Source organism: Salmo salar, chromosome 27 (genome assembly GCF_965601325.2).
Source record: "Salmo salar chromosome 27, fSalSal1, whole genome shotgun sequence".
Taxonomy (NCBI): Eukaryota; Metazoa; Chordata; class Actinopteri; order Salmoniformes; family Salmonidae; genus Salmo; species Salmo salar.
In genome coordinates this window covers 12621189-12675092 of record NC_138317.1, presented here as the reverse complement: position 1 = coordinate 12675092, position 53904 = coordinate 12621189, and the positions used below count along the sequence as shown (strand labels likewise).

The window sequence follows — 53904 nt, the reverse complement described above, 5'->3', positions numbered from 1 at the left end:
ACACCGAACCACACTAAACAAACACCCCCTGCCAGGCCCTGACCAAACTACAATAACAAACAGCCCCTTTACCGGTCAGGACGTGACAGTACCCCCCCCAAAGGTGCATACCCCGGATGCACCTTAAACAACAACAAAAAAATAAACAAAATAAACCCCAACACAAAAATAATCCCCTAACTAAAGGGAGGGAAGGGAGGGTGGCCACCGTCACCGACGGTTCTTGTGCTACACCACCCCCTCCCCAACCTCCTACTACGGAGGTGGATCAGGCTCCGGCCTTACTCCCCAACCTAACCTGTCCACCCCCGCTAACTGCTTATTATTATTTACCCCTCCGGAAGTCTCTGGACTAAGGTGCATCGCTGAAGACCTCGGGCTGATGCGCGTCGCTGGAGACCTCGGGTTGATGCGCGTCACTGGAGGGCCGTCTCTGCTGGCTCCGGACTGGAGGGCCGTCTCTGCTGGCTCCGGACTGGAGGGCCGTCTCTGCTGGCTCCGGACTGGAGGGCCGTCTCTGCTGGCTCCGGACTGGAGGGCCGTCTCTGCTGGCTCCGGACTGGAGGGCCGTCTCTGCTGGCTCCGGACTGGAGGCCGCCGCTGGCTCCGGCTGGGGGCCGTCGCTCGCTCCGGACTGGAGGGCCGTCTCTGCTCGCTCCGGACTGGAGGGCCGCCTCTGCTCGCTCCGGACTGGAGGGCCGCCTCTGCTGGCTCCGGACTGTGGGCCGTCTCTGCAGGTTCCGGACTGTGGGCCGTCTCTGCAGGCTCCGGACTGTGGGCCGTCTCTGCAGGCTCCGGACTGTGGGCCGTCTCTGCAGGCTCTGGACTGTGGGCCGTCTCTAGACGGGGTACTGTCGCTGGAAGCTCTGGACGGGGCACTGTCGCCGGAAGCTCTGAACGGGGAACTGTCGTCGGAAGCTCTGAACGGGGAACTGTCGTCGGAAGCTCTGGACGGGGAACTGTCGTCGGAAGCTCTGGACGGGGAACTGTCGTCTGAAGCTCTGGACGGGGAACTGTCGTCTGAAGCTCTGGACGGGGAACTGTCGTCGGAAGCTCTGGACGGGGAACTGTCGTCGGAAGCTCTGGACGGGGAACTGTCGTCGGAAGCTCTGGACGGGAAACTGTCGTCGGAAGCTCTGGACGGGAAACTGTCGTCGGAAGCTATGGACGGGAAACTGTCGTCGGAAGCTATGGACGGGGACTGCGCACTGAAGGCCTGATGCGTGGGGCTGGCTTTGGAGGCTCCAGACTAGGGACACGCAACACAGAGCTAGTGCCAGGAGCAGGACGAACTGGACTGGGCTGACGCACTGGAGGCCTGGTGCGTGGGGCTGGTACTGGAGGTACCAGACTGGAGACACGCACCCCAAGGCTAGTGCGAGGAGCGGGAACTGGATACACTGGGTCATGAGTAGGCACCGGCGGTCTGGAGCGCACCATCTACACAACCCGTCCTGGCTGGATGGTAACAGTAGCTCTGCACGAGCGGAGTGCTGGCACAGGGCAAACTGGGCTGTGCAGAGGCCTGATGGCTGCCGTGCGTAGAGCAGGCGTAGGGTAGCCTGGGCCTAGGAGGCGCACTGGTGACCAGATGTGCTGTGCAGGCATACTCCTACCCGGCTAGATGCCCACTCTAGCACGGTACTTGCGAGGGGCTGGGATCGCTCGCACCGGACTGTGCGTGCGCATGGGCGAGATCGTGCGCACTTCCGCATCCACCGATGCTCTCATGATCTGTTGCTCCTCATAATAAGCACGGGGACTTGGCTTAGGTCTATTACCTGACCTAGCCACTCTCCCCGTGTGCCCCCCCCCCCAATTTTTTTTTATTGGGGCTGCCTCTCGCCACTTGCCAATCGGCGCGTATAACGCCTCGTAATTGCGCCTTTCTGCCTTGGCTGCCTCCAGCTCCTCCTTAGGGTGCTGGTACTCCCCAGCCTGGTGCCATGGTCCTGCCCCGTCCAGGATTTCCTCCCATGTCCATGAATCCTTATATTCCTCCTGCTGCTCCTTCCTCCGCTGCTTGGTCCATTTGTGGTGGGTAGTTCTGTCACGATTGTCGTAAGGAGTGGACCAAAACGCAGCGGGAAAATGTATACTCATCTTCTTTTTTATTTGAAGAAGGAAAAACAAAAGAAACACGTATACAAAAAACAACCGACTCCAAACAGTCCCGTCAGGTGCAACAAACACTAAACCAGGAAATAACTACCCACAAACCCCCATCGAACAAACACCCCTATAAAAAGGACCTTCAATCAGAGGCAACGAGAAGCAGCTGCCTCCAATTGAAGTGAACCTAATAAACACCACATAGAAATAGACCAACTAGAAATAACATAGAAATACACTAACATAGAATATAACCCAAACAACCTCGAACCACACTAAACAAACACCCCCTGCCCACACTACAATAACAAACAGCCCATTTACTGGACAGGACGTGTCATGCCCCTGTTTCAGTGAAAAGCTGTGGGATGGGGCTGGAGAAATGTACTGTAACCACCCTCAAATTCATATACAGAGCTATGGATGCAAAAATGACAGTGTTATTTTATTTTTTTAACTGTATGTTGCTCTGGAGGAACTGCCCCTCCCTACCTTCAGGCTATGCTCATACCCAACACCCCAACCCGAGCACCGTTCTGGTACATCAGGTCTCTTGGCCCTCCCTCACCTACAGGAGTGCAGCTCCCGCTCAGCCCAGTCCAAGTTCTTCTCTGTCCCGGCACCCCAGTGGTGGAACCAGCTTCCCCCTGAAGCTAGGACAGCAGAGTCCCTGCCCATCTTCCGAATGCACCTGAAACCCTACCTGTTTAAAGAGTATCTTAAATAATCCCCCTCCTCACCTAGACCCCCCCCCCCAAAACAAAATCCTGAACCAACACTTGCACTTGACTCCCCCCCCCTCCCTTTCCTAGCTCTGACTTTGCTGATAACTACTCTATTGAGGAAAAGTGTACTTACTATGACTGTGATATGTGCTTGTCCCACCTAGCTATTTTAACATGAATGCACTAACTGTATGTCGCTCTGGATAAGAATGTCTGCTAAATTACAAAAAAACAAATAAAAATGTAAAAGTCAATAAATCGTTCATAACCACTGACTTTGGAACTTTAAGAAAACGTTTGAGTCTCTGTATGTAAGATCAGTGTAAAGACTGAATCAAATTTTTTTCCCTTCAAAGCATAATCTAAACAGTAGCCTAATCCAGCTATGATTCCACTGAAGGAGGGAATTAAGATTTGTAAATGATCTGGAAAAACACTTTGCAGAGCCACTGTCATCTAAATCTGAAATAACAACCACCCAGATTTTAGTCCGTAGCTTCCACAATTATTCCTCATGGATAAACAGACAAGTATAGCATAAGAAAACACACTTTTTAAACTTAGCGTTTTGGTCTTACTCCAAATACTACAGCCAAGGTTAAATGATTGACAAGATGAATGGTTACTGTGGCAAAAAATGACTCAAATGGTCACCTGCAATATTATAAGAATTTATTCTGATCAGAACCTTGCCACATGTTAATAATACACAATTTAGAAGGGATAAACATATCCAGATACCATCAACATACATATCAACCATTTGAGGCCGTCAATGGAGCTTGTATTAAGTGACATGAAAATGATTGTTAATTGTGATGAATCTCTATGACTTTGACTGAGTTAAGTGTGCTGCAAGCAGGGCCGTCATCAGTAATAGATTTAGTACAGTACGCTCAATGCCAAACAGCCAATCCTTGCACTTGACTCCACTGTCATAAGGCCTACTTAACACTGTCATAAACATCATATACCGGTTGTTAAAGTTATGTTATAACACAGTCATAAGATCTTATAACAACTGACTTAGCACTTATAACACCCATAACACCAATGCACTAGCCTGTTAGCTAACCTGAACAACGCTTTGTGTCACCAATAAAGTATTACAGAAAGTTGTCGTTGATGCCTCGACTGTTTATAACATTTGCTCTGTCATCCTTATGTAAACCTTATGTAGGTGTAGGAGGTGGCAATAATGTCTTCACACGAATTACACAGATACTTCAGGCTATAGTACATCATCACTGAGCGGCATTAAGAGATATGAAATCATCTTCCTGCAACCAAAAGGGCCCATTACCTAATCCAACCCATTACTCCACTTCCCCAAAACAAACACTCCATTCACGACACAACACTTTCTCTCAAACCACACACAACAAAAGTCTAATTCCACTTCTACACAAGAGCTCTCTGAATTAGTGTGACTAAGTGGTAGCATTATGATCTTCTACCTAATAAATATGACAAATTGTATACAAATATACACCTAAAGATCAGAGATGTACTGGGGAGAGAGAGAGACCCCACTGGGCACACGCTGGTTGAATCAACGTTGTTTCCACATAATTTCAATGAAATGACATTGCACCAATGTGGAGTAGAAGTTGAATTGGCATCTGTGCCCAGTAGGACAGAGAGGGGAGAGACAGAGAGGGGAAGTGAAACACAGTAACAAGATTGAGAAGAGAGGGAAAACAATACAGAGATACAGTAAGAGTGAGTCTGTGTGTGTCTGTTTTAGGTGTCACTCTCAAAGGTGTGCAGGAAGGTCTTGAGGGAGAGGGTCTGGGTGTAGTTCAGGGTTGTGGAGCGGTACATGTCCAGCCCTGTGAGGATCTCCACATCTCTGACCCGCGCTGTGTGCAACTTCAGCAGCTCCTCCACCCACTGCGACTCGTCGTCTGAGCTCTGCAGGACCACCACAAGTCAAGATGAGATTTTGATGTACGTACAGTACCAGTCAAAAGTTTGGACACACCTACAGTACTCATTCAAGGGTTTCTATTTATTTTTTACTATTTTCTACATTGTAGAATAATAGTGAAGACATCAAAACTGTGAAATAAGATATATGGAATCGTGTAGTAACCAAAAAAAGTGTTAAACAAATCAAAATATATTTTATATTTGAGATTCTTCAAAGTAGCCACCCTTTACCTTGACAGCTTTGCACACTCTTGGCATTCTCTCAACCAGCTTCATCTGGAATGCTTTTCCAAAAGTCTTGAATGAGTTCCCACATATGCTGAGCACTTGTTAGCTGCTTTTCCTTCACTCTGCGGTCCAACTCATCCCAAACTATCTCAATTGGGTTGTGGTCGGGTGATTGTGGAAGCCAGGTCCTCTGATGCAGCACTCCATCACTCTCCTTCTTGGTCAAATAGCCCTTACACAGCCTGAAGGTGTGTTGGGTCCTTGTCCTGTTGAAAAACAAATGATAGTCCCACTAAGTGCAAACCAGATGGAATGGTGTATCGCTGCAGAATGCGGTGGTAGCCATGCTGGTTAAGTGTGCCTTGAATTCTAAATACATCACTGACAGTGTCACCAGCAAAGCACTCCCACACCATCACACCTCCTCCTCCATGCTTCACGGCGGGAACCACACATGCGGAGATCATCCGTTCACCTATTCTGCATCTCACAAAGACATGGCAGTTGGAACCAAAAATCTCACATTTGGACTCATCAGACCAAAGGACAGATTTCCACCGGTCTAATGTTCATTGCTCATGTTTCATGGCCCAAGCAAGCATCTTCTTCTTATTGGTGTCCTTTAGTAGTGGTTTCTTTGCAGCAATTAGACCATGAAGGCCTGATTCACATAGTCTCCTCTGAACAGTTGATGTTGAGATGTGTCTGTTACTTGAACTCTGTGAAGCATTTATTTGGGCTGCAATTTCTGAGGCTGGTAACTCTTATGAACTTATCCTCTGCAGCGGAGGTAACTCTGGGTCTTCCTTTCCTATGGCGGTCCTCATGAAAGCCAGTTTCCTCATAGCGCTTGATGGTTTTTGCAACTGCACTTGAACAAACTTCCAAAGTTCTTGACATTTTCCAGATTGACTGACCTTCATGTCTTAAAGTAATGATGGACTGTCGTTTCTCTTTGTTTATTTGAGCTGTTCTTGCCATAGTATGCCATAGTTTTACCAAATAGGGCTATCTTCTGTATACCACCCCTGCCTTGTCCCAACACAAATGATTGGCTCAAACGCATTAAGAAGGAAAGAAATTCCACAAATTAACTTTTAACAAGGCACACCTTTTAATTTAAATGCATTCCAGCTGACTACCTCATGAAGCTGGTTGAGAGAATGCCAAGAGTGTGCAAAGCTGTCAAGGTAAAGGGTGGCTACTTTGAAAAATCTCAAATATAAAAAATAGTTTGATTTGTTTAACACTTTTTTGGTTACTACACAATTCCATTTGTCTTATTTCATAGTTTTGATGTCTTCACTATTATTCTACAAAGTAGAAAATAGTAAAAATAAAGAAAACCCCTGGAATGAGTAGGAGTAAGTTTTGACTGACTGGTACTGTATGTTACATATAAATCATATGTAATTCTGACATTATTATGATCATCACCTGGCTCATTCAATCTCTTTGTATCATTTATAAAAAGCATTTCAAAAGACTACACTACATGGTCATCAATTTCGAAAGAGCGGAAATTACAATGATGTTACCAAAACAAGCATATCTACATTCAAAGGAAACTCACCATAAGACTGTCACAAGACAAGGTCATGGTTCAACACAGATAGACAAGAAGTCATAAACTGATACCGTGGGATAAGTGGTGATGGTCATGTAGCCTCAGATGACCAATTACAGTACGTTTAGTAAAGGTCGCAAACAGATAAGTGATCATGCTCATAAACACTAATGAAAGACCAAGGCACATAACCCAAATTGTTCTTGTAAGTTTCTCTGGATAAGAGTGTCTGCTAAATAACTATACTATGCAACCAAAAAACTGTCACTGGCAGGGAATTCATAACATACAGTGCTTTTGGAAACTATTCAGACCCCTTGACTTTTTCCACATTTTGTTGCGTTACAGCCTTATTCTAAAATTGATTCAATTGTTTTTTTCCCTCGTCAATCTACACACAATACCCCATAATGACAAAGCGAAAACAGGTTTTTAGAAATGCTTGAAAATGTATTAAAAATAAACAACTGAAATATCACATTTACATAAGTATTCAGACCCTTTACTCAGTACTTTGTTGAAGCACCTTTAGCAGAGATTACAGCCTTGAGTCTTCTTGGGTATGACGCTACAAGCTTGGCACACCTGTATTTGGGGAGTTTCTCCCATTCTTCTCTGCAGACTCTCAAGCTCTGTCAGGTTGGATGGGGAACGTTGCTGCACAGCTATTTTCAGGTCTCTCCAGAGTTCAAGTCTGAGCACTGGTTGGGCCACTAAACGACATTCAGAGACTTTTCCCATAGCCACTCCTGCGTTGTCTTGGCTGTTTGCTTAGGGTCGTTGACCTGTTGGAAGGTGAACCTTCACCCCAGTCTGGGTTCCTGAGCACTCTGGAGCATGTTTTCATCAAGGATCTCTGTACTTTGCTCCGTTCATCTTTTACTTGATCCTGATTAGTCTCTCAATCCCTGCCGCTGAAAAACATCCCAACAACATGATGCTACCACCACCATGCTTCACCGTAGGGATGGTGCCAGGTTTCCGCCAGACGTGACGCTTGGCATTCAGGCCAAAGAGTTCAATCTTGCTTTCATCAGACCAGAGAATCTTGTTTCTCATGGTCTGAGAGTCTTTAGGTGCCTTTTGGCAAACTCCAGGCGGGCTGTCATGGGCCTTTTACTGAGGAGTGGCATCCATCTGGCCACTCTACCATGAAGGCCTAATTGGTGGAGTGCTGCAGAGATGATTGTCCTTCTGGAAGGTTCTCCCAGAGCTCAGACGAAATCTAGAGCTCAGTCAGAGTGACAATCGGGTTCTTGGTCACCTCCCTGACCAAGGCCCTTCTCCCCCGATTGCTCAGCCAGCTCAACTTCTTCCATTTAAGAATGATTGAGGCCACTATGTTCTTGGGGACCTTCAATGCTGCAGAAATGTTTTGGTACCCTTCCCCAGATATGTGCCTCGACACAATCCTGTCTCGGAGCTCTACGGACAATTCCTTCAACCTCATGGCTTGGTTTTTTCTCTGACATGCACTGTCAACGGTGGGACCTTATATAGACAGGTGGGTGCCTTTCCAAATCATGACCAATCAATTGAATTTACCACAGGTGGACTCCAATCAATTTGTAGAAACATCTCAAGGATGATCAATGGAAACAGAATGCACCTGAGCTCAATTTCGAGTCTCATAGCAAAGGGTCTGAATACTTATGTAAATAAGGTATTTCTGTTTATTAAATTTCTAAAAACCTGTTTTCGTTTTGTCATTATGGGGTATCGTGTGTACATTGCTGAGGACATTTTAAAAAAAAAATCCATTTTAGAATAAGGCTGTAATATAACAAAATGAGGAAAAATTCAAGCGGTCTTAATACTTTTCGAAGGCACTGTAATGTGACATTTGAACTGACACAGACGGCTGCAATAAATGCCATCCTCTGCTGACAATGCAAAGCTTAATATATCCTAATCAAACTTCAAAGAAATTCAGTTTCAAACTTAATGTATCATCTGCACATTAAGTCATTAACGTGAAGGTCAGAGTTGTGTGTGCTTATCTCGGCCCTGAATCAGGCCCTTTATGAGTTTGTGTGGCAAACGTTTAGTGAGAAGAGTGACAAGTAGCCTACAGAGATAGTCATCTGTATTCATTCTAAATGTCACACCAATAATTCAGTAGGGCAAGGGATGTCCCATGAATGGAAGTCTGAACATAAGAAACTGTAGTAAAGGTTGTTAGATGCAGAGTTGACTCAAGGACTGTGCACTGGAAACAACAAAGTACTTCCCCCTACACCATTTAACTGTTCCCTTGAAATGATTTCTAAGATTCTTAAGAATTCATCAGCATGAAAGTATCATGTGGTGCCAAGAGTATGACAAAGGAATATCGTCAGTTGAATTAGTTCACATAAATACCAATCTTTGCCATGTAATTTCTAAGTAAATAGCTTTTTAGTTATGTGGTATCGTTCTGTGAAATAAATACGCACTCTTGAGGTTGAATTCTATTTTTATAGGTTGCCATGTGGTTAAAGCAACTGTAATTGAATATAGAGAGTCCCAGCCATGGGGAAGAGTGATGGAGCCAGCACCAAGTTACACATAACCACTCATACAGGGTCAGATACTATTTCATCCAATTTCATAACCTGATCCTTGATCTGCGGTGAATGACAATTTCTTATGTAGGCTTCTTCAAGCAGAAAGCTAGTCATAGACAATTGTGCCCCCATGTGGTGAGCGAATTACCTTGCAGCTCTCGTCATTATCTGAGCGGTGGGGTAAGAGGAAGGAGAAGACATTGAGGGGGCCGTCACACACCTCGGCCGTCTGGTTGACATCCTGACAGTTGGTGATCACTACGTAGTAGTGGGTGGGGACCAGAGCCGAGACTCCGGCGTACCTGGGGGTGACAGTCATTAGTGGTCACTTTAATGAATATGCACGCACACACACACACACACACACACACACACACACACACACACACACACACACACACACACACACACACACACACACACACACACACACGATGGTGCTGAAGGGAATAGCAGATGTTTTACAGGCTCCTGACCATTTGTGCTATTTTGTGAATTTTTTGGCACTGATCTTAACTTTGTTTGTACATAATGTTTCTGCCATTGTTTCCTATGACCAAAAATAACTTCTGGACATCAGAACAGCTATCACTAACCTCTATTTGGACGAGGTCTTCTATTTCAATGAGTCGGAGGCGAAAGACATATTGATTATCCCGGACCAGGCCCAAATCCCCGACACTCGAAGAAGGAGGAGACGGCGCTATACAATTACCAAAATGCTCACCCAGAGGTGGCGCTCCTAGTCGCCGGTGACTTTAATGCAGGAAAACAGAAATCAGTTTTACCTAATTTCTACCAGCATGTCACCTGTGCAACTAGAAGCAAAAAAAATTCTAGATCACCTTTACTCCACACACAGAGATGCATACAAGCGCTCTCTCGCCCTCATTTGGCAAATCTGACCATAACTCTATCCTCCTGATTCCTTCTTACAAGCAAAATCTCAAATAGGAAGTACCAGTGACGTGCTCAATATGGAAGTGGTCCGATGACGCTAAGCTACTGGACTGTTTCGCTAGCACAGACTGGAACATGTTCGATGGCATTGAGGAGTTTACCACATCAGTCACCAGCTATATTAATAAGTGCATCGACGACGTGGTAACCACAGTGACTGTACGTACATATCCCAACCAGAATCCATGGAATACAGGCAACATCCACACTGAGCTAAAGGCTAGAGCTGGAGCTGTCAAGGAGCGGCACACTAATTTGGACACTTATAAGAAATCCCACTACACCCTCCAATGAACCATCAAACAGGCAAAGCCTCAATACAGGACCAAGATCGAATCCTATTACACCGGCTCTGACGGTCGTCGAATGTAGTTGGGCTCGCAAACTATCACGGACTACAAAGGGAAACCCAGCAGTGACGCAAGCCTACCAGACAAGCTAAATACCTTCTATGTTCACTTCGAGGCTAGCAACACTGAACCATGCATGAAAGCACCAGCTCTTCCAGGCGACTGTGTGATCACGCTCTCCATAGCCAATGTGAGTAAGACCTTTAAACAGGTTAACAGACCACCATAGTCCCTGTGCCCAAGAACTCCAAGGTAATCTGTCTAAATGACTATCGCTCCATAGCACTCACATCTGTAGCCATTTAATGCTTTGAAAGGCTGGTCATGGCTCACATCAATACCATCATACCACTCCAACAGATCCACAGATGATGCAATCTCTATTGCACAGCACACTGCCCTTTCCCACCTGGACAAAAGGAACAGCTACGTGAGAACGCTGTTGATTGACTACGGCTCAGCATTCAACAGCATAGTTGAATGGGTGGCAGGTAGCCTAGTGGTTAGAGCGTTGGACTTGTAACTGAAGGCTGCAAGATCAAATCCCTGAGCTGACAAGGTAAAAATCTGTCGTTCTGCCCCTGAACAAGGCAGCTAACCCACTGTTCTGAGGCTGTCATTGAAAATAAGAATTTGTTCTTAACTGACTTGCCTAGTAAAATAAAAATTGAAAAAAAATAGTGCCCTCCAAGCTCATCACTAAACTAAGGACCCTGGGATTAAACACATCCCTTTGCAACTGGGTCCTGGACTTCCTGAAGGGCTGCACCCAGGTGGTGAGGGTAGGCAACAACAAATCTGTCACACTGACCTCAACATGTGGGCCCCTCAGCAGTGAATGTTTAGTCCCCTCCACATCACAAAGGAATTACCATGGTCCACACAGCCATGAAGAGGGCATAACAATACCTCTTACCCCTCAGGAGGCTGAAAAGATTTGGTATGGACCCTCAGGTCCTCAAAAAGTTCTACAGCTGCACCAGTGAGAGCATTTTGACTGGCTGCAACACCACTTGGTATGGTAACTGCTTGGCATCTGACCACAATGCGCTACAGAGGGTAGTGCGTACAGCCGATTACATCCCTGGAGCCAAGCTCCCTGCCATCCAGGACCTCTATACCAGGCAGTGTCAGAGGAAGACCCTAAAAATTGTCAAAGACCAGCCACCAAAGTCATAGACTGTTCACTCTGCTACCGCACGACAAGCAGTACCGATGCACCAGGTCTGGAACCAATAGGACCCTGAACAGCTTCTACCCCCAAGCCATAAGACTTCTAAATAGTTAGTTAAATAGTTAAACAATTGCTACCCAGACTATCTGCAATGACCCTTTTTGTACTAACTACAGTGAGGGAAAAAAGTATTTGATCCCCTGCTGATTTTGTACGTTTGCCCACTGACAAAGAAATTATCAGTCTATAATTTTAATGGTAGGTTTATTTGAACAGTGAGAGACAGAATAACAACCAAAAAAATCCAGAAAAATGCATGTCAGAAATGTTATAAAATGATTTGCATTTTAATGAGGGAAATAAGTATTTGACCCCTCTGCAAATCATGACTTAGTACTTGGTGTCAAAACCCTTGTTGGCAATCACAGAGGTCAGACGTTTCTTGTAGTTGGCCACCAGGTTTGCACACATCTCAGGAGGGATTTTGACCCACTCCTCTTTGCAGATCTTCTCCAAGTCATTAAGGTTTCGAGGCTGATGTTTGGCAACTCGAACCTTCAGCTCCCTCCACAGATTTTCTATGGGATTAAGGTCTGGACTGGCTAGGCCACTCCAGGACCTTAATATGCTTCTTCTTGAGCCACTCCTTTGTTGCCTTGGCCATGTGTTTTGGGTCATTGTCATGCTGGAATACCCATCCACGACCCATTTTCAATGCCCTGGCTGAGTGAAGGAGGTTCTCACCCAAGATTTGACGGTACATGGCCCCGTCCATTGTCCCTTTGATGTGGTGACGTTGTCCTGTCCCCTTAGCAGAAAAACACCCCCAAAGCATAATGTTTCCACCTCCATGTTTGACGGTGGGGATGGTGTTCTTGGGGTCATAGGCAGCATTCCTCCTCCTCCAAACACGGCGAGTTGAGTTGATGCCAAAGAGCTCCATTTTGGTCTCATCTGACCACAACACCTTCACCCAGTTGTCCTCTGAATCATTCAGATGTTCATTGGCAAACTTCAGACGGGCATGTATATGTGCTTTCTTGAGCAGGGGGACCTTGCGGGCGCTGCAGGATTTCAGTCCTTCACAGCGTAGTGTGTTACCAATTGTTTTCTTGGTGACTATGGTCCCAGCTGCCTTGAGATCATTGACAAGATCCTCCCGTGTAGTTCTGGGCTGATTCCTCACCGTTCTCATGATCATTGCAACTCCACGAGGTGAGATCTTGCATGGAGCCCCAGGCCGAGGGAGATTGACAGTTCTTTGTGTATCTTCCATTTGCGAATAATCGCACCAACTGTTGTCACCTTCTCACCAAGCTGCTTGGCGATGGTCTTGTAGCCCATTCCAGCTTTGTGTAGGTCTACAATCTTGTCCCTGACATCCTTGGAGAGCTCTTTGGTCTTGGACATGGTGGAGAGTTTGGAATCTGATTTATTGCTTCTGTGGACAGGTGTCTTTTATACAGGTAACAAGCTGAGATTAGGGGCACTCCCTTTAAGAGTGTGCTCCTAATCTCAGCTTGTTACCTGTATAAAAGACACCTGGGAGCCAGAAATCTTTCTGATTGAGAGGGGGTCAAATACTTATTTCCCTCATTAAAATGCAAAACAATTTATACCATTTTTGACATGCGTTTTTCTGGATTTTTTTGTTGTTATTCTGTCTCTCACTGTTCAAATAAACAATTACCATTAAAATTATAGACTGATCATTTCTTTGTCAGTGGGCAAACGTACAAAATCAGCAGGGGATCAAATACTTTTTTCCCTCACTGTATTTTGACTCATCACATAAGCTGCTGTTACTGTTTATCATCTATCCTGTTTGCCTAGTCACTTTACCCCTACATATATGTACATATCTACCTCAATTACCTCTTACCCCTGCACATCGACTCGGTTGTGGTAGCCCATGTATATAGCCAAGTTATCATTACTCCTTCTGTACTTATACCTCGTGTTAATATTTTTATATTATTTCAATTTTCTTCTCTCTGCCTTGTTGTTCACACCTGTTGTTTGTGAAGCATGTGACAAATACAATTTGATTTGGCGCACACACACACACACACACACACACACACACACACACACACACACACACACACACACACACACACACACACACACACACACACACACACACACACACACACACACACACACACACACACAGCCGCAGACACAAAACCAAAAAATCATGACCAGAGGAACCGGACCTGATCGGTCTTATTAAACAAACAAAGTGGATATAATCAGAAAAATTGCCTCTGAACAATTCTAGAATTCAGATGCTATAATTTATGAAACATCACCCCCAAATGTATGTATGCATATTTATATTACAGTACTTCCCCATTTATCTGAACTTCAATCGCTAATAAAATGGATGGGCGTCAGTACCATATTCAGCAACCTATTCCCCCACTAGTTGGGAGGACAAGCCCATACATTTATCCTGGTGGTTTTGCTTGTGACACACATTACTTAGGTAAAAGCAGTGACGTGTATTCATGGATGTCAAGGGAAGCCAAGCTTCCCCTTAAAAAAATATATTAAGAAAAATATATATACAGTATACATATAATGACTTTTAAGTCTCTCTGTGTTTTATAATTTTCATTAAATTCGCAAGTGGCAAGGCTATATCTCAATGGAGAAATCATCAAAGCGAGGAAGCAGCGCCCCTCTGTCTCAGTAGCCTATGTGTAGCCCATGTATTTGATGCTGTCTGGTCAAAAAGAGTATAACATGATGTTGCCGCCCATAACATTGAATTCAATAGCAAGGGAAGCCAGCTAGCGTTTGGCTAAAATAATAAGCGAGCTCAACTCTGAATGGTCTTGGAGCAGCAAATCAAAATGTCAAGGGATGCCAGTTTGGATTCGCCTTCATTCCAATCAAATCACACCAAAGCAAAACGTCACTGTCAGCTTCTGGAATGTGTCCTGCAGTAGCTAGCTATGGATGGAGATAGGGATCTAGAGTTTCTAGTTCAAAACGATTTTGTAAAATTGTCATTTGAGCAGCAACTGAAAATCAAGGTGAATGGGAGGCTGACTCCGAAATTGGATATTGCGCAGGGGAGAGGAGCAAGGGGTGGGATCCGATCTTTCAACACTGAGAATTACAATACGACTGGCTAACTGGGAGTGCTAAGTAAAAAAACAAGTTTTGCTGGACATGCCTTCTATTTGACAAGAGCACGTTTGCTCAACAACCCTTGGGCCACCACAGGTTTTTCTGATCTTGCAAATCTGGGCAGGTCCCTTGACCGATATGGAAAATCTAAAAAACACATTATGGCGAGCCTGAAACTAAAGCTCTTTGGTCGAGTCCGGATCAAAAAGGCTCTCGACCAGGCCGCAGTGATCAGTGTCCAGAGGCACAACGAACAGGTGAATAAAACAGAGACATTCTGAAGAAACTGTTAATCGCCATAATATACCTGGGACAGCAGGAGCAAGCCTTCAGGAGGCATGACGAGTCAGCAACAAGCCTTAACAAAGGTCATTTTGAGGAACTTGTCAATGCATTTGCAGAGCTCGATACTGCCATGACTGAACACCTTGGGACAAGCACCATATTTACAGGTACAGTACCAGTCAAAAGTTTGGACAACTGCTCATTCAAGGGTTTTTCTTTATTTTTACTATTTTCTACATTGTAGAATAATAGTGAAGACATCAGAACTATGAAAGAACACATATGGAATCAAGTTGTAGCAAAAAATTATTAAACAAATCAAAATATATATTATATTTGAGATTCTTCAAAGTAGCCTTGATGACAGCTTTGCACACTCTTGGCATTCTCACAACCAGCTTTATGAGAGTCACCTGGAATGCATTTGAATTAACAGTTGTCCCTTGTTGTTACAAGGTAGGGTTGGTATACAGAAGATAGCACTATTTGGTAAAAGACCAAGTCCATATTATGGCAAGAACAGCTCAAATAAGCAAAGAGAAACGACAGCCCATTATTATTTTAAGACATGAAGGTCAGTCAATCAGGAACATGTCAATAACTTTTAAAGTTTCTTCAAGTGAAGTCGCAAAATCCATCAAGCGCTATGATGAAACTGGCTCTCATGTGGACCGCTACAGGAAAGGAAGACTCAGAGTTACCTCTGCTGCAGAGGATAAGTTTATTAGAATTATCTGCACCTCAGATTGTAGCCCAAATAAATGCTTCACAGAGTTCAAGTAACAGACATCTCAACATCAACTGTTCAGAGGAGACTATGTGAATCAGGCCTTCATGGTCAAAATGCTGCAAAGAAACCACTACTAAAAGACACAAATAAGAATAAGAGACTTGATTGGGCCAAGACACACGAGCAATAGACATTAGGCCGGTGGAAATCTGTCCTTTGGTCTGATGAGTCCAAATGTGAGATTTTTGGTTCCAACCGCTGTGTCTTTGTGAGACGCAGAGTAGGTGAAGGATGATCTCTGCATGTGTGGTTCCCACCGTGAAGCATGGAGGAGGAGGTGTGATGGTGTGGGGGTTCTTTGCTGATGACACTGTCAGTGTATTGTATTTAGTATTGTATTTAGAATTCAAGGCACACTTAACCAGCATGGATACCACAGCATTCTGCAGCGATACGCCATTCCATCTGGTTTGCGCTTAGTGGGACTATCATTTGTTTTTCAACGGGGCAATGACCCAACACACCTCCAGGCTGTGTAAGGGCTATTTGTCCAAGAAGGAGAGTGATGGAGTGCTGCATCAGATGACCTGGCCTCCACAATCACCCGACCTCAACCCAAATGAGAATGTTTGGGATGAGTTGGACCGCAGAGAGAAGGAAAAGCAGCCAACAAGTGCTCAGCATATGTGGGAACTCCTTCAAGACTGTTGGAAAAGCATTCCAGGTGAAGCTGGTTGAGAGAATGCCAAGAGTGTGCAAAGCTGTCATCATTTTTGGACTCACAGAACCGCTGTTTCAGGCCCTGTAGAGCAAGTCTCTTGATGTAAGACATTCTTGTGTACGGGTTGATAGTACACTGAATGCATTGAAAGCCATTAGAAGTGATGCAAAGTTTCAAAGGATATATGACAACACTGATCAGACTGTTGAATGGAAGATGAAAGACGCAAAAGAAGCAGCCGTGGCTGGGATGACTATGAACAGGGACTCAACCACCGGGACAGCGCTGACAATGACGCAGGCTTCCTGGACAGATACCAAATGACTGTACTTTCAAATACTCTATGGAATCATACTACACATGACCCAGAGGTTTGCTAACATGATGAGCCTCGACTTCTTCTGTGTTCTTGATCAAGGGTATTTTCCTGAGTACTCCAAGCAAGAGGGGTTTCCTGACAGAGTATTCACACAGCTGTTCCAGACGTACCCTTTCTTTGACAACCAGAGGTTGAAACATTTGCTGCAGGTAGTCTTTGTGGAAGGAGGCATCAGCATACCACCAGGTGAGCTGCTGCAATCACTCGTGAAAAATTACGTGACCAACACTTTACCCACATTTTACATTTTAGTCATTTAGCAGACACTCTTATCCAGAGCGACTTACAGTAGTGAATGCATACATTTTTTTTTGTACTGGCCCCCCATGGGAATCAAACCCACAACCCTGGTGTTGCAAACACCATGCTCTACCAACTGAGCCACAAGGAATACCCGAGGTATGCAAGCTCCTGAAACTGATGATCACCATCCCTTGTTACAAGTACATCAGCTGAAAGGCCATTTTCCTGTCTGAAAATGATTAAAACCTGCCTAAACAATAGCTGTGGACAAGAGAGAGAATCCGTGTGTGTTGCATGAACTTAAGTCCAGCGGAGTACTGTATGACAAAGTCATTAACCATTTTGCCAGCATGAAAGAGAGGAAGGTGAGTCAACAAGTAGGGTGAGTCAACATGTTTTTCTCTTTGCACACACACACACACACACACACACACACACACACACACACACACACACACACACACACACACACACACACACACACACACACACACACACACACACACACACACACACGGATTGATTGGACTAAATCGTTTTTGGTGTTTTTAATTGCCATTGTATTAGACTAGGCATATACTTGATGTTGTTGAAATGATGTTTTTTAAATGGTTTGTGTTTTCATCTTTGCCGTAAGATGATCAATGTCTATATGCTTACAATTTCTGTACCATGTTAATCATTATTTTAGCTCGGTTTATTTCATGTTTGCTTCCATCTTTGCCACGAGATGGAAATCCTTAACTATTTATCTAGTCTGGACTGTGGGCATATATTCTGCACAGGTTTATTCTAACTTGCATATAGTATTGTGATGAGTCAATGTGAATATGCTCGTTGAGATGCTGCGTCCGCCAGAAAGGCACTGTCCAACTTGAGGTGCTGATAGTGGAGGCCGCACTCTCCGGTAACTCTCCGTGGTCCTGAATCAATAGTTAGACTGCTCAGAGGCTGTTTTAATGCACATCTTGGGGTTACCACAAGTTAACATCAGTATTCCGGGGGGCTTCTCCCTAAAGTTAGCCTACAACATGTCAAAGTTGAAGTGCATTGCAGTTGTATTTCCCATTAGGCTATTTTAATCTTGCTGCTTCAGAAACATTTTAGTAAGGATGTTATTATAACTTGAGCAAAGCGATGGTCAAATGAACTTTTCCAACTAACTTTAACTTTCATTTGACCATGCTGTGTAAGTCATGTAACTGTTTGTTACATGCAATATTATCTTTGTGGACTTAAACAGGACAGAAGTTGCTCTCCGGTTTTAACTGTGATGAAACACAAATGTATGTGGTTGAATTTATTACGCCACTGTTTGACACTTGTCTTTTGGAACTGTCTGTGACACAATGTAGGCTATGATTTATTAGCCTTATATCGGCTATCACGGTGCTGTACAAATGCATTTCTAACAGGTTATAGTGAAAACAACGCAATTATTACAACACAGGTTGTAAAAAATAATATTTGCCTGGCTTGGCTTCCCTGTTGATTTTACACACACATCGCTACTGTGTAAAAGGAGATATCATAGCTAATTGTACCAGCCAGTAAAAAAACTAAATACATCCAAATTAATCCAGATCACTCCAATTGAACAGCCATAACTATTTGAACATAGAAATAGAATAACACAAAACATGATCCCCTTTGTAACATCTTACAAACACAGGTTAAAGGGCATAATCTTGACCTGTCACTAGGGCTGGGAATTGCTAAGGACCTCACGATACTATATTATCACGATACTTAGGTGCCGATAAAATATGTTTTGCGATTCTCAAGATTCTCACGATACATTATGTATCGGGATTTGATACTGCGATATTATTGCAATTTGATGTTATGAACATATTTATCACCATTTGTCTGCATCGGAGAGAAAAGAGAGAGCATGAGAAAACAAGTTTTGATCAGTCAGGGAATTAAAAGGGCTGAAAACATGTGGGCTCACTATTTAAAAAGAAGACAGAGAACAAACTATAGGATGAAAAATACTGGAGTTTTGGTGCAGGTACAGCTGACTAGTGCCAGCTAACGCTACCTACCGCTACCTACAGTAGCAAAATCGATACTTGGAATCAAATATCGATATAATATCGGCCCAAAATAATATTGCGATATGTGACTTGCTTTAGGAAACTAGGCGTATGTCGCACTTCACTACTTCACAGGAGAGGCATTTGAATGTAAACATGTATTTTTTTTATCGAAATGTGTTTTTGGTCAGAAATGCCTTCTGGAACATGTCAACTTTCATGTGCTATAATAACAAACTTGTATTCCATATGTAAATACGAATAAAAGTGTTAAATTACGAGCCTAGTTGGTCTAGCCACGGAAAAAGACCGGAACCTTCCCGCTAGCCATGATTGGCAGAGATAATGGATGGGCTGCACATGCCGGGAGATGAGTTTGGATTGGTCTGCATGTAGCATGCTTCTGTCTATAACGTGAGCTGCTCAGTATTTGTTGATAGTCCTTTCTACTGTGTCGTTTTTGAAAGATATAACATTAGCCATCGAGAACTACAAACGTTTGCTACTTTTCTCAACAACATTGAAGCACTGAATTTAGCAGGTGCTATTGACAGATCAGTTGGAAAAGGGAAGGGCTACTTTCTGCACACGCCACGGTCAGTGTGAGCCGGAGTGACTTGACACAACGCTGGCCAAACAAGATGTAGCTACAAACAAAAACATAGTTAAATGGTTCCAGTCTGCTGTGAAGCGTTCATCCATCTATACGGGTAAGAGTCCAGCTGCATTTTCAGATATTATAAGTTTCAAAATTTGTCAGAAAGTAATTTTCCTTGCAAGTTAAAGTGTACTGTTCGTTAGCTAGCGAACGTTAGCTTGCTGGCTCGCTAGCCAACGTTACGTGTATCATCTGTGTAGTAATATTATTCTAATCAGAAATCCATTTGCATTGCTAGTTATAGCCTAATGTTAGCTAGCTAACATTGAACTAGTTGTTAGCTTTAGCTACCTCCAGATTTATACTACAGCTATGATAATGTTTGTATTGGTAGTAGTACGAATTGGGATTATGCCGATTCATTGTTTGGCTAGCTAGCTAGCTCCATGTCTAAACAAAAGGCTCCACTTCGCCAGATGATTACATGATCCATCAAGTTAGCCAGGTGTGTCTGGGGGTGATTAGGTGTGTCTGGGGGTGATTAAGGCCATTTAATCAACATGTGTACATGTCTAGACAGTAGTGACCCATCCACTAAGCTAGATGTGGCTGGGGGTGGTTATAGCATTTCCTTCACATGACCCATCAATTTAGACAAGTGTGTCGGGTGAGCATCGTCTAATAATTATACAATATTTATTTAAAAAAATTATCTGGACACTTTCTGCTTTTGATATTGCAACTATGCAAGTAACCATTTCACTGTACCATTTACACCTTCTGTATCCTGTGCATGTGACACATAACCATTTGATTTTATTTGATATAGTGTGTGTTTACCATTGAAGAACAACATGACCTGCACCAAAGTCATATTAGGATATAGATAAATATAGACTAGATAAAGTGTGATTTTACCTGGAGTTTTTCCTTATTGTAGGCTACTACTTTTACCACTTTAATCTTGAAATCTTTGGTTGTTCACTAAATTACTCACTTAGTTTAGCGCATGGCCACACATGTGAAACCTTAAAGAGATGGGCGGGGCTAAGGCTTAAGAGGGTGTGAACGATGCTGAATGGGTGTAGACAAAGAGCTCTCCAGTAGGTGTACCAAAACCTTCGAGTGCCATTTTCTCAAAAGTGGGGTTACAAGTTTATCAAGTTTCAAAGCAGAAATACTTTCTCATTGTTCCTCACCCGCGGCAGGTAGCCTAACCGAAAGGTTGCTGGATCAAATCCCCGGGCTGACAAGGTAAAAATATGTTGTTCTGCCCCTGAACAAGGCAGTTAACCCACTGTTCCCTGGTAGGCCGTCATTGTAAATAAGAATTTGTTCTTAACTGACTTGCCTAGTTAAATAAATGTTAAATAAAAAACTGCAGTGTACGATATACCATTTTCTAGCTCTGAGTCTCTACTTTTATCCAATGTAACACCATTACAAATTTTGATCTTCCCCCATCACTACCTGTCACCCTTATAGCTCGCACACATCGCACCAAATGTGGATATAGCAGTCATCTGCCGATCGTTCAGCATGCTGTGTTTTATGGACTACCCGCTGTAGACTTTCAGAGTTGCTAAGTACTCTCGGCCAGGAAACGCTATTGCTGTGTCTGAGTCCTTACTCTTTGATTTTCACGGTGGTGTCCCGGTGGCCATCGTAGTTGTTGTCAAAGATGGGACCGGTGACCACGTTTATGCCGTTATTCTCCGCTGCGTAGCGCTTGAGAAGAGTCCCCTGGAGGTAGCTCCATACTTCTGCAGAGTTGAAGGGAAAAGAGAACAAGGGAATAAGACAATCAACAATTGGAGAACCAAATCAAATGTTTTGCAATATTATGTGTAAATTACTTGTTGCATGAATGCATTTAGGTCATGAACTGAAATTAATGCTTATAGCCAACCTTGAAAAATGCTCTCTATACTGCATTTGTGTATAGCATTTTGTGAATACATGTTATTAATGTGTTATTGCGCCATTTGAATCATGACAAGGGCACCTTATAAGCATTTCAAAATCCAAAGGCTGCATGTCTGATCTTGATGATAATACCTTCAAGAGGAAGTAAAAGTCATGCCCCACACTAAAAGTCCCCAGACAAGGGAACTGACCTTCACATGCTTTTGGAGTCTTTCACCACACCAGGCTTCACTGGCCTAGACTGAGGCTTTCTTTGTGTGTGTGTGTGTGTGTGTGTGTGTGTGTGTGTGTGTGTGTGTGTGTGTGTGTGTGTGTGGGGGGGGGGGGGGGGGGGGGGGGGGGGCACAATGGGTGTCAGCCTGTCCATTCTCTCCCAGACCCGAGGTCATCCGACTAGCCTCCCGCCTCAAGCAAAAACGCAGCACAAGAGTCCAGAGGCCCACATGTACTATATATGATGTGACTGGTAACTGTAAAAGCTTTGGAAGGAAGCATCTACCAGAGGAAAACAGAATGTGAGCAACAATGATCTCCTTTGAGAACCTACATTATAACAACAACCTTCTTAACAAAACGCAGTGACAGATTTATTACAATTGTTATAAGTAGATATAAATAAATGAATACTCACTTTTGAATGCAGGGTACATGGGAACAGTGTTCGTGATCAGTGATGCATCATACTTTGATTCAGAAGACATGGCCAGCTCTAGCATAGAAAATACAAATATATACTTTCATTTACCTCCCATTTAGGCCTGGAACAAAAGCCTGCACACCATGTAGCTCCACAAGACCAGGGTCGTCTTCATTAAGCACAAAACTGATTGAAAAAGGAGGTACTATCTAAACTCCAATAAGAAATGCTTGTTTTCGTTTTGCATTGCGAAATGTTTTGCTTTGGTGTGCCTTAATGAACATGACCAAGAGTGGGCAAGTGTGCAACCCACCTGGTGGATAGAGGAAGCCATAGGAGCCATCGGTGTCCTGGCTGTAGGTGCTGCAGGCCTGGCTGTGTTCTAGAGCGACTCGCATGTCTGCTCTCACACACTCAGTCACTGGCTCAGGCTCAGGGAGGGGCATGACTTCTTCCTGGAAGGGAATATGTTGTCATTAGTAACACATAGTGAAATCCCATCGCCAAATGAGAGAGAACCGGTACACAAACAGCCAGTGTTAACAAACAGCCAATACAGTGTTGCTGTATGTGATTGGGGCCATGTCATTAGTTGGTATTTGTGTGCTGCATCGTGTCCGAGTCTGTATAGGGTTCAGTTAGGTTAGTGTTACGCAAGTACCTATCCAGATTCTCTCCCCCCAATAAAACTAAACCAGGCTCATTTTAGTACAAAATGCAATTAACCAGTTGAGTCAAAGACCAAAATAACATTTACGATCTCCCAACAGGAGTACTAATTGTTTTCACACATACTACTCCTTGCACCCACTCAAGTAAACAGAGACATTTCAAAAGAGCTTTGGAAAGATATGACCTAATGCTTCCCAAATGGTGGCTCTGGACCGACTGGTAGGTCATAGCCAGTCCCTGGCCAAAGCCTGGGCTGTGACTATGATCTTTATTGTGGGTATATTCTGTGGGTAACAAGAAAAGCCTTATGTGGGTCACAATTCAAAAACCGTTCGGCAACCACTGATCAATGACTCAACAGGACCCAGGTCTGAGGGACAAGCTCTCAAATCATATGGATCGACTCATTAAATCACTACTACTAGCTCCATTTGTTGTGTTCCATGTGATGAAGAGCCTACTTGTTTGGGCACTGTGAATGACGTCCATAGTGGCATGGAGAGCTCCTGGCTGTATCCACTGATGAAGTCACTGTGGAGGAGGAGGCTGTACGTCGTTTGGAAAAGAACCGCTGGTCGACCGAAGGGGAGGTGTGTGGTGTCTGTGAAAATACCAGTTAATCAAGCAAGTAGGGCAGTAGTTAACCTGGGCTCAAAATCAGTCATTTTGTTAGCTGGTTCAATAGAAGGTCCAGAATCCCCTGGCTAGTGTTTTTAGGGGATGTAGCAATGCTAGTGGAAACTAATTGTATCAGTTAGGGCATTAGCATTAGGATTAGCATAAGTTAGTGTATTTAAAAGCATGGGGATAAGGCGTTGGAGCTGGCTGGAGTAACTCAGGAGTGTGTACAATGTGTAACACTCTGCACTACGGGTTCTCGACCAATCACATTCACATTGTCATGGTGCAACCGAGTTGAGTTGGTAAAGCTCACTCTTCAGCGTGAAGTACCACCACCTGCGCCATTGAATTGCTTTTCGGTGTCTCAGCTGGCTAAGGTGTTTCAAGAGGGCGGTCACGTGTATTTGCAAGACAAAGTACGCAAGATCAATCCTTTCAGTAGGGGACTTGTTAGCTAGGAAGCAAAGCTGTTAAGCAAGTAGCATGTCGCCGGTTACAGTGGTGCCGTGCCCTGGATCTGCAGTGCGTTCATTTCAAAGGCTGGGGTAGCTGTGGACTGAGAGGGGCGAGTGTAACCGAGTTGAGTTGGTAAAGTTCACTCAGCTTGAAACACCACCAGCAGCAGCATGGAATTGCTTGCATTATGGTGGTGCAGCTGGCTATGGTGATTCGAGAGTGTTTGGGATACAGAGGACACAAGATCAATCCCAGTAGCAGACGTGTGAGTGAGGAAGCAAAGCTGCTAAGCCACACAGTGCCACAGGTTACACGTCAGATGGTTGCTAAGCTCCTAGTCACTCAGTAAGTGGGAAAGTTAGCGTATGAGTTTAAAAAATAGTTAAAAAGAGTTCACCCAAATTACAAAATTACAGTTTCCCTGTGAGCAGTATATGGACAAGGTAAGACAGCAATCAATGCTTTTGTTTTGTTTACCTGGTCATTAGTGTTTAAAAACACTGATCAATATCACTGATATTAGCATTTTTGGCGTTTCATGTCATACCTTGTCACGAGAGACTAGGCCAGTTGTAATTCTTTTGAATGCACCGCTAACTGATACAATCTTTCACATTTTCAAAAACTGTTAGCCAGGAGATTATTTGGATTACTCCATAACACCCTAGGTAAGTGGAAAATAAGCACAAAAAAAGAAAAAAGGGAACTATCACTTTAAATAAACTGTAACTGAACACACTCTAAAAGATTGATACTTACCATCTACGGCTGGGCTGAATCTCTGATTGTTCTCCTCTACTTTGTTCTGTAACAGAGGAACAGAGACCTTAAAGTCCCAGTGCAGTCAAAAGCGTGATTTTCCTGTGTGTTATATACACAGAACAAAAAAAAACGCAACCTGCAACAATTTCAAAGATTTTACTGAGTTACAGTCAATTGAAATAAATTCATGAAATCTGTGGATTTCACATGACTGGGAATACAGATATGCATCTATTGGTCACAGATACCTTAAAAAAAAGGTAGGGGCGTGGATTAGAAAACTACCATTTGCCTCATGCAGCGCAACACATCTCTTTCGTATAGAGTGGATCAGGCAGTTGAATGTTGTCCCACTCCTCTTCAATGGCTGTGTGAAGTTGCTGGATATTGGTGGGAACTGGAAAATGTTGTCGTACACGTTGATCCAGAGCATCCCAAACATGCTCAATGGATGACATGTCTGGTGAGTATGGAAGAACTGGGACATGTTCAGCTTCCAGGAATTGTGTACAGATCCTTGCAACACGAGGCTGTGCATTATCATGCTGAAACATGAGGTGATGGAGGTGGATGAATGGCACGACAATGGGCCTCAGGATCTCATCATGGTATCTCTGTGCATTCAAATTCCCAACGATAAAATGCAATTGTGTTGGTTGTCCGTAGCTTATTCCTGCCCATACCTTAACCCCAGTGCCACCATGGGGCACTCTGTTCACAACGTTGACATCAGCAAACCACTCGCCCACACGACGCCATCTGCCCGGTACAGTTGAAACCGGGATTCATCCGTGTAAAGCACACTTATCCAGCGTGCCAGTGGCCAACGAAGGAGAGCATTTGACGCAGATGAGCTTGCCTGAGATGGCTTCTGACAGTTTGTGCAGACATCTTTCAGTTGTGCAAACCCACAGTTTCATCAGCTGTCCAGGTGGCTGGTCTCAGATGATCCCTTAGGTGAAGAAACTGGATGTGGAGGCCCTGGGCTGGCGTGGTTACAAGTGGTCTGTGGTTGTAAGGCCGGTTGGACGTACTGTCAAATTCTCTAAAACAACTTTGGTGTCACGTATAGTACCCCTCTGGCCTCTAGGTCACCAGACTGCTGATTATTAGGCACACCTGTCACCATCACCACACGCACCAGTGCTTATTGACACTCACCTGGACTTCATCACCTCCTTGATTACCTGCCCTAGTTATGTCACTCCCTTTGGTTCCTTCCCCAGGCGTTATTGTTTCTGTATCTGTTTCATGTCGGTGCACTGTTCGTGTTTCTTGTTTTGTTCATGTTCGTTTATTTATTAAATGTCTTCACTCCCTGAACTTGCTTCCCGACTCTCAGCGTACATCGTTACAGCTGGTAGAGAAATGAACATTAAATTCTCTGGCAACAGCTCTGGTGGACATTCCTGCAGTCAGAATGCTATTTGCATGCTCCCTCAAAACTTGAGACATCTGTGGCATTGTGTTGTGACAAAACTGCACATTTTAGTGGCCTTTTATTGTCCCCAGCACAAGGTGCACCTGTGTAATGATCAGGTTGTTTAATCAGCTTTCTTCATATGCCATACCTGTGAGGTGGATGGATTATCTTGGCAAACGTGAAATGCTCACTAAGAGGGATGTAAACAAATGTGTGATTTTTTGTTGTTGAAAGAAATACTTTTTTTGTGCGTATGAAACATGTCTGGGATATTTTATTTCAGCTCATGAATCATGGGACCAATACAAACACATTGAATAACAGATTCCCTACATGGAACAGCAGATAGTCCCCCCTAAAAAAATCTAAAGGAAGCTTGTTCTGAAGTGTCTGTCCTATATTTACATTTAGCAGACGCTCTTATCCAGAGCAACTTACAGCAGAAATTAGGGTTAAGTACCTTGCTTAAGGGCACATTGACAGATTTTTCCCCTACTCAGCTCAGGGGTTCAAACCAGTAACCTTGTGGTTACTGTCCCAATGCTCTTAACCGCTAGGCTACCTGCCACCCAAGAGAAAGATCAGGAAACATTTGCTTTAGTTTTTTTTTTTACATATATTTAACCCCTTATTTTTTACACTAAACAGTCTCCATTTATACTTGCATTTATCGGACATCAACCTTAGGGGTTTAAAATGAAATGGACCCCGACCCTGTTACTCAATAAAACTCTTTGAGTTGGTTCCCACTCATGACCTCCCCACTGACCTCATTGTCACAGCTACATCCCAGGTCGTAGGTTGTGGCAGAGGATGTGTCAGAGCTGGTGGGAGCGGTCACTTCCTCTGGCATGGTGGGTGTGAAAGGAGGGGCTTTCAGCATGTCATTCAGACTGCCATGGGTTCCATTGTTAGGGGCAGGGGTCAAGCCCAGGAGGTCTGAGAAAGAAGAGCATATGAGATTGATTTAGAATGGAACAAAGTTTCCACTGAAACTTTCAATTTCCTAGTTATGAAATATTTATTGTAAATATCTGTTTCAGAGTAAGGGGGTGGCGCCAACAAATAAGCTCTTAATAGCACTTAAGAACAGAAAGAAATCGTACCGCACATGACATTGTACAACTCAATACTTTCAAATTCTGCCACTTTTGTCTGGAACATAAAGCTTGGTCCGTAGCCCAAAAAGATTGTCTATACAGGGAACAAACATTGGAAACAATGTAAACACAAGCAGCTAAGAATATGATATCTGGAAAATGTTACAATAATAGAATTGTTATTTAAGTAGTTTACCCGCATACTGGTAATCTTATTGTCAAATCCGTGGTCACCAAAGAAACCACATCTCCCAGGATGCCTCCTGTTTTCAGGCACTTTCCTTTATCACATAGAATATACAAAATAAAAAGCATTAGATAAATGCCAATTTGTCCCCAAATTCCATACAATGCTTTTTAACTTAATCTAAACTCAGCAAAAAAAGAAACCGCCCTTTTCAGGACCCTGTCTTTCAAAGATAATTTGTGACGTAAATGTAAAATGTAAATGTAGAAATCCAAATAACTTCACAGATCTTCATTTTAAAGGGTTTAAACACTGTTTCCCATGCTTGTTCAAAGAACCATAAATCAATGAACATGCACTTGTGGAACGGTCGTTAAGACACTAACAGGCAATTAAGGTCACAGTTATGAAAACTTAGGACACTAACGAGGCCTTTCTACTGACTCTGAAAAACACCAAAAGAAAGATGCCCAGGGTCCCTGCTCATCTGCGTTAACGTGCCTTAGGAGGCATGAGGCCTGCAGATGTGGCCAGGGCAATAAATTGCAATGTCCGTACTGTGAGACGCCTAAGACAGCGCTACAGGGAGACAGGACGGACAGCTGATCGTCCTCGCAGTGGCAGACCACGTGTAACAACACTTGCACAGGATTGGTACATCCGAACATCACACTTGCAGGACAGGTACAGCATGGCAACAACAACTGCCCGAGTTACACCAGGAATGCACAATCCCTCCATCAGTGCTCAGACTGTCCGCAATAGGCTGAGAGAGGCTGGACTGAGGGCTTGTAGGCCTGTTGTAAGGCAGGTCCTCACCAGACATCACCGGCAACAACGTTGCCTATGGGCACAAACCCACCATCGCTGGACCAGACAGGACTGGCAAAAGGTGCTCTTCACTGACGAGTCGCGGTTGTGTCTCACCAGGGGTGATGGTCGGATTCGCGTTTATCGTCAAAGAAATGAGCGTTACACCGAGGCCTGTACTCTGGAGCGGGATCGATTTGGAGGTGGAGGGTCCATCATGGTCTGGGACGATGTGTCACAGCATCATCGGACTGAGGTTGTTGTCATTGCAGGCAATCTCAATGCTGTGCGTTACAGGGAAGACATCCTCCTCCCTCATGTGGTACCCTTCCTGCAGACTCATCCTGACATGACCCTCCAGCATGACAATGCCACCAGCCATACTGCTCATTCTGTGCGTGATTTCCTGCATTTCAGGAATGTCAGTGTTCTGCCATGGCCAGCGAATAGCCCAGATCTCAATCCCATTGAGCATGTTTTGGACCCGTTGGATCGGAGGGTCAGGGCTAGGGCCATTCACTCCAGAAATGTCCGGGAACTTGCAGGTGCCTTGGTGGAAGAGTGGGGTAACATCTCACAGCAAGAACCGGCAAATCTGGTAGAGTCCATGAGGAGGAGATGCACTGCAGTACTTAATGCAGCTGGTGGCCACACCAGATACTGACTGTTACTTTTGATTTTGACCCCCCTTTGTTCAGGGACATATTATTCAATTTCACATGTCTGTGGAACTTATTCATTTTATGTCTCAGTTGTTGAATCTTATGTTCATACAAATATTTACACATGTTAAGTTTGCTGAAAATAAATGCAGTTGACAGTGAGAGGACGTTTCTTTTTTTGCTGAGTTTAGTTGATAGTACTAGTAGTATAGAAAAATACAATACTTGGCAATGTGCCACTTTCTCTCCATGAGTAAGTGGACATCCTCAATTCTGCGGTTGTTGGCGTAGTGAAGCCGTTTTGGGAGGTGTTGTTTCAAGTAAGGCTTAAAGTGCTGGGTTGGCATTTTACACTGTAAAACAAGGTCATTACATGGACTCCGTGATCGCACAAGTAGATGACTTGCAGTAAGTTCTACACAGCCGCAAAATAACTAACAAAAACATAATAATTGTTTTGTTTCGCAAATTTTTCATGTGTACTTACTGTAAGATTTGCCACAACTACTTTTGGGTCATCTGAAAAAAGTTAACATAAAAAAGTAAAACAGCTATATAGGAAAATATATACTAGAAAGAAAGAAAGATGTGTGAACACATTCTAGTTCACACATCTATCCAGCTATGTCCATTTTCTTACAGTACTGTAACTCACAGGTGGTTGACTTGGGATCCCGGGCCCGGATTCTCCCAAGAGATCCAGGGATCAGATTGATCTCGTCCACGTTCACAGGATAGGTACTGAGGAACTCAGTCCTTTCACAGTGGGCCTCCTCCATTCCTAGGGGCAGAAAGAGAAAAGTTATTTTTATTTCATTTTTTGATTTAACCTTTATTTAACTAGGTAAGTCAGTTAAGAACAAATTCTTATTTACAATGACGGCCTTACGCATAAGCCAAGGTCAGTTAACATTTCCCATGGAACAAAAGTCGACTAAAATGTTTTTCTGGTTGCAGACATCAAATAACAAGATTACAACAAGGTAAATATGTATTTTTTTCACAATGTTATTAGGTCAGTTAACCAGAGAAGACATAGGCTCGTTATGGTCCTTGTGGTCCGTTCTTCCATACCATGGTCTCCAACGACGATGATGTTGACACAGCGGTGTAGGTTCATCTGCTTCAGGCCGTTCATCAGCTGACCAATGACATTATCAATCTCCCTCAGGGGGTTGTCCAACTATAACACACAAAACACACAAAGGTTACTATACAGTAAGTCATACCTCAACAACAATCTCTGGAATTCGTCATTTGTGGTTCATGACAACATTTTACCTGTATTTACAATATTAATGTGTAAAAATGCGTAAATATCACCAAAGTCAGAGACCGCAACATGATTTAGCTCTTTATCCCCTTAAGATGAGTTGCTCTTACGTGAACCCCTCCCTCCACAACACCCACCCCGCCCCATAGCAACCATCAACTATCTCTGGCCTAATCTTGTCCACCAGCCGGCTCTCTCTCTCTGTCGAACCAATTCGGGACTGGGGACGAGGTTATGTCTGGCCCAATCAAAGGAGCTCACCTCGTTGCTGAAGGGTCCCAGTCTGTGTCCGAACGTGTCGGGCTGCTCTGAGTGGACGGCGTATACATAGGGCCTAGAAATATCACACAGACACACAGCTCAACCTCTGACCTATTCAGTACAGTACAGCAGCTTGGTTCTCTATCTATTAACGCTCTTATAAGGCTGAGTAGCTTAGTCCATCTCTGAGTCTTCAGGGGAAATTGGTGGAAGTGAGGTTGGCGCAGGTTGATGTTCATATTTAATGAGCATTGGGGTTGAATATCTAACCTCTCATCGTCAGGAAGACTAAGCCAACGCAGGATGGTCAGGATTCTCCTCTCCAGTGGAATCACCCTGCAACGACGCAGACATGTCAGTCAAGTATACTTGCAAGTATCTCATGACTTAGTTCTAGAATAACTACATGTTATGAGGGTACATTCTTTTGCAAAAAGAAATATCAACCAAAGTGTTTGCCTGGCAGTCTAACGTGTTTATGCTAATCAGTGAAACTCGCTAGCAAAACAAACTGGGCTCTGGGCTACCATGTTTTGGAAGCTCAATGGCCAATGTGTCTGATTGTGTGTGGGGGGGGGGGGGGGGGGAATTGTTTGTATGGATGTGCCGCAGGAAGGACCAGCCCCCTCGTCATTATTAGTTAATAGATATGCAAATGAATGCATTATTCCAGTAAAATCACAACTTATTTATATTGACCCTTATTATCATCTTTATATTAAGTTTCACAACTCAGTATTAATGTTTAATAAATAATTAATGCTCTAGGTTTCTTAATCAACTGATCAATTATTTGTTGTGTCATTTTGCTCTAACAGGCCACCGTAGTTGAAGGTCAAAATAGTAATTGACAAAGAGACCAAGTTAACTCACCAAGGCCAGAAGAATGTTCCTGCCTTCACCCCTTGCTTCTCTGCAGTGATCCAGATCTACAGATACACGGAAACAGGTAATGTTCCAAGCACAGATATAAAACATGAGGCATACAGTATGCAAAAAAACCATTCACTTATTATCTTTCCATTCCTAAGAACTTGATCCTGCTCCAAGTTACTATCTTACATTAGAAATGTCATTGTAATTCTGCAAACCTTTAGTGTATTTCCCTAAGTTTAAAAACTGTGTAAGCGTGAAGAATTGGACAGTATCTATACACTCACAGGTTGGCCACCCCACCAGCGGTGGTTCAGTTTCTCCCTCCCCCTCAGGCTGAAGTTGGCGTCAAACACGGGGTCATGCATGGAGTTGCCCACTATTCCGTGAGACTCGGGATATAGCCCCTTGAAAACATCACAACTCATTGATTTACCAGAGAAACATAATTGACGAAGATCTGTATAAAAGTTGTTACAATATTATTATAATGTTGTTACATGTTGTTACAATGTATATGACTTGGAAATTGGAAACCATCTAATTGAAAACATATTTCATTTCAAGTTTCAATAAAACAGTGGTATATTCATATGGACATGCATCGGAATAAGTAACCATACCGTGGCAAGAGTATACAAATTGGGGAAAGTTTTGGAGGGGTACACTGGTCGCATGTAGGGTGCATGAGTGCCACATGTTCCTATATGGAAAGAAATTAGCAAATGATCAATATATTATCAGTAGCCTAGAATCTTTCATCACACTGCATGAAATCTAAAGTGAAAGCACCTCACTTCAACTCATCCATTCCTGTCTAAAATCTAAGAGTAGAGTAGAGTAGAGTACAGTACAGTAGAGTAGGATGTTGTTTTATTCCTAGAGACCCTTATGCCTTCTAGGGGGTTTTTCCGAGCCACTGTGCTTCTGCCTCTGCATTGCTTGCTCTTTGGGGGTTTTAGGCTGGGTATCTGTAAGGCACTCTATGACAACTGCTGATGTAAAAAAGGAATTTATAAAATACATTTGATTGATATGTAACTAAGTCGCTTGGGTTCCTGACTTTGTCTGCCTTCAACAACAGTATAGCTACACTATGGTTTATCTAGTGTCAGGGTGAGAGATGGAGTGACTTACTCAGTTTCTCCATGTTGGGGATCACCGCCTTGCCCTTCTTCATGTAGGAGTCCCGAAACCCATCCACCGACAGCATGATCAGAGGAGGGCGGATAAAACTGGGAATAAGGACCAAATACTCAAAAGCTGTCGTGGAAAATTAGCTGTTGATGGGATGTCACTTCTTTAGTTTACACAAATGATATGGGAACCATATGGCCTTGTAGTGTTAGGTCAAAAGGTGCCCACAGGGCTACTGGTTCCAGTCCAAGTTGGAGGTGACTGCTCAGCTGCTGCCCCTTTCCCCCAGACCATAAAGCCACTGTCACTGTTTCTGAGGATAAAATCATTAACGTTTACTGAGTTTTTGATTCAAACGTACCCTGCAGGACATTCAGGGCCTGTGATCTCCTCACACTCATCGTCCACCCATTTAGTGTCTCCTGCAATAGGAGAATTTCAAAAGTTAAAGTCTAGCGCAAGTCTTCAAATGTCTGTTGCCGGTGCATTGGAATTTGATTCAAAAGAAGAATTTCCCTCACACTGCTTGTTGCAAAGTTTCACTTCTTCATTTTGAAAGTATTTGGATGATCAAAGCTTGTCAGAGTGTGAGAAGAATAGAAAACATGTATGCAATGTAGAACCCTCAAACTCAACTCAGGACCTCGACGCCCGTTTCACTGCGTCTTTTTCACTGTTGCCCTTTAATCAGGGACTGATTTAGACCTGGGACACCAGGTGGGTGCAATTAATTATTAGGTAGAACAGAAAACCAGCAGACTCCGGACCACGAGTATAAGAGTTGAATATCCCTGATGTAGAATGTGAAAGTTACTATGTATATAAGAGACTCACAACTTTTTATAGGTTCATTGTAGTGTAAACAACAAACGTGAAACTAATGCAGTCCAAAGGAAAAATGCACAACAAGAACCCAAATACCACATTCTAATTTTCCTTCTAACCGACTGCCTTCTCATTTGGTTCCCTTGTGTGTCCAATACGGAATGAACTGACCTAAATTCACTTTCTTCAAAAGCCTTTCATACATCCCTAGTTCGAGTGTGTACCTTTGCAGAGGGCTTTGTAGTTGGTGCAGCAGTCTCCTTTCTCCAGACAGTCTTCTGAGCAGTGGCAAGCGTGGTCGTCGTTTCTCGTCTCCCCACAGCGATCTTCACTGCACTCAAAGCCACCCGCTGCACCAGGGAAGGGACATAAGAGTCTGTATTCAGCATCAACAACTAGCTACTACAAAACCATAGTCATGACTCATGCACACACACAAAATCAGAAAGCAAATTCAATATCATTGTTTAATTTGGTGTACATTCTTTTTAACAGTAGTGGATGGTTATACTCTGTGCATATTGGGGATTATAAACTGGGTGGTTTGAGCCCTGAATGCTGATTGGCTGAAAGCTGTGGTATATCAGGCCGTATACCACAGGTATGGCAAAACATGTATTTTTACTGCTCTAATTACATTGGTAACCAGTTTATATTAGCAATAAGGCACCTCGGGGGTTTGTGGTATGTTGCCAATATACGTATCACGGCTAAGGGCTGAATCCAGGCACTCTGCATTGCGTCGTGCGTAAGAACAGCACTTAGCTGTGGTATATTAGACATATACCACAGCGCTTGGGCCTTATTCCTTCATTACACCATAGCACCAGAGTAAGATATACAGTACAAGAAAACAGTTCAAAGACAAACTGGTATACAAACCTGTTTTTAAACAGTGCTCGTCGAAATCTGAGCAGCAGCTGTAGTAGGTTTTGCACAAGTTGTCACATCTGCAACCTGGCGGTAAAGCTTCCTCCAATTCAAAACATCTGCCCTTACATGATCCTGCTGAGCTAACCCACAGGGAGTCTGAGATAGCTGGGACAATAGAACACAATTAGCACAACGCTAACGAGACACAGCAACACACCAACAAGTGATTGACACAACTTCCATGGATGTGTCCTTAATATGGACACCATACTCACTAGCAAAGACTTCAGCGTACTGAAAATGTAGCCTGGTAAACACAGTTTGTGTGCTACACATAATAGGCTATGGCATCATGACAACACAAATGACCAAGGCTAAAGGCAACCGGGCTGCAGAAAATGTAACGTCAATCTTAAATATTGGGTTACTACTGTAAGTCTATTAGCCTACTGTTCCAGAAAAAGGTGCAATATGGAAGAAAAGGTACAGTGGTGATGCCAACGAACAATTTCCATCCTTGAATGGACAAAACAGTTATATTGCTCTCTATTTTATTATACTGTAATAAAACCATTATTAGTCAACTGTGTCAGAGCAGGAAAGGCCAAATGTCAACACATCGATCCATGTCTCACTTTTGGTTTGGGGCGGAGATCCCGCATCTTCTCCAGGTCGACTTGCTTGAAAGACATACGCCACACTAACACTGGATCCCGTAAGGACTGCGAAGAGAACAACTGCCTGAGAAGAAGAGATAGACGTCATCCTAAAGCTGTTCACGCAGCATCAGAATCAAGGAGTCAAGCCTAGAACATAAGGTAATCCACCTGATTTCATTCAAACAAATCCCCAAATCCTTTTTTACTGGTACAAAAATACCAGTTAAGGTAGGTACTGTGACAACTTAGATATTTGTACACTGGTTGATGTCAACTACATTCAAATACTCAAGCTGAGCATGATTTAGCCTACACTGTACAATAGAACCAATGGAATAGTCCCAAAATCAAGTGGCCTTAAACAGGCTAGTTGAAAGCATTTGACCTATAGCCTATATTTGACTCAGGTCTGATGACAGCACCATCATATTGACAAATATTCTGTTATTACTAGTGTATGTGTTGAGCTTGAAATATGATCAAACAAACCAGAGTATCATTGAAGAGAGGAACATAATATTGTTTACCTTGAAGTACTCAAGTACTCAACTAGTGGTTGCCTTTTGTTATTCCATGAGCAGCCCACGGTTTGAAGTTTGAAGAGAGGTTTGTTTTTCAATTGGAGGACAGAATAGCTGAATTTATGTATAACTTGATTATCATGGCAAAATATTTCATACACAAATATCTCTATTTGAAAACGATCCCCCTGTTTATTGTATTTTTGAAAGTTATAGACAATCGTTTAAATTAGTCCAAACAAGCCCTTTATGTTCACAATCTTTGTAATTTGATCCCTGATTAGACCACCCTGTGTATTGTTTATGCTCGGGTCTATGTAAACGTGTCTAAAACAAAAATCTTAGCAGATACTGAGATTTGTGTCAGCGAAGAGAAAACTTAAATGAATGTGATTCATTATATAAGCTAATCAGTCTGAGCAGACGATTCCTGTCACTCATTGATTGCATCGATATTGATTCAAGTTCATCTGAACTGCTGCACTTAAAATGATACATCTGACACATAGGCCAATTCAGTTTCAGTTGAAACATTTACTCTGAAATAAAAGCTGGCATCAATTAAGAACATAAAAAATAATGTGTTGCAGAACATAACGGAGACTTACATGACTATACAAAATATTAATCACTAGCCAATTTAGCATGTTTACTTTCACGGGTAAACAAGTGACTGTGCCACTATTTACAGACTGTATGTAGCCTACCGACAATTTGGCTATTCATCAGTTGTTTCTTTTTGTTGTTAATGCATTATGCATAGGATGAATCATTACATACGTTTTCTTATAGCTCGTTTGCAAGATCCAGGCGGCTGTTGCAAGGACGCATTTAGCATTTTGTCAGGTTGCCCAAAAGAAATCCAAGAATTTCATGACTACATTTCAGAATACAACAATTATGAAACAATCTTACCGTACCAATTTTCCCAGTAACATGTTCCAAATAGCGTATCCTCTTAGTGCATTCCCCAAAAGTGTCAAAAAAATGGTGGGCAAAGTCCACCCTAACCGTTCTGAATCGATGGACAGGGCGCTGGGGTTCAGCGCTGTTCAGTTGTCTTGCTCAATTTGGTTTTTGCTGCAAACCAATGCGGATTAAGTAATGGTGACAGCTGCGCTCTGGTACAATGGTGCTGCTGGCAGATGATCTGTTAACCATAGTCAGCACTAAACTGTGGGTTCACTCCTACGCACGACCCGCGCAATGACCGAGGGAGAGGGAGAGAGAGAGACGCTCAGAGAGAAAAGGGGTGGGTTTTTATAACACTTTCTCAACTACAGTTTATGTTGAAATAACAGCTGTAAAAATATTTTTTGAAAACACCACAACAAGAACTTTTGGCCTTGGGACCATAGCGAAATTTCCAGGGGGATGGGGGGACATGTCCCCCCCAGTATTCAGAAAAGGTAGACTGTCCCCAAATAATTTATTTAAAAAATATGAATTAGCTTTAATGGTCGACTTTTGGCAGGACTTTTGGTGGTTCATCAATGTGTCATTCTGGTCATGTGCGCTGAGACCAGCATAGCTAGTTCGTTAGCTAAGTTAGCCACTTGTAGCTAGCCAGTAACTCCTCCAGTATGTGTTGATATCATTTCACATATTTTTGGGGGGATGGAAGCTGTAGAGATCAGTAAGAAATGGCACTTCTGTAGCTAAATATCTATTTCATAATTTATTTTGGCTTTTATGCACTACCTGGTATGATTGTGCATTCATCAGTTATACAGTTTAAAGACGTTACTTTTGAGTTATTGCTCAAAGTCAACCTTTATAGTAAGTGTCCAGTGTTAGCAGATTTCTATGAAATATGACCTATAATTAATTACAATATAAGTTAAATAGTTGTCCTTCCAAAATATTGTAATTAAGTATGTTAAAAAGCAGCTTTTCTGTGTTGGAATGTTGTGGGTGTACCCTACCAACGGAATTGTGTGGGCGCATACTGGTCATTAAAAATATTCATGCGAGTAAAACGCTGATAGGCCAGCTCATCCTCCTCAGTATTTTTTTAAATACCAAGCATTTTGAGGTGTTTTTTTTTTAAAGTGTTTTTGTTTCTTCTCAATTTCATGCTGTAGCCACGAATACGAGTATAGGATGAGTCAACAACATTATTTGGGTATGCGTTAACATAATATTAACTTTGAAAAGTTTGATTTTCACTGCAAAAATGTATGTCAGCCACATGGAAAACTGTGTAGAATTACAGGAAATGCATTTTAAAATGTAAACAAAGATTCTGTGGGAGGACCCCCAGTCTACTGTTCGTCCTTCCCAATATCTACACCCTTGCATGGGAGGGTGAGTGCACAGGGTGATTCCATGTTTATCATAGGCCTGTACTGTATGTCAGATATGGCATGTGTACCCTTGTTGACCTCTACTTGTGGTGCTAGGGGTTTGACTTGAAATCGACACTTTATTGAAATATGTTTTGGAAATGCATGGAAAGCACTCCTTTTGCCATTTGCAATTTCCTGTGTGATTATGCTCTTAATTCATCAAGCCCAAAAAGCAAAGATAAAAGTATTTTGATACTGAACGGGGCAATGCATATTTCAGGTAAGAGTCCTCAATTTCATTTTCTACAACAAATACACCCCATTCTGTCTCATTTACCGATTGTTCTGTTCTGTTTATTGAGTCAAAGGGGTTGTCACAATGCACAGGGGAACGGTTACTCAATGCTACTCTCAAGGCTAGAAGTATAGAGGGTTCAAACAGCCCACAGAGGCATCCTTCAGTGCATGCTGATATACAGTACAGTACACAATGTTATATTCCACTCATTTAGCAGGGGCTCTTATCCACAGCATTATAAAGGCGCCAATGTTACCAATTCTCAGAAATCTCTTTTTTTTCTGGTAGTCAAGCCCTTTACAGGAGGCTGTCTGTCACTGCTTTAATGTTTTGAAACTAATCAGGACAAACTTTGCTTGAGGGCATCCACTTCCTAAAATGTACTCCGATGTTATGAAATATTTATCAAACAATGGTGTTTTGTTCAGTCGTTGGAGGCTTAGGTAGTTATGGGTAGCTGTTGAATGACACAGCATTAAGACTAAAAGCTTGTCCTGTCTCATTCGGCTATTCGGCCTTTGGAGTGGATTACCTGGCATGGCCATGGAGCAATTTGATTGGGCAGTGAACCACTGCTACCTGGGGCTATGCTTACCTCCCTGATCCTACAGGAAGTTGGATCGGATAGGGTTTCAACTTCCATGTCACCTGGGGACCAGATTCATAAAAAAAAAGATTTCTCTCTCTCCCTCTCTCTCTCTCTCTCTCTCTCTCTCTCTCTCTCTCTCTCTCTCTCACTCTCTCTCTCTCTCTCTCTCTCACTCTCTCTCTCACTCTCTCTTTCTCTGAAAAAGGCAACTTCTGATACGGACTAAAATTACAGCCTGTCTTAGATTGGACACAGTCCCTTTCCCCCTCAGGCTCTGGTTGACAAACTTTACTATAAAGACACTTATTGGATATGGTTTCTAACAATGTTACCCTGTGAATTTCGACCAGAGAATCCTGCATGTTTTATCAAACTCCAGATGCACACCACAAGTTGAAATGGTTAAAGAAAATACCTTAGACAAAGAAGAATATAATGAATTTGTGAGTTTGTCACTGCTCCACATGCAGTAACCATTGCTCAGGACCCACCCTGCCTCAGTCTTTGTGCAGTCAAATGTGTCAAACACTATAATAGACCTTAAAAGGAAACATTGTTGTCGCTCTAGATTAATTGAACATATTGAGAATTGTCCAGGAATAAAATGTACAGTGATATGGTTATGGGAAGTGATGTCAAGAGTATACTCAAATAAGCTTATGCTGACATTGGTTGAGAGCAAAGTGAAAGAGCACACTACAGCACTTTGGACAAAGTTTGTCAATATTTGCCCCACCACACACACACACACACACACACACACACACACACACACACACACACACTAGTCACAACGTAAAGATTACTTGTCCTCCTATGAGGTGTTTCTATCATTTTTATTAGCCAGTGTACCTTACTGCTGCCATTGGGTTTCTTTTTGACAATGATGGTGGCTGTCAGCTAATCCCAGCAAAGGTTGAAGGGACAGTTCATCTAGGTCTATATGCCTCAATTAAAGTGAATGGAGAAGATAGGATTTTATTTGGTGCTTATCCATCTATTCATCTGGGGCATGTAGCTGGATCTACGCAACCATGGAATCATAATGACAGACTACTTTTGAGGTCTGAAAACATTATGATTTTGAAGTGAACTGGGATGGTACGTTTGTGTATGTTACACTTTTCTTGGAATACGTATTCCATGTAATGTTTACAGAGGACTAATTGTATTAAAGGTAATCTCAGCAACCCATAACCAAATCTCGCTTGACCGCTGGCTTTCCTGCCAGCTTCTTGATTTGGGTCTGGGGGAAAAGGCTGAGATGTTTCACCTAGTACAACTGGCGTAACCACGGTGTATCCTATCTGGTAGCAGACAAGTCAACACACCCTCACCTCTTAAAACATCAGTCAAGTCTATTGCTCAAATGAACCCCTCCTTTTTTGAAAATTCTAAAGAGGCCAGACAGGTGTAGGTGCACTCATGCATGATTCGTCCAAATTAACAGTGATGCAAAATCCAGCACACCAATAGAATTGTTCCTCATTATACTCATATCCCACAGCCTACGGACAGATGCAACATTTTATGGTTTTATGTTATTCATGTTGTTTATTGCTCCTTGTGTATAGTGGCGAGTTGACTTCAGTTTCGCCCACACAGCCCACTGACCTAGGGCAAACAATACAATGTAACTAAAAAAACCTATTTGAACTTGTACCGCATGCTGAGAGGCTGGTTCAGGGATATCATTTCTTTCTAGTATTTTTAAGGCCAAGCCAGTATTCACAAGTTTGAGCATTGTGAGAGTTGACAGTTTGCTTGTTTGGCTTGCAGGTTTGAGGCTGTATGTCTCTATGCTCTGAAAATCTTTTAAAAAAACAGCAGCTTCAAAAGACATGTCTCAGCATGGAATTAGTGCAAAACGCAGCATCATATGATGCAAAATGCCTCATACGGGAATGATTTCTGTCCTTTGAAAGTTACATATCTTGAAAACGTGATTGATGACAAGCAAAACATTTTGGGACTTTGTCAACAATGGACTAATGAAACAAATACCAAAAGATAGTTTTTGGGTGGAGTTTTCCATTAACCATTCTGTGTGCTAAAAAAAATATCTGAAGCTGTATCAGTTGTTAGGAACTTCACCGTCATTGGAGGAAGTGGAGGACCATTCCTCCTGTGTTTGAATTTAAGAACAAAATATGAGACAAACATAATTTTAGATTAATCTGTACTGAATAAATATAATGTCTTGTCACTAAATACAGTATCTGGATAAAAACTGTTTTTCAATGGTCTACAGTTGTCTCAACAGCACCCCCTATAGGTGAGGGTGGCTTTTTTCTGTCCTCCTCTAGGTTCCCATTCAGTATTTAAAAACGGCCCATTGCTTTATAATTTACACATTCCTGAAATCCCAAATAGTTTGTTTAGCCAAAGAGTTTGAAACCTATCTGGATTAACTGTTAATCTAAACAGCTGATGACGAGGTTGCATCAATGAACTAAGCAGACACAATCTGATACATATGTTGTGAATGTTTCCTTCTGTTCTACTGCTTTCGGCACCCGTGTGTCTTCATCTGTCCATTTTTCTATAGTTATTAAACTTATCGGTGGGACATTTTGCAAGTTTCTGGTCCAACTACCCACCATTGCTGTTTTGAAAGGTAACTTGTCTTTTGGATCTTTTACATTATCCAGGGAAGAATGAACAGATAACCATTCAGATCTCTTGTAGTAGCAATTTACATTTCCTATCCAATCAAATGATTGAATGAACTGACATGAGCGATTCAGAAGATCTTTTTATTTGGGGGAGAGAATCATTTTTGATAGCATCTAGCGAAACACCCTGCCACAGTTTCCAGTAAAAGGCTGAGAGATGGGGCCAGAGAAATGTAACCACTCTCAAATGTATAGACTTAGCTATGGATGCAAGGACTGACCATCCATGATATCAAAATGATCATGTTAACTATGGTTTGAGGCTATACAGTGTTTACATTTACAGTACATTTACTTTATTTACAAACATTGGAGTAAAATAAGCTTATATTTTGGGTTCTGATGCAGTGGAACTAAACTCATGAGGCATTTACAAGTTAAATTCTTCATGAATCAATTGGAACATATCCTTCATTTATAAGTCTAAAAATGGATGTAGCAAGTGCAGATTGACGCTTTAAACACATTTGCACCTTGGTGCTGTAGTGTCGACAGCTAGATTAAAAATAGGTATTTTTCCAAATCATTTTCATCCATCCTCAATTTCACAAGTCTAAATCCGACACTGATATAAATGTACAGAAACATATGATCTACCATCTGCATTTGGACTCTTGAACTCCTCATTCTGAAACGTACTCTCTCTGCTGGTGAATAGTGGTACTGACATCATTTCTATTTATGAGTAAACTACGGTCATAGGAGTCTTTGTTAAAGCACTGTTACTGTACAACTACAAATATAAACTTGGCTGGAGCATGACTGCTTGTCAGTTAACTTGTCCATTTTATGAACAAATGTAGATGTCCTCAATAATTCCCACTGAACTAGTATAAAGATCTTGGATGGAGACTGTCTGCGAAAGTAGAGGACATTGTTTTTTCTTACAACCCAATAAAGACTCTAAAGACTATATTGCACTTCAAAGAGTGGTATCAAACTGAAAAGTTTCTAGCAGAGAATTACAAACTATGATTGCATTATTAGCACATTATTATGATCAGAGGAGGCTGGTGGAACGACTATAGGAGGACAGGCTCATTGTAAAGGCTGGAATGGCATAAATGGAACAGAGTCAAACATGTGGTTTCATATGTTTGATACCGTTCCATTTATCCCATTACAGACATTACAATGAGCCCGTCCTCCTATAGCTCCCCCAACCAGCCTCCACTGACTATGATCAACAAAATGGTAGTCATTTTTTGAATGCATCACTGTTACTCAGTCAATGGCCAGTTGATGGCAATGTTATCTATAATACAGAAGCATCATAACAGTGGTCACCAACCCTGGTACTGTCAAGCGCTACACTGAAACCTGACCGAAACACCACATCCAACTGACCAACCATTGTCTCGTGAAAATTGTGTCATTCCTTCCAACTGTCTGTCAACTGACCTTAAATGGCAAATGATTAACCATGCATAAGACAAACAGAAGTGACACGTGTTGACTGTTGAAACAAGCCCCGCTGTAAAAATGACTGTGAAATGACACTGCGCGCCTGCCATTGCTATCATGTAGGCCTATAGCAGCGATGGACTCTGTCACACGTGATACAAAGCAAGGACGAATCTAAACTGCATTTGTGGTCCCAATGTAGTACATGTGCTGATAAACAGTAAGTCCTGTTATCAAATAAAATACAATTTTATTAATCACATGCGCCGAATACAACAGGTGTAGTAGACCTTACAGTGAAATGCTTACTTACAAGTCCCTAACCAACAGTGCAGTTTAAAAAAATATGGATAAGAATAAGAGATAAAAGTAACAAGTAATTAAAGAGGAGCAGTAAAAAATAACATTATATACAGGGGGGTGCCGGTACAGAGTCAATTTGCGGGGGCACCGGTTAGTTGAGGTAGTATGTACATGTAGGTTGAGTTAATTAAAGTGACTATGCATAGATGACAACAGAGAGTGGCAGTGGAGGGGGGGGGGGGGGGGGGGGGGGGCAATGTGAATAGTCTGGGTAGCCATTTGACTAGATGTTCAGGTGTCTTATGGCTTGGGGGTAGAAGCTGTTTAGAAACCTCTTGGACCTAGAGGTCGCTCCGGTACTGCTTGCCGTGTGGTAGCAGAGAGAACAGTCTATGACTAGGGTGGCTGGAGTCTTTGGCAACTTTCAGGGCCTTCCTCTGACACCGCCTGGTGTAGAGGTCCTGGATGGCAGGAAGCTTGGCTCCAGTGATGTACTGGGTCTTTTGCACTACCCTCTGTAGTGCCTTGCGGTCGGAGGCCGAGCAGTTGCCATACCAAGCAGTGATGCAACCAGTCAGGATGCTCTCGATGGTGCAGCTGTAGAACCTTTTGAGGATCTGAGGACCCATGCCAAATATTTTCAGTCTCCTGAGGGGGAATAGTTATAGGTGTTGAATTAAAGTTATAGTTATGAATTATAAGTTATAAGTGAATAGGTGTTGTCGTGCCCGCTTCACGATTGTCATGGTGTGCTTGCACCATGTTAGTTTGTTGGTGATGTGGACACCAAGGAACTTAAAGATCTCAACCTGCTCCATTGCAGCCCCATCGATGAGAATGGGGGTGTGCTCGGTCCTCTTTTTCCTGTAGTCCACAATCATCTCCTTTCTCTTGATCACGTTGAGAGAGAGGTTGTTGTCCTGGCACCACACGGCCAGGTCTCTGACCTCCTCCCTATAGGCTGTCTCGTTGCTGTCGGTGATCAGGCTTACCACGGTTGTGTCATCAGCAAACTTAATGATGGTGTTAGAGTCGTGCCTGGTCGTGCAGTCATGAGTGAACAGGGAGTACAGGAGGGGGCTGAGCACGCACCCCTGAGGCGCCCCTGTGTTGAGGAACAGCGTGGCGGCTGTGTTGTTACCTACCCTTACCACCTGGGGGCGGCCCGTCAGGAAGTCCAGGATCCAGTTGCAGAGGGAGGTGTTTAGTCCCAGGGTCCTTAGCTTATTGATGAGCTTTGAGGGCACTATGGTGTTGAACGCTGAGCTGTAGTCAATGAATAGCATTCTCACATAGGTGTTCCTTTTGTCCAGGTGGGAAAGGGCATTGTGGAGTGCAATAGAGACTGCATCATCTGTGGATCTGTTGGGGCGGTATGCAAATTGGAGTGGGTCTAGGGTTTCTGGGATGATGGTGTTGATGTGAGCCATGACCAGCCTTTACATTTTACATTTTACGTCATTTAGCAGACGCTCTTATCCAGAGCGACTTACAGTAATGAATACATTTCATTTCATGCACTTCATGGCTACAGACGTGAGTGCTACGGGTTGGTAGTCATTTAGGCAGATTACCTTAGTGTTCTTTGGCACAGGCACTATGGTGGTCTGCTTAAAACATGTTAGTATTACAGACTCGGACAGGGAGAGGTTGTAAATGTTAGTGAAGACAATTGCTAGTTGGTCAGCGCATGCTCACAGTACACGTCCTGGTAATCCGTCTGGCCCTGCGGCCTTGTGAATGTTGACCTGTCTAAAGGTCTTACTCACATCGGCTGCGGAGAGAGTGATCACACAGTCTTTCGGTACAGCTGGTGCTCTCATGCATGTTTCAGTGTTATTTGCCTCGAAGTGAGCATAGAAGTAGTTTAACTCATCCGGTAGGCTCGTGTCACTGGGCAGCTCTCGGCTGTGCTTCCCTTTGTAGTCTGTAATGGTTTTCAGGCCCTGCCACATCCGACGAGCATCAGAGCCGGTGTTGTACGACTCGATCTTAATCCTGTATTGACGCTTTGCCTGTTTGATGGTTCATCGGAGGGCATAGCGGGATTTCTTATAAGCTTCCGGGTTAGAGTCCAGCTCCTTGAAAGCGGCAGCTCAAGCCTTTAGCTCAGTGCGGATGCTGCCTGTAATCCATGATTTCTGGATGGGGTATGTACGTACGGTCACTGGGGGCAACGTCATCGATGCACTTACTGATGAAGCCAATGACAGATGTGTTGTACAGATGTTGTAATACTGTCATGTTGTCTGTATGGTCATCTGGCAGCTCTGTAAACTGAGCTTATCTTCTATGTTTTTGTCACTGTTCAGTGCAGGCTTTTATGGTCATCTTGACCTGGGGACAGACAGAGACATGTGTCACGGTTATCAATGGTGAAGGAGGACCAAAATGCAGCAGGACTGTGTTTGTTCATCTTGAACATTTATTAAACTCAAAATGAACTCCAAAACAACAAAACAAACTCACGATCACTGAACAGTCTTCTCAGGCTCATACACGCTAGACAAGAAACAATCTCCCACAAAAACCTACACCAAACAATTACCCATATATAGGACTCTCAATCAGAGGCAACGAGGAAGCACCTGCCTCCAATTGAGAGTCCCAAACCCCAATCAACCTAACATAGAAATACATTAACCAGACTACACATAGAAATACATAAACACAGACCATAAACCAAAAACCCGGAAATAATAAATCAAACGCCCTTTTACCAAAACACCACCCCGAACCACATAAAACAAATACCCTCTGCCACGTCCTGACCAAACTACAATAACAATTAACCCTTATACTGGCCAGGACGTGACAGTACCCCCCCCCCCCCCCCCCCCCTAAAGGTGCTAACCCCGGAAGCACCTCAAGAATAACAAAACCCCAAACAACAACAAAAAATCCCCCTAAACTAAAGGGAGGGAAGGGAGGGTGGCTGCCGTCACCGACGGCACTTGTGCTACACCCCCCCTCCCCAACCCACCTATGCAGGTGGTGGTTCAGGCTCCGGCCTATTGTCCTCCAGAGTTCCGACCGACCCGATCAGCCTCGGACCGTAGGCAGACTACCCCTGCTCTGGATCATGGGTAGACCTCCTCCTCTCCACCCTGTATGCAGACTCATCAATTAAACCGTTAATTACTTTAAGTTCTGAAATGTCAGGCTTACTCAGTTTAGGGTTGCTGCTAGACTCCCTTGATTTTTAGTCATCAGCAGACTCTGGGCAGATGGGCCACTCTGGCTGATCCTGGCCGACAGGCCACTCTGGCTGATCCGGGCAGTCGGGCCACTCTGGCATCTCCGGGCAGTCGGGCCACTCTGGCATCTCCGGGCAGTCGGGCCACTCTGGCATCTCCGGGCAGTCGGGCCACTCTGGCATCTCCGGGCAGTCAGGCCACTCTGGCATCTCCGGGCAGTCGGGCCACTCTGGCATCTCCGGGCAGTCGGGCCACTCTGGCAATCCGGGCAGTCGGGCCACTCTGGCATCTCCGGGCATTCGGGCCATTCTGGCAGCTCCTGACTGACGGGCAACTCTGGCGACTCCTGACTGACGGCTCTGGCGACTCCTGACTGACGGCTCTGGCGACTCCTGACTGACGGGCGGCTCTGGCGACTCCTGACTGACGGGCGGCTCTGGCGACTCCTGACTGACGGGCGGCTCTGGCGACTCCTGACTGACGGGCGGCTCTGGCGACTCCTGACTGACGGGCGGCTCTGGCGACTCCTGACTGACGGGCAGCTCTGGCGACTTCTGACTGAGCCGACGCACTGGAAGCCTGGTGCGTGGTGCTGGTACTGGGGTTATCAGCCTGGGAACACGCACCTCCAGGCTAGTGCGGGGAGCGGGAACAGGACGAGTCGGACTGGGCTGACGCACTTGAAACCTGGTGCGTGGTGCTGGTACTCGACGTGCCAGACTGGGAACACGCACTTCCAGGCTAATGCGGGGAGCGGGAACAGGACGAGTTGGACTGGGCTGGCGCACTTGAAACCTGGTGCGTGGTGCTGGTACTGGACGTGCCAGACTGGGAACACGCACCTCTAGGCTAGTGCGTGGAGTGGGAACAGGATATATAGGACCTTGGAGGCTTACTGGCGGTCTCGAGCTTAAACCTGGCATCGTTTCTGGCTGAATGCCCACTACCCCCTGGTAAATGTGGGGCGCTGGTATAGCGCGTACTGGCCTAAAAACACTTGGCCTTGCCGTAATACTCATTACCCCGAAGCACGAGACCTGTCCATTAACTGGCTTCTGTGAAACAGTCCGGGGATTTGGCCTGGGGCTCCAAACTTGCCCCGCCAAACTACCCATATGCCCCCCCAAAAAAATGTATTGGGGCTGCCTCTCGGGTTTAATCGCCAGTCGTGTTCCTCGGTAGCATTCCCGGTCTTTGTTCCATTTCTTCCATGGGCCCTCTCCGGCCATAACTTGCTCCCATGTCCATTTCTCCCGTTTGTCCAATTCAAATTCCCTCTGCTCCTTCCAGTCCACCTGTTGCTCCTTCCAGTCCACCTGTTGCTCCTTCCTCTGCTGCTTGGTCCTTTTGTGTTGGGAGATTCTGTCACGGTTATCGATGGTGAAGGAGGACCAAAATGCAGCAGGACTGTGTTTGTTCATCTTGAACATTTATTAAACTCAAAATGAACTCCAAAACAACAAAACAAACTCACGATCACCGAACAGTCTTCTCAGGCTCATACACGCTAGACAAGAAACAATCTCCCACAAAAACCTACACCAAACAATTACCCATATATAGGACTCTCAATCAGAGGCAACGAGGAAGCACCTGCCTCCAATTGAGAGTCCCAAACCCCAATCAACCTAACATAGAAATACATAAACATAGACCATAAACCAAAAACCCGGAAATAATAAATCAAACGCCCTTTTACCAAAACACCACCCCGAACCACATAAGACAAATACCCTCTGCCACGTCCTGACCAAACTACAATAACAATTAACCCTTATACTGGCCAGGACGTGACAACATGTCTTGAAGGAACTTGGAACACATACAGTATAGTACATGAAGGAAGTTGGGACACATATAGTATGGTACGTACTGTACAGTGTGAAGTCAGTCAAACCTGCCATAGCTAGTGTATTTACTATTATACAATGGGTGGTTCTAATCCTGAATGCTGATTAGTTCAAAGCATATTCCAGCCGGTGTCTATTCCAAAAGTTACCGGCGTCTAAATCTGCAATGTTAAAATGCCTATTTACTCTGTTCCATCTGACTGCGCAATCCACTGTCTCATCAGCCCAGCCAGGCAATTTATAAACTTGAATTCCACTATAAAATGCATCTAGACATTATCTCACGCTTCTTTTAGACTAACATTTAGTTTTCAACAGCAGAGATTTGTATAAACCTTGCTATCTATCTCTCCGACATTTGCAACATTGTTTCAAAATGTAAATTCGATCTCCAGCTGTCCCATAGTAATGAACGTGTCGGGAGTTGGGACGAGACAGACAGACAGGCAGCGTTTCTCAGCCAGTCGTTTCTCAGCCAGTCATGCGTCAGCTGGCATAATTATTATGGTTATATACAAAGAAATGTCAATTGAAAAAAGGTCAAACAAACGAAGTGCAGCTAGTTTGCGGTCTTTCCAGCTATACTGTTTGAAGTGACTGTAAATTAGCCGTAGCTGGCTAGCTAGTAAGCAAAGGATAAGAACGTTGCCAGCCAGTATGGCAATGGAACATTTATAATTAACAACTGTGTCGCGTCCATAGATACAGAACAAAAAGACTGAATCAACTGAATTGATAGAATGAACGACCGACAGGCTTGGGAAGCAACCCTAGACTTGTGTCAGGACTATATCTCGTGGAAGTATGAAATAGTATGAATAAATTCATCAAAATAAAAGTGATAATGCCCTCGAAGCCAGTGTTTGGAGGATATATATATACCCTCCAAACACCGTCTTCTAGGGCATTATCACTTAAGCGGAGTCTGTGCACAGTTACACACACACACACACTACGTTTTCGGAAATCCGGAGGCATCTACCTTTGAGCAGAGCCACAGTGACCAGTGGAAAACTCCACTGTTTTTTCCCCTACCTCCATTTGAGCATTAGTGATCCCAATATGCCTTTCTCAGCTCTTATCGCCTACCCTGGGATAGCCTGGCAACAAGGCATCCCTCAACCCCTCCCACTCCCTCCCTCCCGGCCAGCCTTGACTGTTTACTCTCTCTGGGGGTTAACATTTAACATTTATACCGGAGCACCACAGCTGACTACATCCTCAGAGATTGTGGACAGCAACCTTCCCAAGTTACTTGGCACTTTGGCTGGCAAACCTTTGAAGTGAATTGTACGATGGGACCTCGGACAGCTGGTAAGGGCAACTTTAATTACGCGAGGCAAATATGTCAAAGGTGGAGATTGTAGGTTTACTGAACTTGTTTGGGTTTACTTGCTATGTCTAATGTAATATTGTGTCTCTTGTTAAATCTTAAGCATTGGTGTTGAGTTCACCTATATGAGTGCTATGAATACAATGGTATCACAAGTGACTGTGGATCTGTTTTTAGTCCTAGTTGGGCTGTTGTTAAGTATTTTTAAATGATCATGTTTATTCCTTTTTTTTGTGAGACAGAACTATTTTATTGATGAAAAATGATAGATTAGTCCAATTATATGGCACTACAAATTAGAAGAGATACCCAGCACAGATGAAAGCATTATTACATTGAGTTTGACTGGGGATGAATTTGACCTTTATTCTATATGTCATCATAACAGTATGCTGGTGATTGTTATGTAACTAAGTGCAGTAACCATAGCTTCCACTATAGGCTGGTATAAATATAAGCTTGTCAGGAAGTGTTGCTGTGATATCAATCAGTTCAGGGAGTGTTCATACAACACATTATGTGGCTATATTTGATTAGCAGCAGACACTTAGTTCTTTCATAACACTCAGATATGAAATGGGAGGCAGTGGGGTAGGTGGTGTGTGTTTGATGTGTTCTACTGTAAACTACAGCACTGCTAACAGTTCTGAAACTGAAGTGTGCGCCTGTGTGTGTGACATTTCAGAATGAATAACATGGTAGCTTACTTTTGTTATCCGTGCCTTTTCCTCTCAGTACACATTGCCAATCACTCTCAACCATAAAACATGTCTATGCTCTCTATGTGATATCTCTATATGTTCTTCTCCTTCTCTCAGTCACTCCATCTAAGGAAAGAAAGATGGTGTCTGGGGGGCAAGATAACAGTCTTAGTAGTGGCAACAGCGGGTATTGTAACAGAGGTCCCATGCTTACCCCTACCTCACCTGTGCTGTCAAACCCCAAATCAGGTAAGAATCTCTCTGGTCTTCACCTAAAGCTATATCACGTCCTCTCTACTGTACAGATTCAATTTAAACACCACTGTTCATGATTACACTGAGAATCTGCTAACAGTGTCTTTGTTCCATTGACAGTGCTAAAGAGACAAGTAAGTCCAGAGGAGCTGCAGAGACCAGGTGGTTCATACATAAAGAGGACGTTTACAGTACGTTACCACAGTGTTATCTCTTATTCATGCTAAAATAATGAAACACAACCAAATATCAATAAAATCCATAACCTTTTTTCACGATTCTATTCCTTTGTAAGTAATGTGATAAACCTATCTCCAGATTGTGGGTGATGCGGTGGGCTGGGGCTTCGTGGTCAGGGGGAGTAGGCCATGTCATATCCAGGCAGTGGACCGCAGTGGCCCTGCAGCAGCAGTAGGAGTGAAAGTGAGTACCATGGCATTGTGGGACATTTAGTGCAAAGAGCATCTCCAGGGCCTACAGGTTGATAGCTTTGTCAAATCAATATATTTGTTAGACTGGTAGACAATAATAAGTCTTCCTCTGCTATGTGCAGCTCTCATAAATTCTCTTCATTACGTACAGTATTTGACCAAAGTCCATTTTCCAGGTGTGCCAGTTTGTGGTCTCTGTCAATGGTCTGGACGTCCTGTCTCTAGACTACAAGACGGTCAGCAACTTCATCCTCACTGGATCGCGAACCGTGGTCATGGAGGTTATGGAGGAGTCTGATTGCTGAGGATGAGGTTGTATTGTATTCGGTTACAGTCAACTTAAGGCCTCAGTAACCCATTGGCTCTTGGTGGTCAAAAGCTTAGAGTAAGAATGTGGACTGTATTGGCCGAAATAAATCCATAGAAACCTTACGACCTTGATATGGAGCCAAATGGACTTAGCTACATGATCGACTTGAGACGCGGGTCACAGCAACAGAAACCTGACGAGCCCCACTGTGAAGCCATGTGTGCTTACATCATCAGTCTGAGACTCTGACCAGTGTTCCGTGGTTAACATGGATACAGCTTGTGTTTTTTGCTCTTTCACAGCGGTTTAGACTTTTGACCTGTGCGCCTACTCCTTGCCTGCTGTTTGCTTTTCCATCCACTCCCTCGTTTGCTCCAATGGAGGGTGCCTTCCTAGAAAGACAAGTACTTAGGGTGTTGTTGATTAAATGAGGTGGCACATATTGTAAACAACACCGCACTTTGTGACGTGGCAGAGGTGTTTTTGAGTACAGTAGAATTTGTTTTGATGAATTAGCTTTGCATTTTGCTTGGAATATGTTTGGCATTGAATGCTAAAGTTTGGTAGCAGGAGTAACTTAAACCTTATATTCATATTGGACTGAAAATAGCACAATACTGTCAAACAGCAGATCACATACTTTCTAGCAGCATAAAAAGGCTTGGATGTCATCTTGGTTTCTGATTCCACCGCAATATTTTTGGAAACCTAAAATACTGATAAAAGTTCAAATAATCAAACAGTAGTAGCCTATCAACATGTGAATCCTTTTTTATTTTTGAAACAACAAATGAATTGATTATGTCAAAACACTTCACAGGGAAATAGATAGACTTTGCAGTGATATTGTGCATTTTGTAAAACATGTCATGTGTAATACCTGAACACATAGTCCAACATAAGGTATAAAGGACCCAAATCACTAAAGGAGTTGTACTTTTATATAGCCATATAGGCTGACCCTATACATTTGCTATGGTCAACTTATCTTTAAAGGGTATTAGTGCAGACCAGGCCAGCAAAGTGTATCTGAATTTGTGTTAGCGTCTGATCAGTGTGAAAATATTTCAATTAGCCAATGAATTAATAAAATAAAGTAATTTCATTGAAAATGTTAGCAAATGTGTATTTGAATCAATGTTTATGATATTAAAGCAATAATATGATTCATCACTTGCAAATAATCAATCTTATTATCTTTAAAATAAGGGCTCACATCAACTAAAGCAAATTATTTTAGCAACATCACTGGAAAATCAATATTATGGATGGAAATGTAAGTGCTTCAGTCTAATAGCAATAAAGTAAGAGCATTTATTGAACCATGACAGGAACTTTAAACTGCAATAAAAGCTGAAATAACCTTGAAGATCAAGATCAACGGGATCACATTGGCATTCCTAGATTAAGTGGTTATAATATCTGGTCAAGGAGTGTGCCTTGTGCAATAATATCTGTAGATGGCATGTGAACTATAAATAACAACATTCAATCACGTGAACGGACTATATGGCTCTGACCACAAGGTGGCAGTATGTACCATACATACAACTGATATTTCCCAATTGGATCTCATTGACCGAATATCCAAATCTCTTTTACAGGCTTTTTACTGTAAAAACCTTTACAGTACTTTGAGAAGTTTTTTTGTTTGTCATGTTTGTTTTATGTCACTTTTGCCACAATGATATTACAATAACAAACCACAAGCTTTTCCCCTGCATTATATTTTTCCTGCAATATTAGTAGGTTTGCTATCACTACAGATTACTAAAATATCCAGATTCGTGCCTGTTAGTGTAGGAAACCTATGTTAAGATAACTCTGATGAGGGCAGCAGAGGGGTTAAGGGGTCAAGGGTTTAAGTGCAGTAGCATGGAATGCTCTTAAGATGGGTCAGGGCTTGTGTCAAGGGCAGACTGTGAGCTATTTCAAACTCCATCTAGTGATGAGCTCAGCATTATACATGCACAAAGATATTCAAAAGCAAAAAGAGTAAGTGATATAGGGTAACCATAACCTACTGTAACCACTGTAACTACAGTAACAACTGTGAATTCTATAACTGCAGGAATGTTAACCCCAATAAAAAAGGGGCCTCCAATAAAAAGAGTTGAAGAGAGATTCCACAGGTAATTGATTTTAAAAAGATGATTCTTTATCACTTCTGTCATGACCATGACCTTGCTGTCATGGCGATGCATAAAACACAGCGTACCTAACTACCCCTCTGTGCTTGTAAAAACACATTTGACATCGGGTCAACTGGGATAGGTGTGTATCCCAAGGGGCTCTTGTAGACCCATTGACTTCATGGGGCTACCCATGCTAACATACTGTATTCAGTCACAGTCAGCCTTTAGTCAATGATGTGTTAACTGTCCATTGATGAGTGGGCACTAGTTTGCTGTGAGATGGTCTAATCAAAACAGCTACAGTATCTAGAAGTTACTCAGATAAGTCAAAACTACTATCTTTTTCAACAGCAAGAGTAGAGCCTGTGTGTTTGGAACATTTAAATAAAAAATACAATATTTATTGAGTGAAACATTGGATATTCATTCCCAAAAAAATGTAGGCTGCACCGGAGTGCCATTCCATTGACATTTACGTCATTTAGCAGACGCTCTTATCCAGAGCGATTCCACTCATAACACCAATGTGGCAAACTCGGGGGTAACTTGACGGGCATTCTGACCGTCAGTGCAACACCTTATCCGTTATTCCAAGAGGTCCAAACCTCTTGAAGTAGATGCTAGGTTGCATTAAGGTCGCTGCAACATGATCAAAGTGAATGGTACTGTATCTTAACTTGGGTCTGTGCTATCTGGGATCCTTGGGACGTCACTACCCCATTGAAGT

At 43.2% G+C, this 53904-nt stretch overlaps 2 protein-coding genes across 3 annotated transcripts; one reads left to right on the top strand and one right to left on the bottom strand.

Annotated features, from left to right (window-relative positions):
• Positions 1-4086: 4086 nt before the first annotated feature.
• enpp2l (ectonucleotide pyrophosphatase/phosphodiesterase 2-like) lies at positions 4087-36483 on the bottom strand. The gene is made up of 25 exons (XM_045709263.2): positions 36329-36483; positions 34864-34969; positions 34238-34393; positions 33580-33705; positions 32892-32952; positions 32531-32628; positions 32017-32096; positions 31681-31800; positions 31394-31449; positions 30791-30856; positions 30521-30593; positions 30061-30169; positions 29642-29767; positions 29474-29505; positions 29212-29339; positions 27524-27608; positions 27334-27421; positions 26997-27166; positions 24802-24847; positions 23427-23566; positions 22607-22748; positions 22288-22365; positions 21361-21493; positions 9259-9412; positions 4087-4751 (listed from the first exon to the last, which is right to left on the bottom strand). The coding sequence occupies exons 1-25, from the start codon at positions 36344-36346 to the stop codon at positions 4581-4583; spliced, it is 2562 nt and encodes an 853-aa protein (XP_045565219.2). The 5' UTR covers positions 36347-36483; the 3' UTR covers positions 4087-4580.
• A 48-nt stretch (positions 36484-36531) lies between these two features.
• Positions 36532-51164, top strand: LOC106588367 (DEP domain-containing mTOR-interacting protein). 2 transcript variants are annotated; one of them, XM_082970028.1, is made up of 5 exons: positions 36532-36660; positions 50164-50295; positions 50422-50492; positions 50620-50724; positions 50909-51164. In XM_082970028.1, the coding sequence occupies exons 1-5, from the start codon at positions 36615-36617 to the stop codon at positions 51035-51037; spliced, it is 483 nt and encodes a 160-aa protein (XP_082826154.1). In that variant the 5' UTR covers positions 36532-36614; the 3' UTR covers positions 51038-51164. The 2 variants fall into 2 exon arrangements, with proteins under 2 accessions (XP_082826154.1, XP_014032750.1); XM_014177275.3 differs by lacking the exon at positions 36532-36660 and adding an exon at positions 49157-49326.
• Positions 51165-53904: the final 2740 nt, after the last annotated feature.

Excerpts from the sequence above, each read along its gene's own strand:
- LOC106588367 (XM_082970028.1), top strand. The coding sequence starts at position 36,615 with ATGACCGAGGGAGAGGGAGAGAGAGAGACGCTCAGAGAGAAAAGGG. Across the intron at positions 50,296-50,421 it reads GCTGTCAAACCCCAAATCAG|TGCTAAAGAGACAAGTAAGT; the intron begins GTAAGAATCTCT and ends TTCCATTGACAG. Across the intron at positions 50,725-50,908 it reads CAGCAGCAGTAGGAGTGAAA|GTGTGCCAGTTTGTGGTCTC; the intron begins GTGAGTACCATG and ends TCCATTTTCCAG.
- enpp2l (XM_045709263.2), bottom strand. Across the intron at positions 32,953-33,579 it reads CTACAAAGCCCTCTGCAAAG|GAGACACTAAATGGGTGGAC; the intron begins GTACACACTCGA and ends CTCCTATTGCAG. Across the intron at positions 22,366-22,606 it reads TGGCTTCCTCTATCCACCAG|AGCTGGCCATGTCTTCTGAA; the intron begins GTGGGTTGCACA and ends TTTCTATGCTAG.